The sequence below is a fragment of the Aquarana catesbeiana genome, linkage group LG08, assembly GCF_042186555.1.
Source record: "Aquarana catesbeiana isolate 2022-GZ linkage group LG08, ASM4218655v1, whole genome shotgun sequence".
Lineage (NCBI taxonomy): Eukaryota > Metazoa > Chordata > Amphibia > Anura > Ranidae > Aquarana > Aquarana catesbeiana.
Genome location: NC_133331.1, coordinates 22,339,012 through 22,411,100, shown reverse-complemented (window position 1 = coordinate 22,411,100; position 72,089 = coordinate 22,339,012). Strand labels below are relative to the sequence as shown.

The 72,089-nt window shown below is 41.3% G+C and overlaps 3 protein-coding genes across 3 annotated transcripts; all 3 read right to left on the bottom strand.

Annotated features, from left to right (window-relative positions):
* Positions 1 to 14,201: 14,201 nt before the first annotated feature.
* Positions 14,202 to 15,146, bottom strand: LOC141105233 (olfactory receptor 1E16-like). The gene has a single exon (XM_073595122.1). The coding sequence runs from the start codon at positions 15,144 to 15,146 to the stop codon at positions 14,202 to 14,204; it is 945 nt and encodes a 314-aa protein (XP_073451223.1).
* Positions 15,147 to 37,649: 22,503 nt separating this feature from the next.
* LOC141105232 (olfactory receptor 1E16-like) lies at positions 37,650 to 38,594 on the bottom strand. Its single transcript, XM_073595121.1, has one exon. The coding sequence runs from the start codon at positions 38,592 to 38,594 to the stop codon at positions 37,650 to 37,652; it is 945 nt and encodes a 314-aa protein (XP_073451222.1).
* A 28,441-nt stretch (positions 38,595 to 67,035) lies between these two features.
* On the bottom strand, positions 67,036 to 67,984 carry LOC141105231 (olfactory receptor 1J21-like). The gene has a single exon (XM_073595119.1). The coding sequence runs from the start codon at positions 67,982 to 67,984 to the stop codon at positions 67,040 to 67,042; it is 945 nt and encodes a 314-aa protein (XP_073451220.1). The 3' UTR covers positions 67,036 to 67,039.
* Between the last annotated feature and the right edge of the window lie 4,105 nt (positions 67,985 to 72,089).

The following is a 72,089-nucleotide window of genomic DNA, read 5'->3' as shown; positions in this document are numbered from 1 at the left end:
AACAACCAATGTGGCATTATTTTTTCCCACTGAGGTCAGGACCTTTTCTACTCTGAATGGCCACAGTCTGGCCCACCTAAAGTCTGAAGGACAGTAAACTGGCCCTTTGTTTAGAAAGTTTGGTGACCCCTGGTGTAGAATTTTATTAAAAGCATCAATCTTGCGTTACAGAAAGTAAAAAGGCATATAGATACCATGTATAGCTTTGAAATTAAAAAAAATTCTGTATCCAGCAACATAGCAGTAAAAATAATAGGAATGAAAACCATAGGAGTACCCTCACTAAGGTGACCGCTGGTCCAGGAAACTGAAGCATCAGCAAGATGCCAGCACATAGTTCTGCCCCCAACGTGTTTTGTGCTATAGCACGTCTTCAGGGGACTCAACCCCTGAAGTGTTCCCTGAAGACATGCTATTGCACAAAACACGTTGGAGAAGAGCTACGTCCTGATATCTTGCTGTGATGATTTTAGCTGCTGTCATTGCTCTTACAAAGTTTTGGGTTTGATAACACTTTAGTGAAATACATTTGAATAACTTCTGTACAATCTTTGCCAAACTATCATTTTGTTGTTTGCATTCCATCCAATTAAATATGACTGTACAGTCCAATAGAAATCAGAGTTTGACCATAATGCCCACCGTTTAATGCAGCAAAACTGTTTAGACACACCCCCTTTCAGGTCAGACACGCCCCCTCTGGTCAGACACCCCATCTCTACCTGCATACTACAAGTTTGTGTGTGCTGAGGGTTGCGGCCAAAACGTATCCCTTAAAATATAAATCCCTGGGGTGAAATGGCGGGAAGGGCATTTCCAATAAGAGAAAACATTTTTTAAGTGAAAATCGATTATAAATCATAACATACAGCAGTACAGAATTATAAATAGCCAAAACAATTGTGATACTTCAATTGAGGTTTCAATTGTTATTTATTGAAATATACAAATTAAATAGGTAGATTGAACAATGAATCTTATCATACTACCCCCAAAAAACAGCAAAACTAAAATTATATTATTATTATTATTATTATTATTATTATTATTACTAATAATAACACTATTAATAATATATTTGTATAACATATTCATTCAAACACCACCAATTAGAATATATTCACATATAATTATGACTGTTTTTAGAAGTCATTTATAATCCATATGTAAAGTGCATAGTGGTGTAAAGCAATATTCAAAAGCTAAGTTCACCTTTCTGAACATGTTACATGTTACACCTATATTTAGGAGCATGCACCACTTCTCCCCCCACCCTGTGACAGCAGGCAAGAGATCCTCTCCATCCACAGGGCTGCATCATTTATTTACAGTTTTCTGTGAATGAACAGACTACCCTCAGCCATTGTGGCTGATGACTTGTAGTCTATTCACTCACAGAAAACTGAGGTATGGGCAGACAGCTACAGTAGGTTTCAGCTACCAGAGATATCCCACTCATCAGCTCTATTAGAGGCGCTCCTTCTGTATAAAGCTCCTGCTCCACCTGTTATATGCCTCGTATGTCGTCCAGATCCATATAAGTCGTGTCACTGCAGATTCTCTCACATATTGAGGGCAATAGAAGGAAGAGGCTTCATGGTGCAGTATGTTAAAACAACATTTATTTAAAAAAAAATTGCTGCACTTACATGTAGGAAAACGATATGAAGCAATATTAGCAAATATTCCACACAGCCTCAGACCTCGCCTGCAGGCTGGTGCACAGTGACGTCACAAAAATCGGCTCCCCTCGATGCGTTTCCCCATAAGAGCCATTGACTGGGAACGAAGACCTGTTACGTTGATGCCTCTTACGGGGAAACGCATTGGGTGGAGCTGATTTGTGTGACGTCACTACGCATCAGCCTGCAGGTGAGGTCTGCGGCTGTGTGGAATACTTGCTAGTATTGTTTCTTATTGTTTTTTATACATGTAAGTGCAGCATTTTTTTAAATAATTGTTGTTTTAATGTACTGCACCATGAAGCCTCTTCCTTATATTGCCCTCAATATGTGAGAGAATCTGCAGTGACATGGTTATATGGATCTGGCAGACAGACGAGACATACAACAGGTGGAGCAGGAAGGAGCTTTAGACAGAAGGAGCACCTCTAATAGAGCTGACAAGTGGGATATCTCTGGTGGCTGAAACCTATGACTGCAAGTTTGAGCTCTATAGCTTGGGATCCAAGGCGTGTGTTTATGTGGGGCAGGCACTTTGCTGAAGCACTCTTTATTTATACAAACCCCCTGTGACAAAGTCGGAAGTGACGAAGCGCATTGGTGCATGGCTACACTGCGCCTTTATGCTGAGGCTGGGGTGGTGATCTGACGTTTAGTGAAACAAGCAGTGGTGAGATCGCAACACAGAGCCGCCTGGCATGTCTTGTACCATGTTACAAAAAGGCTGTTTTTAACTATAATTTATGTATGTGCAGTATATATTTTAAACATATCAATATCTCAAAAGATTTTACACTATCAGAGGCTCTGTTTCTCCCTCTATTCTCTACATGTCGAGTCAAACCCAGGAATGTGAACGGAGTGTGGTGTTTTACAGCTGCTGTTCAATCTAATCCTCATTTTCAGCATCCAGCATTTTTGCCAAACACGAGAGTGAATGTCAATATCATCTGGTGAGCTTGTTTCTTAACAGGAGTTGATCTCCCATTTATCACTGTGGTGGAGGAATCGGTGTCATCATATATACACATATATATATTTTTTGCACTCTTCAAAAGGACTGTTTTTTTTGTGTGTGGAATTACAAGATTTTTTTCACCATTTATTTGAAGCAGCACTATTATCTGATATTTTGCATCATAAGCGCAGTGCACTTGTATTTAACTCTTTATTGTGAATCACTTTTCAATGATTGAGCACTGATTATTGGACTACTTTTTGAATATATATTTTTTTCACTGTGAAATGGATATATTTTGGTTGATCTTTTGCTTTTTCACTGGTATTGTTTGATACTTAATGTAATTTGTGAATATATGATTATAAGGTTGCGCACTTATATTTTACATATATGAATTAGTCGTGTATTCAAGGCTTACATAAATAGAAGCACCGTTTCCATTTTTCAATCACTTAATTTTTTCATGGATTTTGGGTGAGCACAAAAAATATATAATTTTTCTATTATTAATAATATGTCTTGTAAGTTCTTGTTAGACATTTTTAATCACAGGTGATAAACATTTATTTAGAAACAGCTATTCACCATTTTCCATTCTTGGTCCCCCAAGCCTTGTAAACATTACGCCTATCCTCTTTCCCTGCTGTCCTGAAGTCCACATACACAAAAGTTGTGGTTTATCGTGAAATGTAGGTGATCAGATGGTGTATGTATAAAGCAGAATGCAGAAATGCGCTACAGAAAAGTAAAATATACCATGGCTTGATTTTTTTTTTTATACTATCTTGTCACTTACCATTTTTCAAAGAAGGTAAAAATAGAAAATGGAATGCCAAACATCTATTAGAAAGGAATGTTTAAGAAGAAATTTGGAAAATTCATAATCTAAGAATATTCATTTTATGCTCCATTAATTAAGCCTATTGGCAGCAAGCATCCTGCATGTCCACATTTTGCACATCCCCCTCCCCAAAATCATGATCATGTTACTCAACCCCATGACAAGTGACTATAGGATAAAATGACTGCTGAGGTTCTGCTATTTTAGGTAGGCGATACATGGGTCGAATTTCAAAGGAATTTTCTTTTAAAAATCTTATCTAAGAATTTTCGCTCGTATTTCGCACCATTACAGGGCTGCAGCAACAGCCGATTTTCATGCGGCAATCAAATTTATAATCAATGTTGGGAGAATCGTGCGAGAAATGTAATCGAAAAAGAAATGCGCATGTGGAAGAAAAGAAAATTCCTGGATAGAAAAGAAGATTCCCAGCCACAAAAATTATTTTCTGTAGCAACATGAGGTGTAATTGAAGGCTTGGTTGGCCGAATTTCAAAATCAATGGGGGTATCATCGGATCACAAAACAAATTTTCTGATTTTCAAAAGAAAATTCTTTCGAAATTCGACCATGTATGGCCAGCCTTAATCATCTCCCCCTCCACTAGACTGTTGATTGGATACTGATAAGGACATCCCTCTGCTTTCCGCTCCTGGGAGCAAGATCCAAGCTCCAGACTGACAATATTGTACGATGCAACACCATAGTGATGGCCTTTCTATCTCAGTTTTAGTTCATGTATGCAGGAAATTAAACAAAAATGATTTCATATACCTACACTAGAAATATATAAAAATACACCTTTCAATTATCAAACAGAAGAAATAATTTGGGTTTTTATAAGCAGATCTGTTTCCACCCACTTTATTTAAGTACATTCATGAACCATTAAAGGTTCATAGTTAAACCTATATCTCAATCACATTTTTAAGTATGTCTAAATAAACAAAACAATAATGCTGTGCACATAAGGGTTATAGCTAGAAAGCTTTCCTGCAAACCTTTTATTTTGTTATGGACAGAAAATGTTACCTGACAGCATGACACACACGTAGAGGATCACAAATGTCTGCTTATGTGGTGATGATATATATAAAAAGCATCTGAGGCCTAAGGGAGGACATAGATGGCACCTCAGTGGGATTAAGATACAAAATAAAAATGATTGGAAATAATGATGCTCTTGTGAATTAAATGATAAAGTGAAAGAAAAAAAAAAATATTCCAATTTAGAAGCAAATCTAATCCAGTCTGACTTTAGCTACATTTAGGGTAAGATGACGGATTTGGATCAGATTTGCAGATTCTGTGGGTGATGATAGTGCATTGTCTTTCATGATGTCAACAGATGCTTTGGTGGCAGAGTAAGTCAGATCCGTAGATACAGAATTGTATTCTACCTTGTGGCCAGCACAATGTATTATGGGATGCCATGATGGGTCTTATGTCCCTTCTGGCTTGCAAAGTATGTTTCAATATGGTCACCATAATGCATTGTAGCCAATATAGCCATGATAGGCCATACATGACCTGAGGAATATGATGGTACAGTATGAAAGGGATTAGTAAACATTTTTTTTCATTTCTTCCCTCTTTTCATTCATATAACTAAGATGACACAATACCTGTTCATGTACAGGTGTTATCCATTATTGATTGTAATAGTTGATCACATTCAGCTAGACTTGTTTTGTAATGTTGAAGACATTTGGCTACTTTTCCAAGCAGCGTCTTTGGTTCTAATGGGTGCCCCCATCATACCCCAGAATTTATACCACACGGGTACCCTATTCACCATAATTTGCTAAACCCCCATGGAATGTGTCAAGTAAGATGTTGATTGCCCAAAACGAGGGATGTGATTCAAGTTTGGGTCAAGGTAGAATTAAACCTTTTGCATGTCCTGTGTTCAGGAGAACAGCAAACTATTTAGTTCATTTGCTTGCGCACCCAACCCTAATTACTGTAATGTGCTTCATAAACTGTGAACTGTGGTCAGGTGGCCTTTTATGGCCAATAATGGGGATTTGTAAATGTACCAGCCCCCTTCCTATAAAAGTCAACTTTCCCACCAACCTTCGAGAAATCAGTTTGTGTTGGAGTTGGATTCACTTATTGTAGTCACAGTAAATTCCAGGCTATATCTAACTAATCTTAAAAATGCTCCATCCCCCTCCTAACACCTATGCTGACTAATCTGTGTAAGAAAGATCTGTATACTTCCAATTTTTCCAGCCAATGCAGGCACATGATCTGGCTCCCCTATGCCAGCCAGTGATGGCTGCAAGGGAGAGAAGAGAGCATGGACAACAAATGGGCCATAGGAGCCTATAGGTGATGTTATCACTCCCAGTCATTGCCACCTATTGTCAAGCTTTGAAGGAGGTTTTAAGGACTTCAGCCCCAGAAGGTCCCCCCCTTCATGACCAGGACATTTTTTGCAATACGGCACTACGTTATTTTAACTGACAATTGTGTGGTCGTGCGACTCTGTCCCCAAATAAAATGTGTCCTTTACACATCCAATAAAAAAATCTAATTTCTTAATAAGTTTAGGCCAATATGTATTCTGCTACATATTTGTGGTAAAAAAAATCCCAATAAGTGTATATTGATTGGTTTGCACAAAAGTTATACCGTCTACAAACTAGGGAATATTTTTATAGATTTTTTTGATTTTTTTTTTCATTTTTTTACTAGTAAAAACAGTCATTTTTAGCAGGACTGCGACATTACTGGCGGACAAATCAGATACCTAACTAACACTTTTGACACTTTTTGGGATCCAGTGACACTAATATAGTGATCAGTGTTAAATAACATGCACTGTCACTGTACTAATGACACTGGCAGGGAAGGGGTTAACATCAGGGATGATGAAAGTGTTAAATGTGATCCTCTATTTTTGGGGGGAATGTTGTGACTGGAGGAAAACAGAGATCCATGTTTCTGCTTAGCAGAAACACAAGATCTCCATCTTACAGAACAGTGGTCTGCCTTGTTTACATAGGTAGACCGCCGTTCTGCCTCTCCTGTGAATGATCAGCAGGTCCCAGCAGCCATGGTGGCTGCTGGATGCACTGATTGCCTCCCGTTGTGTCCAATCACAGCGGGAGGGAGTCACCGGTGGCGCACGTGGGCGCCCTAGACTCACTGCATGAAATCACGTACCTGTATGTGATTTTGTGCAGGAGGGCCGCCCTGCCGCAGTATATCTGTGTGGGGCGGTCCTTAAGTGGTTAATATCACTTTAAATGCATTTCCCAAGTCTGTAATTGGAGGAATTGGTGTTTTTATCAAGTCCCAAAAAATGGAAGGACCTCTTCCTGCTACACAGTATTTTTCCACATTTTTTTTTAATGCGTTCGTACAAGTCTCCCATGGCGGTGCCAAGTTCTTCATGGCCTTTACTTGACAATCCCGTGCCTATTGGCCTTGAAAATGTTCAGAATTGATTTCCAAGATTTATCCCCCATTTGCTCTGCATATGCGAATGGTCAATGCACATAATTTATAAAGTTATTTTAAATGCTTCCTGTCTGGCCATTGTATATAAACGGCTGGACGGGAGCTTCCGTTTTGCGGGTGACATACCTGTACATCCTCCTGCTTCCACCGCTTGTGCATGCCCAATGATCAATCTGTCTTTTGGACACAGCAAATCACAGTGCAGCCAGTCACAGTATCCCCAATCACCACCACACCCTTCACCACTAGACCAGTGCAGCCAACTACCTGGAATAATTGGTTGGATTCTCAACCTAGAGAAATCTTCCTTAAAACCACTAAAAAGGCTGGAGTACTTAGGTCTGATCATAGGCACAGCCCAGAGAAGGGTGTTTTTGCCTCAGGCAAAAATCAGCACTATAAAGGAGCTGGTCCTAGGGGTCAGGACAAAGAAAAATCCCTCCATTCGCCTTTGCATGAGGTTTTTACGAAAGATGGTGGCTTCATTCAAAGCCTTTTCCTATGCCCAGTTTCATTCGAGACTTTTGCAGAACAGTATCCTATCAGTTTGGAACAAAAGGATTTAAGATCTAGATTTCCCAATGCGTCTGACCCCAAAGGTGTGTCAGAGCCTCAGTTGGTGGTGGATAACCAAAAATCTGCAGAAGGGAAAATCTATCTTACCAGTTACCTGGAAGGTGGTAACAACAGATGCCAGCATTTTGGATTGGGGAGCAGTCTTGGAGAAAGCGACTGTCCAAGGGAAATGGTCCAGAACCGAAAAGGCCTTGCCCATCAACGTCCTAGAGATTCGGGCAGCACGCTTGGCTCTGAGGGCCTGGACATTCAGGTTATAAGATTGTCCTGTCAGGATCCAATCCGACAATGCCACAGCAGTGGCTTCTATCAATCACTAGGGATGAGCCGCACACCCCCTGGTTCAGTTCGCAGCAGAACATACGAACAGGCAAAAAATTTGTTCGCAACATACAGGGATATATAATGTAATACTGACACATAATCACACACATAGGTTGGACTTGATGGACTTGTGTCTTTTTTTCAACCTCACCTACTATGTAACTATGTAACACGCGAACACCGTTAAAGTCTATGGGACACGAACATGAATAATCAAAGGTGCTCATTTTAAAGGCTTATATGCAAGCTATTGTCATAAAAAGTGTTTGGGGACCTGGGTCCTGCCCCAGGGGACATGTATTAATGCAAAAAAAGTTTTAAAAACTGCCTTTTTTGGGAGCAGTGATTTTAATAATGCTTAAAGTGAAACAATAAAAGTGAAATATTCCTTTAAATTTTGTACCTGGGGGGTGTCTATAGTATGCCTGTAAAGTGCCGCATGTTTCCCATGTTTACAGTCCCTGCACAAAATGACATTTCTAAAGGAAAAAAAGTAATTTAAAAGTATTCGCGGCCATAATGAATTGTCGGTCCTGGCAATAAACATAAAAGTCATTGAAAAAAACGGCATGGGATTCCCCCACAGTCCATTACCAGGCCCTTTGGGTCTGGCATGAATATTAAGGGGAACCCCAAACCAAAATAAAAAAAAAAAAAATTGCGTGGGGGTGTCCTCAAATTCCATACTAGGCCCTTCAGGTCTGGTATGGATATTAAGGGGAACCCTGTGTTAAAATTAAAAAAAATGGTGTGGGGTTCCCCTTTAAAATCCAGACGAAGAGTCTGGTGTGGATTTTAAGGGGAACCCCGCGCTGAGATTAAAAATAAAATATCAGGACAATCTTGTAACCTGAATGTCCAGGCCCTCAGAGCCAAGCGTGCTGCCCAAATCTCTAGGATGTTGATGGGCAAGGCCTTTTCAGTTCTGGACTATTTCCCTTGGACAGTCGCTTTGTTTTTTAAACTTTTTATGCATTGATACATGTCCCCTGGGGCAGGACCCAGATCCCCAAACACTTTTTATGACAATACCATGCATATAAGCCTTTAAAATTATCACTTTTGATTTCTCCCATAGACTTTTAAAGGGTGTTCGGTGGCTTTCGAATTTGTCGCGAACACTCCAAATTGTTCGCTATTCGGCACAGGCGAACTCCTTACGTTCGACTCGAACATCGGGCTCATCCCTATCAATCACCAAGGGGGCACCATTAGTCACACAGCCCAGAGGGAGGTGAACCATATCCTAGCTTGGGCAGAGAAGCATGTACCTTGCCTATCGGCAGTCTTCATTCCAGGAATAGAGAATTTGCAGGCTGACTTCTTGAGTCACCAGCAGTTATTCCCGAGGGAATGGTCTCTTCATTCTGACATCTTCCTGGCTATTTGCCAAAGATGGGGGACCCCAGACATAGATCTATTGACGCCCAGGTTCAACAAGAAACTGGACAACTTTGTGTCAAGGACAAGGGATCCACTCGCATACGGGATAGATGCTTTGGTGACCTCATGGGATCAGTTTTCACTGATTTATGCATTCAACCTATTCAACTGCTACCACGGCTTCTTCACAGAATCAAGCAGGAAGGAAGCCAGTGGTTCTTGTAGCCCCGGCATGGTCCAGAAGATCTTGGTATGCAGAGATTGTAAAAAATGGCGGTATGGCACCCATGGACCGTTCCACTACGTCCAGACCTGCTCTCGCAGGGACCAGTATTCCATCCTACCATACAAACTCTAAATTTAACGGTTTGGCTATTGAAACCCACAGTCTAAAGAATCGTGGGCTTTCTGGGTCAGTGGTATCTACCGAGGAAACCGGCTTCCAGAATCATATATTATAGAGTCTGGAGGGCATATGTTTCCTGGTGTGAATCCAGAGGTTTGCATCCTTGGAAGTATGTCATAGGAAGAATTCTTGTCTTTCTGCAATTAGGGGTAGAAATGAAGCTGGCCTTATCGGTATTGTTTCAAAGACCACTTGCTTCGCATTCTTTGGTCCGTGTTTTTATGCAAGGGGTAACACAGCTTAATCCTCCAGTTAGGTCACCTTTGAACCCTTGGGACTTGAATTTAGTCTTGTCAGTGTTAAAAAAACAGCCTTTTGAGCCTATACGGCATATTCCCTTGATCCTTTTGACAAGGAATTTTACTGGTTGCTATATTCTCTGCAAGAAAGGTATCAGAGTTGGCCACTCTTTCTTGTAAAGAGCCATATTTAGTTGTTCACAAGGACAAGGTGGTGTGGCGTCCTCATCCAAGTTTTCTGCCTAAAGTGGTGTCAGGTTTTCATCTGAACCAAGATATTGTTCTACCTTTGTTTTTTCCAGAACTCTGTTCTATGGAAGAGAAGTCACTACATTGCCTTAATGTAGTGAGAGCAGTCAAGGTCTATTTAAAGTGACTGCTCAGTTTCGGAAAACTGATGTTCTATTTTTATTGCCAGAAGGTCCTAGGAAAGGACAGGCAGTGGCGAAATCGACTAATTCTAGATGGATTCGGCAAGTTATTATTCAGGCTTATGGTTTAAAGGGGAGAATTCTACCTTTTCAAATCAAAGTGCACTCTACCAGGGCAGTTAGTGCTTCGTGGGCACTGCATCACCATGGTTCCATGGCTCAAATCTGCAAGGCCGCAACTTGGTCTTCAGTCCATACATTCACTAGATTCTATCAGGTGGATGTAAAAAGGCATGAGGATATCGCCTTTGGGCGCAGTGTGCTGCAGGCGGCAGTATAGGTCCTCAAGTCTGATAGTATTGCTTTGGGACATCCCACATACTAATTACTGTGGTGCTCTGTGTCCCGTGATGTACGATAAAGAAAATAGGATTTTTATAACAGCTTACCTGTAAAATCCTTTTCTTAGAGTACATCACGGGACATAGAGGTCCCTCCACTTTTTTGGGATATATGTATATTGCTTTGCTACAAAAACTGAGGTACTCCCAGTATGCGAGGGGTTATATAGGGAGTGAACTTCCTGTATTGGGTGTGCCAGTGTCCATCACCTGAAGGTGGCCTATAACCCACATAGTAATTACTATGATGCTCTGTGTCCTGTGATGTACTCCAAGAAAAGGATTTTACAGGTACTGTAAGCTGTTATGAAAATCCCATTTTTTTCTTCCTAGGGAAAATTCCTTAGTTAAAATACTCCTATCTTTCATTAGTAAATAAACATGTTTTTGTTTTTTTTGTTCTCTAAGGCTGCATGAAAAAAGTAATTATCAAATAAGGCTTCGTAGAAGTTTAATAAAATTATGCCTATGCAGTGTGTACCATATTCCTTATATTTTAATTTAAAAAATGTAAACTTTACACGGTGATGTGGTTTAGTCAATGATGTCTGCATGAAGTTGTAGAACTACTCAGTGTGTATAATATTGTCTTGTCTTCAGCAAACTGTTTGCGGTCTTTCTTGTGCATCATCTTTAGAAGAGGCTTCCTTCTGGGATGACAGCCATGCAGACCAATTTGATGCAGCATGCGGTGTATGGTCTGAGCACTGACAGGTTGGCCCCCCTCACCTTCAACCTCTGCAGCAATGCTGACAGCACTCATATGTCTATTTCCCAAAGACAACCTCTGGATATGCACTCAACTTCTTTGGTTGATCATTGCGAGGCCTGTTCTGAGTGGAAGAAGAAGAAGAAGAAACAAAAAGGTGCTGCGCTAATAGTGAATGAAATAAGCAAATAAATGTGATCTAGTGAGCAAGTAAATCTATTGGTTTAGTTGAAAAATGAAAACCCTGCAATGTTAAATTAATAAAGGGTAATCAAGAATACAGATGCAGTTAAATGCAATAAAGAAGTGAATCCTGTAAAGTGACAAAAAAAGAAGGGAATAACCTGTTGAGTGAAACATTTCAGGGTTTTAATTTTTCAACTAAACAAGGTTTACTTGCTCACTAGATCACATTTATTTCATTCACTATTAGCACAGCTTCTTTTTGCTTCTTGTTTGTTTGGTGTGTATTTCACTTTTGAGTTGCAGCTTTCTTAGCTGTCTTACTAGCGCAGTTTTTTCTTTAACATACTGTTCTGAGTGGAACCTGTCCTGTTCCAAACTGCTGTATGGTCTTGGCCACCATACTGCAGCTCAGTTTCAGGGTCTTGGCAATCTTCTTATAGCCTAGGCCATCTTTATGTAGAGCAACAATTCTTTTTATCAGATCCTCAGAGAGTTCTTTGCCATGAGGTGCCATGTTGAACTTCCAGTGACCAGTATGAGAGAGTGAGAGCGATAACACCAAATTTAACACACCTGCTCTCCATTCACATCTGAGACCTTGTAACACTAACGAGTCACATGACACCGGGGAGGGAAAATGGTTAATTGGGCCCAATTTGGACATTTTCACGTAGGGGTGTACTCACTTTTGTTGCCAGCGGTTTAGACATTAATGGCTGTGTGTTGAGTTATTTTGACGGGACAGCAAATTTTTTACTGTTATACAAGCTGTACACTCACTACTTTAAATTGTAGCAAAGTGTCACTTCTTCAGTGTTGTCACATGAAAATATAGAATAAAATATTTACAAAAATGTGAGGGGTGTACTCACTTTTGTGAGATACTTTATATACTATTTTGTCAAAAGTATTGGGACACCTGACTTTACACGCACATAGACTTTAATGGCATCCCAGTCTTAGTCCATAGGGTACAATATTGAGTTGGTCCACTCTTTGCAGCTATAACAGCTTCAACTCTTCTAGGAAGGATGTCAACAAGGTTTAGGAGTGTGTTCATGGGAATGTTTGACCATTGTTCCAGAAGTGCATTTTTGAGGTCAGGCACTGATTTCGGACGAGAAGGCCTGGCTTGCAGTCTCCGCTCTAATTCATCCCAAAGGTTTTCTATCGATCGAGGTCAGTGCAGGCCAATCAAGTTCCTTCACCCCAAACTCACTCATCCATGTCTTTATGGACCTTGCTTTGTGCACAGAGTCTCTCTGGTGGTCATTCACATCGCCTTGTGAATTCTTTAAAAGACAGAGAGCAATCTGCCCAACTGGAGGTGTAAGTAGCATTCTAACACAAGTACAGATGTTACACAATAGGACTTCCAATTACAAAATACATTATACATCCAACATATCTGCTTAATCAAAACTAAATGTTTGAGTAATAAAATGGCTGTTCCACTTTCCCCCACATGTGTAAACGAAGCAACTTTGACTGTGTAGTTCTTGTTGGTGCCAGATGTGTTGTTTGCTGCCTACAAAAAAATGCATATTTCCTTGATTTATACAAACTACAATGTCCACACATGAAAATTTAAAAGATCAGGCTATAGCAGCATGAGGGTACACCACGTTCCACCTGTGATGGCCAAGAACAAGAAATTAAAGCCATAAGAGTCAGGGACTATGAACAACCAGAAAAATATTACCTGGTTTGTTCAATTTCAGTACTGCATACTTAAAGAGGCACTGGGAAAAACAAACTCATTAGCTTTGGTGAGGTGGGCTCCACCCAGCAAGGTTGCCATTCCTGGGCACCCAACATTACCAGAGGTGCCAGACCAAAGTCAGATAAAGAGTCCAAGATAAATGCTTTTGATTAAATTGTTGATAAAAAAAACATAAAAAAAAAAACAGCCAACATGTTACAGGGGGCAACAAGACTTCCCCTTCATCAGGACTCAACACAGGACAAGACTTGAATGGACACAGAGAAGCAAGTTACTTCACAGATCTATATCAAAACCAGTACCAGTACCTGATAGCAGATGCTGAGCAGCAAAGGAGGCCTCCATTGCTGCTCAGCAACTGCTGTCAATTTCTTCCTCCATGAGGAGGCAGGTTGAATACCGGTTCTAATTTAGATCTTTGAAGTCACTGTTTTCTCTGAGCCCATCCAAGTCTTATCTTGTGTTGAGCCCTGATAAAGGAGAAGTGGTGTGGTCCCCCCAAAATGCATTGGATGTTTTTTTATATTACTTTTTTTATCAACAATTAAAACTATCTTGCACTCTTTTATCAAATTCAAGTTACATAGTAGGTGAGGTTGAAAAAAGACACAAGTCCATCAAGTCCAACCTATGTGTGTGATTATATGTCAGTATCAAGTCTGGCATTCCTTTCTGTATTTCTATGTTTAATTTCAGTTTCTGCTCTCAAATACAAATGGCTGTGTCAGATTCTGAATCTTTTGGGCTAAAGTGGATTAAGTGGTCGATGGGCAAAACATATGGCCGACAGAGCTGCTGATACACACGGGGAAATTATGGAACAAAATCCCTAAAGAGCTTCATACATCGTGCTAAATCCATATTTAAATATTCTGGCCCTTTGTGCACATGGTTCTCATACAATAAATTTGTTACAGGATCTGGCAAATATTTATTTAATGTAAATCATGTTCCATTTGCTTTTTATATTTTTGATAGCATTAAAAATATCTTTGTTTCTCAAAGAGTAGACAAATGGGTTGAGCATTGGAACCACAGCTGTATAAAGCAAGGTCAGCAGCTTGTCCAGTTCCTTAGAACCTTCAGAATCTGGTTTGCCATACAATATAATGATTGGAGCATAGAATAATATTACTGTGGTGAGGTGGGAGGTGCAACTGGAATAAGCTTTCAGTCGTCCCTCTGAGGAACGGATTTTTAGTACGGTGGAGATGATGAATACATAGGAGGTCATAATAAGCAAAAAAGGGACAGATACCAACAGTGCATCCTGACATAACATAAGTATATATCTGCTTCTAGCATCACTAGAGGTTATTGCATATAGTTCTTTCTGATCACAAAAGAAATGGTCAACATTTTGTGGGAGACAGAAGGACAACAGAGATGTGGCTAACACAATGACTGTTGCATTAGTTATTGATATGAGCCAAGGGGACAAAGCCAATGAAAGGCATACATCTTTACTCATAAGTAAGGAATATTGCAATGGCTTACAGATTGCCATATATCGGTCATAGGACATGGAGGTCAGTAGAAATACATCACAACCAGCTGACAATGAGAAGAAGTACACCTGAGTCATACAAGCGGAGAAAGACATCCAATGGTCAAGTGTTAGGAGTATGGAGAGAAGTTGTGGAAGAGTAGCTGAAACATATATAACATCACTAATAGCAAGATTACTCAAGAAGAAATACATTGGAGTATGGAGCTGGGGAACCAGACACACCAATACAGCAATGGTCATGTTTCCAAGAATAGTCATCAGATACATCATTAGAACTGCAGTGAAAAAGAGACATTGTCCAGTTTGAGTGAAGGAAAATGCTGAAATGTAGAACATATTTTCTGTACTGTTATGGCATTCCTCCATCTTCCTTCAATGGAAAAAAACATATAGTTGTGACATTTAAAATGTAACTAATATGAAAAAGATTCTTGCCATAAAATATGCTTTCCATTTACATACTAACCATTAAAATAGAAGTATGGCCAAAGCTTTTTTGTAAACCAGTTCAAAGAAGATGAAAGGCAAGACTCTCAAGCAGCAGCAGATAAAGTAAGTGCTGATTTTATAATTTTACTGTATAGGGTGCAGTGCCAAAATATAATGTAAAATTAATCAACAAGTGAAAAGAAAATAGAAATCACAAAAAAAGTAATTCACCATGAAATACAAGTGAATATGTAAGAAAATGCCCCGTTAAGAGCAAATATCATATATTGTAATATAATAAAGTCCACTAACTAAATCCACATGTCTGTATTTCTTCCACCAAATAAAGGATAATGACACTACCGTGTTATCCAGCCACCATCAATACACACTCACCGACTTCCAAGCTGCATGTATGCAAGCAGCAAACAACGCATGTTAAGCTTAAAGCCAACAAGCTCTGTAGGACTTCCCCAGTAATAGGAGCTGAGTGAACCTCCTCTTCAGAAAGCCATCCACACTTAACCATTTATAGACCGGAAGATTTTCCCCCTTAATTACAAGGGCATTTTTTGCGTCACTTTAACTGACAGTTGCGCAGTCGTGCAACGCTGTACCCAAACAAAATTTGTGTCCTTTTTTCCAAAAAATAGAGCTTTCTCTTGGTGGTATTTGATCACCTCTGCGGTTTTTATTTTTTGCGCTATAAACAAAAAAAGAGCGACAATTTTGAAAAAAAGAAACTTTTTGCTATAATAAAAAAAACTTGTTGCTATAATAAACTTCCCCCAAAAAATATAAAAAAACACATTTCTTCATCAGTTTAGGCCAATATGTAATCTTCTACATATTTTTGGTAAAAAATTCGCAATAAGCGTATATTGATTGGTTTGCACAAAAGTTTTAGCGTCTACAAAATAGGGGATAGATTTAGGGAATTTTTATTATTAATTTTTTTACTAGTAATGGCAGTGATCTGTGATTTTTAGCGGGACTGCGACATTGCGGCGGACAGATCAAACACTTTTGACACTTTTTTGAGACCAGTGACAGTTAAAGAGTGATCAGACCTAAAAACAGCAACTGATTACTGTATAAATGTCACTGGCAGGGGAGGGGTTAACACTAGGGGGCGATCAAGGGGTTAAGTGTGTTTCCTGGGAGTGTTTCTAATTGTATAGGGGCTGGGCTGACTGGAGGAGGAGAGAGATCACTGTTCCTAATTACTAGGAACAGCAGATCTCTCTCTAACTCCCCTGTCAGAACAGGGATCTGTCTGTTTACATGGACAGATCCCCATTCTGGCTCTTGTTCCTGCGATCCCAGGTGGCCGGAGGATATTGAGGTTGCTGGCCACACTCATCGGATCCCCCACCTTACAGAGGGTGCACCCGCGCCTGCTATGGCTCCTTAAAGGAGCCGACATACACCTACAGTGATTTGTGGGAACATGCCATTCTGCCGCCGTATAATGACGGCGGTTGGTCGGCAAGTGGTTAGACAGAGCTGGGTGGAAAAAAAGGGAAACAAGTGCATCAAGGCTCATTGTACAAACTGTATCATTTTCATGTTTTTTATCCTTTTTGAACACTGTGTTTATATGATGAATTTTTTCAATAAATATTATGAATATTATTTTTCCTACTTCTCCATTGTTCCTATGCCTTTAAAGTCCGACTTTTGGTTACCTAATCAGTACCCTCTCTTGTTTCCCTTAATTTATGGATGTGGCATTATGAGTGCTTCTCTTTCTCATTCTGGGTGGAAAAAAAGCTCATAAAGCGGAGCCACATAAGGACTATATCGTGTAGAACAGTGGTCTCCAAACTGCGGCCCTTTGCTTGCTTTTATCTGGCCCTTGGGGCACCATTTCATCCACTGGTACCAACAATAGGGCATAATTCCCCCCACTGACACCAATGAAGGGGGCACATTTCCTCCCAATGACACCAACAATGGGGCAAAATTCCTCCCAATGACACCAACAATGGGGCAAAATTCCTCCCAATGACACTAACAATGGGGCAAAATTCCTCCCAATGACACAGACAATGCAGCTCAATGATATCAATGATGGGGCACAATTCCTCTTAATGACACCAACAATGGGACCCAATGACATTAATTATGGGGCACAATTCCTCCCACTTACACCAATAATGTGGCACAATTTCTCTCACTGAAACAACCAATGTGGCATTATTTTTTCCCACTGAGGTCAGGACCTTTTCTACTTCGAATAGCCACAGTCTGGCCCTCCTAAAGTCTGAAGGACAGTAAACTGGCCCTTTGTTTAGAAAGTTTGGTGACCCATGGTGTAGAATTTTATTAAAAGCATCAATCTTGCGTTACAGAAATTAAAAAGGCATATAGATACCATGTATAGCTTTGGAATTAAAAAAATTCTGTATCCAGCAAAATAGCAGTAAAAATAATAGGAATGAAAACCATAGGAGTACCCTCACTAAGGTGACCGCTGGTCCAGGAAACTGAAGCATCAGCAAGACGCCAGCACATAGTTCTGCCCCCAACGTGTTTTGTGCTATAGCACGTCTTCAGGGGACTCAACCCCTGAAGTGTTCCCTGAAGACATGCTATTGCACAAAACACGTTGGAGAAGAGCTACGTCCTGACGTCTTGCTGTGCTGATTTTAGCTGCTGTCATTTCTCTTACAAAGTTTTGGGTTTGATAACACTTTAGTGAAATACATTTGAATAACTTCTGTACAATCTTTGCCAAACTATCATTTTGTTGTTTGCATTCGATCCAATTAAATATGACTGTACAGTCCAATAGAAATCAGAGTTTGACCATAATGCCCACTGTTTAATGCAGCAGAACTGTTTAGACACACCCCCTTTCAGGTCAGACACGCCCCCTCTGGTCAGACACCCCATCTCTACCTGCCCACTACAAGTTTGTGTGTGCTGAGGGTTGCGGCCAAAACGTATCCCTTAAAATATAAATCCCTGGGGTGAAATGGCGGGAAGGGCATTTGCAATAAGAGAAAACATTTTTTAAGTTAAAATTGATTATAAATCATAACATGCAGCAGTACAGAATTATAAATAGCCAAAATAATTGTGAGACTTCAATTGAGGTTCCAATTGTTATTTCATGAAATATACAAATTAAATAGGTAGTTTGAACAATGAATCTTATCATACTAACCCCAAAAAACAGCAAAACTAAAATGATATTATTAGTATTATTTTTATTACTAATAATAACACTATTAATAATATATTTGTATAACATATTCATTCAAACACCACCAATTAGAATATATTCACATATAATTATGACTGTTTTTAGAAGTCATTTATAATCCATATGTAAAGTGCATAGTGGTGTAAAGCAATATTAAAAAGCTAAGTTCACCTTTCTGAACATGTTACATGTTACACCTATATTTAAGAGCATGCACCACTTCTCCCCCCACCCTGTGACAGCAGGCACGAGATCCTCTCTATCCACAGGATTGCATCATTTATTTACAGTTTTCTGTGAATGAATAGACTACAAGTACCCTCAGCCATTGTGGCTGACGACTTGTAGTCTATTCACTCACAGAAAACTGAGGTATGGGCAGACAGCTACAGTAGGTTTCAGCTACCAGAAATATCCCACTCATCAGCTCTATTAGAGGCGCTCCTTCTGTATAAAGCTCCTGCTCCACCTGTTATATGCCTCGTATGTTGGCTAGATCCATATAAGTCGTGTCACTGCAGATTCTCTCACATATTGAGGGCAATAGAAAGAAGAGGCTTTATGGTGCAGTATGTTAAAACAACATTTATTTTTAAAAAAATTGCTGCACTTACATGTAGGAAAACGATATGAAGCAATATTAGCAAATATTCCACACAGAATCAGACCTTGCCTGCAGGCTGGTGCACAGTGACGTCACACAAATCAGCTCCACCTGATGCGTTTCCCCGTAAGAGCCATTGACTGGGAACGAAGACCTGTTACGTTGATGCCTCTTACGGGGAAACACATTGGGTGGAGCTGATTTGTGTGACGTCACTACGCATCAGCCTGCAGGCGAGGTCTGCGGCTGTGTGGAATACTTGCTAGTATTGTTTCTTATTGTTTTTTATACATGTAAGTGCAGCATTTTTTTAAATAATTGTTGTTTTAATGTACTGCACCATGAAGCCTCTTCCTTCTATTGCCCTCAATATGTGAGAGGCTCTGTTTCTCCCTCTATTCTCTACATGTCGAGTCAAACCCAGGAATGTGAACGGAGTGTGGTGTTTTACAGCAGCTGTTCAATCTAATCCTCATTTTCAGCATCCAGCATTTTTGCCAAACACGAGAGTGAATGTCAATATCATCTGGTGAGCTTGTTTCTTAACAGGAGTTGATCTCCCATTTATCACTGTGGTGGAGGAATCGGTGTCATCATATATACACATATATATATTTTTTGCACTCTTCAAAAGGACTGTTTTTTTTGTGTGTGGAATTACAAGATTTTTTTCACCATTTATTTGAAGCAGCACTATTATCTGATATTTTGCATCATAAGCGCAGTGCACTTGTATTTAACTCTTTATTGTGAATCACTTTTCAATGATTGAGCACTGATTATTGGACTACTTTTTGAATATATATTTTTTTCACTGTGAAATGGATATATTTTGGTTGATCTTTTGCTTTTTCACTGGTATTGTTTGATACTTAATGTAATTTGTGAATATATGATTATAAGGTTGCGCACTTATATTTTACATATATGAATTAGTCGTGTATTCAAGGCTTACATAAATAGAAGCACCGTTTCCATTTTTCAATCACTTAATTTTTTCATGGATTTTGGGTGAGCACAAAAATATATAATTTTTCTATTATTAATAATATGTCTTGTAAGTTCTTGTTAGACATTTTTAATCACAGGTGATAAACATTTATTTAGAAACAGCTATTCACCATTTTCCATTCTTGGTCCCCCAAGCCTTGTAAACATTACGCCTATCCTCTTTCCCTGCTGTCCTGAAGTCCACATACACAAAAGTTGTGGTTTATCGTGAAATGTAGGTGATCAGATGGTGTATGTATAAAGCAGAATGCAGAAATGCGCTACAGAAAAGTAAAATATACCATGGCTTGATTTTTTTTTTTATATACTATCTTGTCACTTACCATTTTTCAAAGAAGGTAAAAATAGAAAATGGAATGCCAAACATCTATTAGAAAGGAATGTTTAAGAAGAAATTTGGAAAATTCATAATCTAAGAATATTAATTTTATGCTCCATTAATTAAGCCTATTGGCAGCAAGCATCCTGCATGTCCACATTTTGCACATCCCCCTCCCCAAAACCATGATCATGTTACTCAACCCCATGACAAGTGACTATAGGATAAAATGACTGCTGAGGATCTGCTATTTTAGGTAGGCGATACATGGGTCGAATTTCAAAGGAATTTTCTTTTAAAAATCTTATCTAAGAATTTTCGCTCGTATTTCGCACCATTACAGGGCTGCAGCAACAGCCGATTTTCATGCGGCAATCAAATTTATAATCAATGTTGGGAGAATCGTGCGAGAAATGTAATCGAAAAAGAAATGCGCATGTGGAAGAAAAGAAAATTCCTGGATAGAAAAGAAGATTCCCAGCCACAAAAATTATTTTCTGTAGCAACATGAGGTGTAATTGAAGGCTTGGTTGGCCGAATTTCAAAATCAATGGGGGTATCATCGGATCACAAAACAAATTTTCTGATTTTCAAAAGAAAATTCTTTCGAAATTCGACCATGTATGGCCAGCCTTAATCATCTCCCCCTCCACTAGACTGTTGATTGGATACTGATAAGGACATCACTCTGCTTTCTGCTCCTGGAAGCAAGATCCAAGCTCCAGACTGACAATATTGTACAATCCAACACCATAGTGATGGCCTTTCTATCTCACTTTTAGTTCATGTATGCAGGAAATTAAACAAAAATGATTTCATATACCTACACTAGAAATATATAAAAATACACCTTTCAATTATCAAACACAAGAAATAATTTGGGTTTTTATAAGCAGATCTGTTTCCACCCACTTTATTTAAGTACATTCATGAACCATTAAAGGTTCATAGTTAAACCTATATCTCAATCACATTTTTAAGTATGTCTAAATAAACAAAACAATAATGCTGTGCACATAAGGGTTATAGCTAGAAAGCTTTCCTGCAAACCTTTTATTTTGTTATGGACAGAAAATGTTACCTGACAGCATGACACACACGTAGAGGATCACAAATGTCTGCTTATGTGGTGATGATATATATAAAAAGCATCTGAGGCCTAAGGGAGGACATAGATGGCACCTCAGTGGGATTAAGATACAAAATAAAAATGATTGGAAATAATGATGCACTTGTGAATTAAATGATAAAGTGAAAGAAAAAAAAAATATTCCAATTTAGAAGCACATCTAATCCAGTCTGACTTTAGCTACATTTAGGGTAAGATGACGGATTTGGATCAGATTTGCAGATTCTGTGGGTGATGATAGTACATTGTCTTTCATGATGTCAACAGATGCTTTGGTGGCAGATTAAGTCAGATCCGTAGATACAGAATTGTATTCTACCTTGTGGCCAGCACAATGTATTATGGGATGCCATGATGGGTCTTATGTCCCTTCTGGCTTGCAAAGTATGTTTCAATATGGTCACCATAATGCATTGTAGCCAATATAGCCATAATAGGCCATACATGACCTGAGGAATATGATGGTACAGTATGAAAGGGATTAGTAAACATTTTTTTTCATTTCTTCCCTCTTTTCATTCATATAACTAAGATGACACAATACCTGTTCATGTACAGGTGTTATCCATTATTGATTGTAATAGTTGATCACATTCAGCTAGACTTGTTTTGTAATGCTGAAGACATTTGGCTACTTTTCTAAGCAGCGTCTTTGGTTCTAATGGGTGCCCCCATCATACCCCAGAATTTATACCACACGGGTACCCTATTCACCATAATTTGCTAAACCCCCATGGAATGTGTCAAGTAAGATGTTGATTGCCCGGAGGGGGGCGTGACCGGATGCCGGAGTGAGAGGCGGTGTTAGCGGCCTCCCTCTGGCCTGAAGCCTCCGTGACTATCCGCACCAGCCCTATGGCTCAAGCCCAGCCAGAAGCTCTCTCGCCGGCTGCAAAGATTGTTTAGCTGCCTGGCTCCCCTCATCCCAGCTCAGGCTGTATATGCCACCGGAGCCCATAAGATAAGTGCCGCCAGCGATCCCCCAGTGACCCCCCTCCCTGGAGCGGTGAGGAGAGTGTGTAACGCCGGCCGTGATCGGAGGGTTGCCGGGGCGACGGATCCGACCCTAGTGGCTCTGACGGCGCTTGCTAAACAGCGGCGGGAGTAATCAGTGGGGAACGTCCCTGCACTGCCCAGACAGCCTGGCAGTATTAAGGTACCGAGTGCTTTGATTATAAAGGAGACAGACTGTTTCTTTTTTTTTTTTTTTTTTTTTTGGGTCTTTTTCTCTCCCTTTTCTTGAATAGCCGCTTGAAGCAGAGGGGTTCTATCTGGTGATGAAAAAGCGGCTTGTCCCTGTGGGGGAGGGGGGTGCTGGCTGGAGTTGGGAAGTATAAATATAGCAAACGTCTATCTATGACAGAGAAAATAAAGGTCCGATAATACTGAATCACCCGTCAACCGCTGTACTAGGCGTTGTGCTAGGCTAGGTGCTAGCCCTGCTTGCAACTGAGTACTTGAAAGATACAACTGGGACTGTATTAATATCTTTGACCTGGGAAAGGGAAGGGGAAGGTTAATCTGATAAGCCGCTAAAACCCCACAATCATCCCCCTTTGGATTATACATTAAGCCATGACTAGAAAAAAGGGAGAGGAGCCGCAGCAACAGGAGAACAATAGCTCTCAAATTACCCGTGCATCAAAAGAAAAGGGAAATCAGGCAGCAGCAGCAGCAGCGGCCAAGCTGGAAAAATTTGCGTACCCCTCTGCCTCATCACCATCCAAAAGCACCCTCCAACAGCAGGAGAAATCCTACGCGGGGGGCCCTGGGGACAGGAAGAGTTTAGGAAAAGGGTCGTCGGTATCACACACGATAAAATCCGCGAGTAGTAAAGGCTTAGCGGGTGAACCCTCAGGAATGGCTACTAGCAATGCCGCCGAGCTAAATATACTCTTAACAGCGGAGCCGACATTGAAAGATGTTTTATGTGCTGTTAATTCCTGTAAAGCCTCCCTAAGTGAATTATGTGATAAGTTGAGGGGGTTAAAGGAAGAGTTAAGTACAGTAAGCCAAGAATTACAAAGGACTGCTGCTAGAACAACCACACTAGAGGAGAGGATGAGCCAGGCTGAGGACGATCTGTTCCCATTGAAGCAAGAGCTTAAGGCAATGAAAACGCAGATCGACCTACATAAAGCTAAGATGGAGGAAATGGAAAATAGGTCTCGCAGGGGCAATGTGCTAGTGGTGGGCCTGCCGGAGAGGTGCGAGGGTCCCCACCCCGAAGAGTTTATAGAGAAGTGGCTCAGGGGAATTTTTGGTACCGAAACCTTTTCTCACCTTTTCTCTATCGAAAGAGCCCACAGAGTGCCAACTAGGCCCCCGCCATCAGGAGGATATCCCAGACCAATAATCATGAAATTTCTGAACTACAGAGACAAGGTTACATTGATGCGCAGGGCTAGAGAGAAAGGGGATATTCTATACAACGGGGCGAAAATCCTATTCTTCCCCGATTACTCCCCAGACCTGCAGAAACGTAGGGCCGAATTTAGGGACATTAAGCACAAATTACGGGACTATAAAATTGAATATGCCCTGTTATATCCGGCACGCCTGCGCATCACTGCCCTAGGGGCTACTCATTTCTTTGACACAACAACAGGGGCAACAAAATGGCTTGAAGATAACAAAATGACCCTGCAGAGCTAGGGGTCACATAGGACTGGCTGAACTATTATGTTTTATTTTATTTACTTTTTTTCCTTTTTTTTTTTTTTTTTTTTTTTTTCTTTTTCTTTTTTCATTTTTTTTGGGCTTTGTTTGCATCATATAGCGGATGGCACGGGGGGGGGGAGGGCAAGAGGGGGGCGTGTTGGATGGAAGCACGGATGAAGGATGTGATCTCACTAGGTTTATATTTTTTGAGTAGTGTTTTGGTGTTTTGGAATTGGGTGGGGGGAGGGGGAGAGGGGGGGGGAGTTTGGAAGTGTGTTACGAAGCACTTGGTCAGTACGTGAGTGAAGAGGTTCTTTTTTTTGAATGGTTGGAAGGGAGTAAAAAGGTCACACGTATAGCCCCTAGGACTAGCCTAGTTAGGCAGGAGGGGGGAACACGAAGGGGGGTGGGGGAATGGGGGTTGGGCCAGGCAAAAGTTGGGGGGGGGAGGGGGGCAGGTTAAATAGAGGGAGGGGAGGGGGGTTCACAATAAATAATGGGGTCAGATATTGTGGTGAACGAAAGGCACACGCACTTAAGAGGAAAGAGTCTGCAAAAATTAAGCACATTTGCACAGGTTGGCCATGCTTGCAATTAAATAACATGGGAGGAGGGGATGGAGCGGTCCCTGGACGCGGGGGCCCTTACCCCCTCACCCTATATTTCTTTCTTATTTTTAACACAACCACAGATATCATGGCAAGTCTGGTAGACACAAACGCACAAATGAATTGTTTTTATTCTCTGGGGGGTCAGCCACTCCCCCTTTTTTCTTTTTCTTTTTTTTTCTTCTTATTTATTTGTTTCTTTTTTCGCAGATGCCCTTTAAAACTTTAAAAATAGGCTCATGGAACATTAGGGGTATGAGCGATCCTGTTAAGAGAGCAGCTGTCTTTTCGATGATGGAAAACTATGGTGTTGGACTGGCTTGCCTGCAGGAAACTCACCTCACTAATGAGACTAAAGTACATGTTCGGAGTAAGAAATTCCAAGAACAGTATCACTCGGTCCATACCTCCTACTCAAGAGGGGTGAGCATTTTGGTGAGGAGAGGTATCTCATTTTCCTGCAGGAAAGCTAGGATAGACCCGTTGGGAAGGTATGTTTTTCTGAGCTGTGTGGTAGAAAATAAACCTTTGGTGATAGCAAATATTTATATCCCTCCCCTGTTTAAAACAGAGAGTATGCTGGAATTGTTGGAGTTTGTGGATGGCATGGAGGACATTCCTATAATAGCGGTGGGTGATTTTAATGCAGTTTTAGATAGTAGCATGGACCGATTCCCGCCCGTGACCCGCGTGGAAAGAGTACCAGAGGGGCGATTGGCCCAACTGCTCGCAGAGATCGGATGGTGCGATTTCTGGAGATCTCATAATCCAAATACTCGGCAGTACTCCTGCCACTCAGGGTCACATTCCACTCTCTCGCGTATAGACATGGCAGTGGGTAACAGTGAAGCTATGCGAATAATAGGAAACATAGAGTATAGACCGAGGGGAATATCGGACCACTCTCCCCTGACTTTGACTCTAAATTTAAGCACTAGAACTAGTCAGAAGAGGTGGATAATAAACCCACTATGGCTGGACCTGATTAGTAGTCCAACAGAAATCTCTTCTAAGTTAAAAGAGTTTATAACATTCAATTCAGGTACAGCATCAGTAGGGGTGGTGTGGGATACCCTAAAAGCATATCTTAGGGGACTGCTACACCAGCAGGTCGCCATGGTAAAAAAAAACATCAAGGGACCGGGAGGTAAGGGCTAGCAGGGAAGTCATGGAAGCAGAAGCACAATATGTGGCAGACCCAACCCGAGCAAAACAGGAGATTTGGCTCAATAAACAACAAGTGTATAAAGAGGTAATTAATAGAAGAGTAGAGAACAAGAGACTTTTCCAGAAACAAAATTATTTTGGGGAGGGAGAGAAAGTAGGCCGGATGCTTGCCCTCCTAACCAGGTCTAATTTATTCTCACCGGCCATCTCTTCAATTAAAACGTCAGCTGGAAATATTACGTCTGATCCGGCCGAGGTCTTAGAAACCTTCTCCACATTCTATAGAGACCTGTATAGGTCCCGCCAGGGCTTGAACCAGCGTGAGATGGACAGGTTCTTGGAGGGAGTAGACCTGCCCACACTCTCGGAGATTGATAGAAGCGAGGTAGATTCCCCTTTGACCCTGGAGGAGCTACAAAAGGCAGTCGCAGAGATGTCAGGGCAGAAATCTCCGGGCCCGGATGGGCTACCATTGGAGATCTATAGGAAATATGGGGAGACTCTGCTCCCGGAACTTCTAAAAGTGCTAGAGCAGGTGACCAGGGATGGTAGGCTGCCCCTATCAATGTCAGAGGCCGATATAGTAGTAATCCCAAAGGAGGGGAAAGATCAATCGGAAGTTGCCTCATACAGACCGATATCACTGCTGTGCACAGATGCCAAGATTATTGCAAGGGTGCTCGCATCTAGGCTAAATAAATGTATCGACAAACTGGTGCATCCGGACCAATCGGGGTTTATCCCCGGTCGGTCCACTAGTATAAACATTAGAAGAGCTTACCTGAATCTACAGGTACCAACAGAGAACGCGGAATCCAGAGCCATACTGTCTTTGGACGCTGCCAAGGCCTTTGACAGCCTGGAGTGGGAATACCTTTGGAGGGTGCTAGAGAAGTTTGGATTCGGCCCCGTATTTATCAGCTGGCTAAAAACTTTATATAACCATCCAAGGGCAAGACTCAAGATAAACGGCGAATATTCGGAATGCTTTTCCCTCGAAAGAGGGACAAGGCAGGGATGCCCCCTGTCTCCTTTGCTGTTTGTTCTGGCCATGGAGCCATTGGCGGGAGCAGTGAGAACATCCACGGAAATACAGGGATTTCAAAGAAAAGGGAGAGAAGAGAGAATAGCGCTTTTTGCAGACGATGTTATATTTTTCCTGGGGGACACGACCTCTTCGTTGGAGAAAGTGATGCACTTAGTAGAAGACTTTGGAAAGTTTTCAGGACTAGTTATCAACTGGGAGAAGTCATCGCTTCTACCGGTAGACCCATTGGCCAACTCCATCCCGATGTGTTTGCCCCACTTGAAGATCACAGAGAAAATGAAATACTGGGTGTTGTGCTGTCCAAGGACCCCGGTATGTTTATCAAGGACAATTTGATCCCCCTCTTATCAAAATTCAAGAGGAAATGCGATATTTGGAGTAGACTCCCTTTGTCGGTGGCAGGCCGAGCCAATTTGATAAAAATGGTTTGGATGCCCCAGCTGTTATACTTACTTCACAACTCCCCAACTTGGATTGGAGAGAAGTGGTTTCAAAAAATCCAATCCCTTTTTAGGGAATTAATATGGAAAAAAGGGCAGGCTAGGATTGGCCTACAAAAACTGCAGCGCTCCGATACGGAGGGGGGACTGGGGGTCCCTCAACCATTTATCTACTTCCTGGCTGCCCAGCTACAACAATTGGGCGGTTGTGCTACCGAGAGTGGGGGAAACAGCAATATTAAAATCATTCTGCAGGGGAATCCACACACCTCATTAGTGGGAGCACTGGAGGCAGACTCGCTACAAGGAGAAATCCCAACATTTAAAATGATCACCAAGGTCTGGCAGGCAGCTAAAAAAATAATGGGGTACAAAGGAATATCAGAATACGCGCCATTATGGAACAATAAGCGACTGCATGAACTATCAACAGTAGAAAGGAACAGACTGTGGGAAAACTGTGGGGTAAGCCGGCTGATACAACTATATGAAGGGGACATTCTGAAATCCTTTGAGGACCTAAGACGTGAGTACGGGATGTCAAGCCAGGCATTCTACAGCTACCTGCAGATCAGGCATGCTTTGAGCAAGCAGTTTAGTAGACAACCCCCAACATGGTGCAGGATCCCACTACTACAGACAATAATCAAATCAGAGACCACCAAGGGCTTAATAACAGAGGCATACACCCAATTAACAAAGAGAGGGAATACGAAGGCAGGTCTATCAGGGGGAAGGGGCAGATGGGCGGTAGATGTGGGGGTGATAACAGACGAGCAATGGGAGAGGATTCTTGAGCTTGGATCAGAGGTGTCAGTTTCTCCTTCACAAAAAGCCTCCCACTTGATGTTGTTACACAGATCCTACTACACACCAAAAAAGCTGTTTATGTTTGGCCGCAGAACCAACGACGAATGCCCTAGATGTAGAGGAACAGGTGACCTAATTCACATGGTTTGGAGGTGCCCAAAATTAGTTAGGTATTGGACCGAGATTATAAAGAAAATAAATGCTACGTTCAGAGTGGATTTAGAACCTGATCCCAAAATCTGTGTGTTGGGTTATGTCAGTAGTGAACTGAGGGATAGGAGCACAGCCATAGCGATAGTAAGATGCCTGTTTCAAGCCAGAAAATTAATTGCTCAAGCATGGCAGTCAAGCACACCTCCAACCCCGGAAGCCTGGGCTGGAACGGTCAACTCCACAATATGGAGCGAAAGGACTTTCTACACCAGGTTAGGCAATTACAACTTGTTCATGAAACTATGGAACCCATGGGTCCAAGCATTGCCACACTCTCTACTAACACTACCTCAGCGCTGAGCGCAATAGCCTCTTTACCAGGGCAGAGATGCTGTTCCATAGCCTAGAGAAACGAAGTCAAGAGAGAATGTGAGAGGAGGAAGAGAGAGGAAAGGAGGGAAAATATAGATATTAGCTTAAAATAAGGTGTGCACTGGAACAATTGGGGTGGGACATTGGGGGGAGGGGGTGGGGGGGGATCACTAGTTCTAAAAGCAATAAATATAGCCATGCATGCAAACAGTAAGAGTTTGTGTGGCCGAGACGTATAGAGTGGGTGTTTTTTCTTTTTTTTTTTTTTTTTTCTTTTTCTTTTCTGTTACACTTTTGTATAACTGTAACCTTATATATTGAACGCACAAATTAAACCAAGAGAAAAGCTTTAACGGCCACAATGATGTGACTCGGCAAGAGACAACCATGACTATCAATCTGAAAGATGTCTCTGATTAAGGTAAATGAAGTGGCAAAAAAAAGAAAAAAAGAAAAAAAAAAAAAAAAAAGATGTTGATTGCCCAAAACGAGGGATGTGATTCAAGTTTGGGTCGAGGTAGAGTTAAACCTTTTGCATGTCCTGTGTTCAGGAGAACAGCAAACTATTTAGTTCATTTTCTTGCGCACCCAACCCTAATTACTGTAATGTGCTTCATAAACTGTGAACTGTGGTCAGGTGGCCTTTTATGGCCAATAATGTGGATTTGTAAATGTACCAGCCCCCTTCCTATAAAAGTCAACTTTCCCACCAACCTTCTAGAAATCAGTTTGTGTTGGAGTTGGATTCACTTATTGTAGTCACAGTAAATTCCAGGCTATATCTAACTAATCTTAAAAATGCTCCATCCCCCTCCTAACACTTATGCTGACTAATCTGTGTAAGAAAGATCTGTATACTTCCAATTTTTCCGGCCAATGCGGGCACATGATCTGGCTCCCCTATGCCAGCCAGTGATGGCTGCAAGGGAGAGGAAAGAGCATGGACAACAAATGGGCCATAGGAGCCTATAGGTGATGTTATCGCTCCCAGTCATTGCCAGCTATTGTCAAGCTTTGAAGGAGGTTTTAACGACATCAGCCCCAGAAGGTTTACCCCCCCCTTCATGACCAGGAGATTTTTTGCAATACGGCACTACGTTACAATTGTGTGGTCGTGCGACTCTGTCCCCAAATAAAATGTATGTCCTTTACACATCCAATAAAAAATCTAATTTCTTAATAAGTTTAGGCCAATATGTATTCTGCTACATATTTGTGTTAAAAAAAATCCCAATAAGTGTATATTGATTGGTTTGCACAAAAGTTATAGTGTCTACAAACTAGGGAATATTTTTATAGATTTTTCCATTTTTTTTTTCATTTTTTTACTAGTAAAAACAGTCATTTTTAGTGGGACTGCGACATTACTGGCCGACAAATCAGATACCTAACTAACACTTTTGACACTTTTTGGGGTCCAGTGAAACTAATATAGTGATCAGTGCTAAATAACATGCACTGTCACTGTACTAATGACACTGGCAGGGAAGGGGTTAACATCAGGGATGATGAAAGTATTAAATGTGATCCTCTATTTGTGGGGGGAATGTTGCGACTGGAGGAAAACAGAGATCCATGTTTCTGCTTAGCAGAAACACAAGATCTCCATCTTACAGAACAGTGGTCTGCCTTGTTTACATAGGTAAACTGCCGTTCTGCCTCTCCTGTGAATGATCAGCAGGTCCCAGCAGCCATGGTGGCTGCTGGATGCGCTGATTGGCTCCCGTTGTGTCCAATCACAGCGCGAGGGAGTCACCGGCGGCGCACGTGGGCACCCTAGACTCACTGCATGAAATCACGTACCTGTATGTGATTTTGTGCAGGAGGGCCGCCCTAGCGCAGTATATCTGTGTGGGGCGGTCCTTAAGTGGTTAATATCACTTTAAATGCATTTCCCAAGTCTGTAATTGGAGGAATTGGTGTTTTTATCAAGTCCCAAAAAATGGAAGGCCCTCTTCCTGCTACACAGTATTTCTCCACATTTTTTTTCTGCATTCGTACAAGTCTCCCATGGCGGTGCCAAGTTCTTCATGGACTTTACTTGACAATCCCGTGCCTATTGGCCTTGAAAATGTTCAGAATTGATTTCCAAGATTTATCCCCCATTTGCTCTTCATATGCGAATGGTCAATGCACATAATTTGTAAAGTTATTTTAAATGCTTCCTGTCTGGTCATTGTATATAAACGGCCGGACAGGAGCTTCCTGTATGCTGGTGACATACCTGTACATCCTTCTGCTTCTACCGCTTGTGCATGCCCAATGATCAATCTGTCTTTTGGACACAGCAAATCACAGTGCAGCCAGTCACAGTATCCCCAATCACCACCACACCCTTCACCACTAGACCAGTGCAGCCAACTACCTGAAATAATTGGTTGGATTCTCAACCTAGAGAAATCTTCCTTAAAACCACTAAAAAGGCTGGAGTACTTAGGTCTGATCATAGGCACAGCCCAGAGAAGGGTGTTTTTGCCTCAGGCAAAAATCAGCGCTATAAAGGAGCTGGTCCTAGGGGTCAGGACAAAGAAAAATCCCTCCATTCGCCTTTGCATGAGGTTGTTACGAAAGATGGTGGCTTCATTCAAAGTTGTTTCCTATGCCCAGTTTCATTCGAGACTTTTGCAGAACAGTATCCTATCTGCTTGGAACAAAAGGATCTAAGATCTAGATTTCCCAATGCGTCTCACCCCAAAGGTGTGTCAGAGCCTCAGTTGGTGGTGGATAACCAAAAATCTGCAGAAGGGAAAATCTATCTTACCAGTTACCTGGAAGGTGGTAACAACAGATGCCAGCATTTTGGGTTGGGGAGCAGTCCTGGAGAAAGCGACTGTCCAAGGGAAATGGTCCAGAACCGAAAAGGCCTTGCCCATCAACATCCTAGAGATTCGGGCAGCACGCTTGGCTCTGAGGGCCTGGACATTCAGGTTACAAGATTGTCCTGTCAGGATCCAATCCGACAATGCCACAGCAGTGGATTTTATCAATCACTAGGGATGAGTCGAACACCCCCTGGTTCGGTTCACAGCAGAACATACGAACAGGCAAAAAATTTGTTCGAACACACGAGCACCGTTAAAGTCTATGGGACACGAACATGAATAATCAAAGCTGCTAATTTTAAAGGCTTATATGCAAGCTATTGTCATAAAAAGTGTTTGGGGACCTGGGTCCTGCCCCAGGGGACATGTATCAATGCAAAAAAAGTTTTAAAAACTAACGTTTTTTTGGGAGCAGTGATTTTAATAATGCTTAAAGTGAAACAATAAAAGTGAAATATTCCTTTAAATTTTGTACCTGGAGGGTGTCTATAGTATGCCTGTAAAGTGGCGCATGTTTCCCGTGTTTACAACAGTCCCTGCACAAAATGACATTTCTAAAGGAAAAAAAGTAATTTAAAAGTATTCGCGGCCATAATGAATTGTCGGTCCTGGCAATACACATAAAAGTCATTGAAAAAAACGGCATGGGATTCCCTCACAGTCCATTACCAGGCCCTTTGGGTTCTTTTCGGTTCTGGACTATTTCCCTTGGACAGTCGCTTTCTCCAGGACTGTTTTTTAAACTTTTTTTGCATTGATACATGTTCCCTGGGGCAGGACCCAGGTCCCCAAACACTTTTTGTGACAATACCATGCATATAAGCCTTTAAAATGATCACTTTTGATTTCTCCCATAGACTTTTAAAGGGTGTTCCGTGGCTTTCGAATTTGCTGCGAACACCCCAAGTTCGCTATTCGGCACAGACGAACACCTTACGTTTGACTCGAACATCGGGCTCATCCCTATCAATCACCAAGGGGGCACCATTAGTCACACAGCCCAGAGGGAGGTGAACCATATCCTAGCTTGGGCAGAGAAGCATGTACCTTGCCTATTGGCAGTCTTCATTCCAGGAATAGATAATTTGCAGGCTGACTTGAGTCACCAGCAGTTATTCCCGAGGGAATGGTCTCTTCATTCTGACATCTTCCTGGCTATTTGCCAAAGATGGGGGACCCCAGACATAGATCTATTGGTGCCCAGGTTCAACAAGAAACTGGACAACTTTGTGTCAAGGACAAGGGATCCATTCGCATACGGGACAGATGCTTTGGTGACCTCGTGGGATCAGTTTTCACTGATTTGTGCATTCCCCCTATTCAGCTGCTACCACGGCTTCTTCACAGAATCAAGCAGGAAGGAAGCCAGTGGTTCTCGTAGCCCCGGTGTGGCCCAGAAGATCTTGGTATGCAGAGATTGTAAAAAATGGCGGTATGGCACCCATGGACCCTTCCAACGCGTCCAGACCTGCTCTCGCAGGGACCAGTATTCCATCCTACCTTACAAACTCTAAATTTAACGGTTTGGCTATTGAAACCCACAGTCTAAAGAATTGTGGGCTTTCTGAGTCAGTGGTATCTACCGAGGAAACCGGCTTCCAGAATCATATATTATAGAGTCTGGAGGGCATATGTTTCCTGGTGTGAATCCAGAGGTTTGCATCCTTGGAAGTATGTCATAGGAAGAATTCTTGTCTTTCTGAAATTAGGGGTAGAAATGAAGCTGGCCTTATCTATATTTTTTCAAAGACCACTTGCTTCGCATTCTTTGGTCCGTGTTTTTATGCAAGGGGTAACACAGCTTAATCCTCCAGTTAGGTCACCTTTGAACCCTTGGGACTTGAATTTAGTCTTGTCAGTGTTAAAAAAACAGCCTTTTGAGCCTATACGGCATATTCCCTTGATCCTTTTGACAAGGAATTTTACTGGTTGCTATATTCTCTGCAAGAAAGGTATCAGAGTTGGCCACTCTTTCTTGTAAAGAGCCATATTTAGTTGTTCACAAGGACAAGGTGGTGTGGCGTCCTCATCCAAGTTTTCTGCCTAAAGTGGTGTCAGGTTTTCATCTGAACCAAGATATTGTTCTACCTTCGTTTTTTCCAGAACTCTGTTCTATGAAAGAGAAGTCACTACATTGCCTTGATGTAGTGAGAGCAGTCAAGGTCTATTTAAAGCGACTGCTCAGTTTCGGAAAACTGATGTTCTATTTTTATTGCCAGAAGGTCCTAGGAAAGGACAGGCAGTGGCGAAATCGATTAATTCTAGATGGATTTGGCAAGTTATTATTCAGGCTTATGGTTTAAAGGGGAGAATTCTACCTTTTCAAATCAAAGTGCACTCTACCAGGGCAGTTAGTGCTTCGTGGGCACTGCATCGCCATGTCTCCATGGCTCAAATCTGCAAGGCCGCAACTTGGTCTTCAGTCCATACATTCACTAGATTCTATCAGGTGGATGTAAAAAGGCATGAGGATATCGCCTTTGGGTGCAGTGTGCTGCAGGCGGCAGTATAGGTCCTCAAGTCTGATAGTATTGCTTTGGGACATCCCACATACTAATTACTGTGGTGCTCTGTGTCCCGTGATGTACGATAAAGAAAATAGGATTTTTATAACAGCTTACCTGTAAAATCCTTTTCTTAGAGTACATCAGGGGACACAGAGGTCCCTCCACTTTTTTGGGATATATGTATATTGCTTTGCTACAAAAACTGAGGTACTCCCAGTATGCGAGGGGTTATATAGGGAGTGAACTTCCTGTATTGGGTGTGCCAGTGTCCATCACCTGAAGGTGGCCTATAACCCACATAGTAATTACTATGATGCTCTATGTCCTGTGATGTACTCCAAGAAAAGGATTTTACAGGTACTGTAAGCTGTTATGAAAATCCTATTTTTTCTTCCTAGGGAAAATTCCTTAGTTAAAATACTCCTATCTTTCATTAGTAAATAAACATGTTTTTGTGTTTTTTGTTCTCTAAGGCTGCATGAAAAAAGTAATTATCAAATAAGGCTTCGTAGAAGTTTAATAAAATTATGCCTATGCAGTGTGTACCATATTCCTTATATTTTAATTTAAAAAATATAAACTTTACACGGTGATGTGGTTTAGCCAATGATGTCTGCATGAATTTGTAGAACTACTCAGTGTGTATAATATTGTCTTGTCTTCAGCAAACTGTTTGCGGGCTTTCTTGTGCATCATCTTTAGAAGAGGCTTCCTTCTGGGATGACAGCCATGCAGACCAATTTGATGCAGCGTGCGGTGTATGGTCTGAGCACTGACAGGTTGGCCCCCCTCACCTTCAACCTCTGCAGCAATGCTGACAGCACTCATATGTCTATTTCCCAAAGACAACTTCTGGATATGCACTCAACTTCTTTGGTTGATCATTGCGAGGCCTGTTCTGAGTGGAAGAAGAAGAAGAAGAAACAAAAAGGTGCTGCGCTAATAGTGAATGAAAAAAGCAAATAAATGTGATCTAGTGAGCAAGTAAATCTATTGGTTTAGTTGAAAAATGAAAACCCTGCAATGTTAAATTAATAAAGGGTAATCAAGAATACAGATGCAGTTAAATGCAATAAAGAAGTGAATCCTGTAAAGTGACAAAAAAAGAAGGGAATAACCTGTTGAGTGAAACATTGCAGGGTTTTCATTTTTCAACTAAACAAGGTTTACTTGCTCACTAGATCACATTTATTTGCTTATTTCATTCACTATTAGCACAGCTTCTTTTTGCTTCTTATTTGTTTGGTGTGTATTTCACTTTTGAGTTGCAGCTTTCTTAGCTGTCTTACTAGCGCAGTTTTTTTCTTTAACATACTGTTCTGAGTGGAACCTGTCCTGTTGTTAAACCGCTGTATGGTCTTGGCCACCGTACTGCAGCTCAGTTTCAGGGTCTTGGCAATCTTCTTATAGCCTGAGCCATCTTTATGTAGAGCAACAATTCTTTTTATCAGATCCTCAGAGAGTTCTTTGCCATGAGGTGCCATGTTGAACTTCCAGTGACCAGTATGAGAGAGTGAGAGCGATAACACCAAATTTAACACACCTGCTCTCCATTCACATCTGAGACCTTGTAACACTAACGAGTCACATGACACCGGGGAGGGAAAATGGCTAATTGGGCCCAATTTGGACATTTTCACGTAGAGGTGTACTCACTTTTGTTGCCAGCGGTTTAGACATTAATGGCTGTGTGTTGAGTTATTTTGAGGGGACAGCACATTTTTTACTGTTATTCAAGCTGTACACTCACTTCTTTAAATTGTAGCAAAGTGTCATTTCTTCAGTGTTGTCACATGAAAATATAGAATAAAATATTTACAAAAATGTGAGGGGTGTACTCACTTTTGTGAGATACTTTATATACTATTTTGTCAAAAGTATTGGGACACCTGACTTTACACGCACATAGACTTTAATGGCACCCCAGTCTTAGTCCATAGGGTACAATATTGAGTTGGTCCACTCTTTGCAGCTATAACAGCTTCAACTCTTCTGGGAAGGATATCAACAAGGTTTAGGAGTGTGTCCATGGGAATGTTTGACCATTGTTCCAGAAGTGCATTTGTGAGGTCAGGCACTGATTTTGGACGAGAAGGCCTGGCTTGCAGTCTCCGCTCTAATTCATCCCAAAGGTGTTCTATCGGTCGAGGTCAGTGCAGGCCATTCAAGTTCCTCCACCCCAAACTCGCTCATCTATGTCTTTATGGACCTTGCTTTGTGCACAGAGTCTCTCTGGTGGTCATTCACATCGCCTTGTGAATTCTTTAAAAGACAGAGAGCAATCTGCCCAGCTGGAGGTGTAAGCAGCATTCTAACACAAGAAGTACAGACACAATAGGACTTCCAATTACAAAATACAGTATACATCCAACATATCTGCTTAATCAAAACGAAATGTTTGAGAAATAAAATGGCTGTTCCACTTTCCTCCACATGTGTGAACGAAGCAACTTTGACTGTGTAGTTCTTGTTGGTGCCAGATGTGTTGTTTGTTGCCTACAAAAAAATGCATATTTCCTTGGTTTATACACACTACATTGTCCACAACACATGAAAAGTGAAAAGATCAGGCTATAGCAGCATAAGGGCACATCACGTTCCACCTTTGATGGCCAAGAACAGGAGATTGAAGCCATAAGATTCAGGGACTATGGACAACCAGAAAAATATTACCTGGTTTGTTCAATTTCAGTACTACATACTTAAAGAGGCACTGGGAACTTTTTGACTTGCAAGTGTAGTCAGATGAAGGAAAAAAAAATCTCATTAGCTTTGCTGAGGTGGGCTCCACAAAGCAAGGTTTCCATTCATGGGCACCCAACATTACCAGAGGTGACAGACAAAAGTCAGATAAAGAGTCCAAGATAAATGCTTTTGATTAAATTGTTGATAAAAAAACATAAAAAAAAACAGCCAACATGTTACAGGGGGTAACATCACTCCCTCTTCATCAGGACTCAACACAGGACAAGACTTGGATGGACACAGAGAAGCAAGTTACTTCACAGATCTATATCAGAACCAGTACCAGTACCTGATAGCAGATGCTGAGCAGCAAAGGAGGCCTCCATTGCTGCTCAGCAACTGCTGTCAATTTCTTCCTCCATGAGGAGACCGGTCCAATACCGGTTCTAATTTAGATCTTTGAAGTCACTGGTTTCTCTGAGTCCATCCAAGTCTTAACTTGTATTGAGCCCTGATATAGGGGAAGTGGTGTTGCCCCCCCATAATGCACTGAATTTTTTTATGTGACATTTTTATCAACAATTAAAATTGTCTTTCACTCTTTTAACCAATATAATTCTGGCACTCCTTTCTGTATTTCTATGTTTAATTTCAGTTTCTGCTCTCAAATACAGATGGCTGTGTCAGATTCTGAATCTTTTGGGCTAAAGATGATTAAGTGGTCAATGGGCAAAACGTATGGCAGACAGAGCTGCTGATCCACACGGGGGAAATTATGGAACAAAAACCCTAAAGAGGGCTTCATACATTGTGCTAAATCCATATTTAAATATTCTGGCCCTTTGTGCACATGGCTCTCATACAATAAATTAGTTACAGGATCTGGCAAATATTTATTTCATGTAAATCATGTTCCATTTCTTTTTTATATTTTTGATAGCATTAAAAATATCTTTGTTCCTCAAAGAGTAGACAAATGGGTTGAGCATTGGAACCACAGCTGTATAAAGCAAGGTCAGCAACTTGTCCAGTTCCTTAGAACCTTCAGATTCTGGTTTGCCATACAATATAATGATTGGAGCATAGAATAATATTACTGTGGTGAGGTGGGAGGTGCAACTGGAATAAGCTTTCAGTCGTCCCTCCGAGGATTGAATTTTTAGTATGGTGGAGATGATGAATACATAGGAGGTCATAATAAGCAAAAAAGGGACAGATACCAACAGTGCATCCTGACATAACATAAGTATGTATCTGCTTTTAGCATCACTAGAGGTTATTGCATATAGTTCTTTCTGATCACAAAATAAATGATCAACATTTTGTGGGAGACAGAAGGACAACAGAGATGTGGCTAACACATTGACTGTTGCATTAGTTATTGATATGAGCCAAGGGGTTAGAGCCAATGAAAGGCATACATCTTTAGTCATAAGCAAGGAATATTGTAACGGCTTACAGATTGCCATATATCGGTCATAGGACATGGAGGTCAGTAGGAATACATCAGAACCAGCTGACAATGAGAAGAAGTACACCTGAGTCATACAGGCAGAGAAAGACATCCGGTGGTCAAGTCTTATGAGTATGGCGAGAAGTTTTGGAAGAGTAGCTGAAACATATATAACATCACTAATAGCAAGATTACTCAAGAAGAAATACATTGGAGTATGGAGCTGAGGAACCAGACACACCAATACAGCAATGGTCATGTTTCCAAGAATAGTCATCAGATACATCAATAGAACTGCAGTGAAAAAGAGACATTGTCCAGTTTGAGTGAAGGAAAATGCTGAAATGTAGAACATATTTTCTGTACTGTTATGGCATTCCTCCATCTTCCTTCAATGGAAAAAACATATAGTTGTGACATTTAAAATGTAACTAATATGAAAAAGATTCTTGCCATAAAATATGCTTTCCATTTACATACTAACCATTAAAAGAGAAGTATGGCCAAAGTTTTTTTGTGAAACGGTTCAAAGAAGATGAAAGGCAATACTCTAAAGCAGCAGCAGATAAAGTAAGTGCTGATTTTATACTTTTACTGTATAGGGTGCAGTGCCAAAATATAATGTAAAATTAATCAACAAGTGAAAAGAAAATAGAAATAACAAAAAAAGTAATTCACCATGAAACTCAAGTGAATATGTAAGAAAATGCCCCGTTAAGAGCAAATATCATATATTGTAATATAATAAAGTCCACTAATTAAATCCACATGTCTGTATTTCTTACACCAAATAAAGCATAATGACACTACCGTGTTATCCAGCCACCATCAATACACACTCACCGACTTCCGAGCTGCATGTATGTAAGCAGCAAACAACGCATGTAAAGCTTAAAGCCAACAAGCTCTGTAGGACTTCCCCAGTAGTAGGAGCTGAGTGAACCTCCTCTTCAGAAAGCCATCCACACTTAACCACTTAGACCAGAAGATTTCCCCCCTTAATTACAAGGACATTTTTTGCGTCGCTTTAACTGACAATTGTGCGGTCGTACAATGCTGTAACCAAACAAAATTTGTGTCCTATTTTCCAAGAAATAGAGCTTTCTCTTGGTGGTATTTGATCACCTCTGCGGTTTTTATTTTTTGCGCAATAAACAAAAAAAGAACAACAATTTTGAAAAAAAGAAACTTTTTGCTATAATAAAAAAAACATGTTACTATAATAAAAATCCCCCTAAAAATATAAAAAAACACATTTCTTCATCAGTTTATGCCAATATGTATTCTTCTACATATTTTTGGTAAAAAAATCGCAATAAGTGTATATTGATTGGTTTGCACAAAAGTTTTAGTGTCTACAAAATAGGGGATAGATTTAGGGAATTTTTATTATTTATTTTTTTACTAGTAATGGCAGTGATCTGCGATTTTTAGCGGGACTGCGACATTGCGGCGGACAGATCGAACACTTTTGACACTTTTTTGATACCATTGACAGTTAAAGAGTGATTAGACCTAAAAATAGCAACTGATTACTGAATAAATGTCACTGGCAGGGGAGGGGTTAACACTAATGGGGGATCAAGGGGTTAAGTGTGTTCCCTGGGAGTGAGGCTGGTCTGACTGGAGGAGGAGAGAGATCGCTGTTCCTAATTACTAGGAACAGCAGATCTCTCTCGAACTCCTCTGTCAGAACAGGGATCTGTCTGTTTATATGGACAGATCCCCATTCTGGCTCTTGTTCCCGCGATCCCAGGTGGCAAGAGGATATTGTGGCTGCTGGCCACACTCATCGGATCCCCCACCTTACAGAGGGTGCACCTGCTATGGCTCCTTAAAGGAGCCGACATACACCTACAGTGATTTGCGGGAACATGCCATTCTGCCACGGCAGAAGTGGTTAGACAGAGCTGGGTTTAAAAAAAGGGAAACAAGTGCGTCAAGGCTCATTGTACAAACTGTATCATTTTCATGTTTTTTATCCTTTTTGAACACTATTATTTTTCCTACTTCTCCATTGTTTCTATTACTTTTAAAGTCCGACATTTGGCTACCTAATCAGTACCCTTAATTTACGGATGTGGCATTATGAGTGCTTCCCTTTCTCATTCTGGGTGGAAAAAAAGCTCATAAAGCGGAGCCACATAAGGACTATATAGTGTAGAACAGTGGTCTCCAAACTGCGGCCCTTTGTTTGCTTTTATCTGGCCCTTGGAGCAACATTTCATCCACTGGTACCAACAATAGGGCATAATTCCCCCCACTGACACCAATGAAGGGGGCACATTTCCTCCCAATGACACCAACAATGGGGCAAAATTCCTCCCAATGACACAAACAATGCAGCTCAATGATATCAATGATGGGGCACAATTCCTCTTAATGACGCTGTGACAGACCTAGCCGGGAGAGAGACTTTTGGAGGGGACTGTATGCTAGCCTCTTGCCGATCGATCGGGGGCCCTTGCATTTGGGGCAACGGTGCTCTTTGTGAGCTGTATGCCTGGGGACCCTTGAGGTGGTATTACTGTGGATTCGGATCCTGGTCCCCCAGGACACACAGACTCTGGGGACACTGGATTTGCCATATTGGAATAGTGGCTGATTCATAATGCTGGGACATTAGGAGATGCTGATGTAAATTCCAGCACCTGTCTGTCTGTTGTCTGCTAAAATGTGTATTGTAAATAAGTCTATAGTATGGGATCTAAGAGTCATTAGATCCCCATTGTTGTTTGTGTTAATTAACTTTGCTATTGTGTGAAGAAGAGTCTATGTTGATTGTGATAATGTTGATTGAAATTTTCTGAACTACAAGACGGCCAGTCTGGCCTAAAAGTGTCTGAGTCATCTAGGCTGTCTAAAGGGATTAGTTAATTAGCTCATGTTAATTAGGTTAATTAGGTTACAGCTGTATTGTTAGAGTAATATGAGCAGGAGGTCTGCACCTCCACTTTTAGTGTATAAAAGCCTGTGTTTTGCAATAAAGTGAGTTTTCCTGGTTGAACTTACATACAGCCTTCCTGGTGTTTGTTCTGAGCTATCTCAACTGGGTTAGAACGGCACAGAGCTGTAGTTCTAGTCCCGGAGCATTGGATGACCGAACCATCAGACATTGCAATCTGATTCTATAGCAGCAGAGGAGTGTCGGGAGAGTGGAACTGAGCGAGCAAGGGGCTCGTTACAGACGCCAACAATGGGACCCAATGACATTAATTATGGGGCACAATTCCTCCCACTTACACCAATAATGTGGCACAATTTCTCTCACTGAAACAACCAATGTGACATTATTTTTTCCCACTGAGGTCAGGGCCTTTTCTACTCCGAATAGCCACAGTCTGGCCCTCCTAAAGTCTGAAGGACAGTAAACTGGCCCTTCGTTTAGAAAGTTTGGTGACCCCTGGTGTAGAATTTTATTAAAAGCATCAATCTTGCATTACAGAAAGTAAAAAGGCATATAGATACCATATATAGCTTTGAAATTAAAAAAATTCTGTATCCAGCAACATAGCAGTAAAAATAATAGGAGTGAAAACCATAGGAGTACTCTCACTAAGGTGACCGCTGGTCCAGGAAACTGAAACATCAGCAAGACGCCAGCACATAGTTCTGCCCCCAACGTGTTTTGTGCTATAGCACGTCTTCAGGGGACTCAACCCCTGAAGTGTTCCCTAAAGACATGCTATTGCACAAAACACGTTGGAGAAGAGCTACGTCCCGACGTCTTGCTGTGCTGATTTTAGCTGCTGTCATTTCTCTTACAAAGTTTTGGGTTTGATAACACTTTAGTGAAATACATTTGAATAACTTCTGTACAATCTTTGCCAAACTATCATTTTATTGTTTGTATTCCATCCAATTAAATATGACTGTACAGTCCAATAGAAGTCAGAGTTTGACCATAATGCCCACTGTTTAATGCAGCAGAACTGTTTAGACACACCCCCTTTCAGGTCAGACATGCCCCCTCTGGTCAGACAACCCATCTCTACCTGCATACTACAAGTTTGTGTGTGCTGAGGGTTGCGGCCAAAACGTATCCCTTAAAATATAAATCCCTGGCGTGAAATGGTGGGAAGGGCATTTCCAATAAGAGAAAACATTTTTTAAGTGAAAATCGATTATAAATCATAACATACAGCAGTACAGAATTATAAATAGCCAAAACAATTGTGAGACTTCAATTGAGGTTTCAATTGTTATTTAATGAAATATACAAATTAAATAGGTCGATTGAACAATGAATCTTATCATACTACCCCCAAAAAACAGCAAAACTAAAATAATATTATTAGTATTATTATTATTACTAATACTAACACTATTAATAATATATTTGTATAACATATTCATTCAAACACCACCAATTAGAATATATTCACATATAATTATGACTGTTTTTAGAAGTCATTTATAATCCATATGTAAAGTGCATAGTGGTGTAAAGCAATATTAAAAAGCTAAGTTCACCTTTCTGATCATGTTACATGTTACACCTATATTTAGGAGCATGCACCACTTCTCCCCCCACCCTGTGACAGCAGGCACGAGATCCTCTCTATCCACAGGATTGCATCATTTATTTACAGTTTTCTGTGAATGAATAGACTACAAGTACCCTCAGCCATTGTGGCTGACGACTTGTAGTCTATTCACTCACAGAAAACTGAGGTATGGGCAGACAGCTACAGTAGGTTTCAGCTACCAGAGATATCCCACTCATCAGCTCTATTAGAGGCGCTCCTTCTGTATAAAGCTCCTGCTCCACCTGTTATATGCCTCGTATGTCGGCCAGATCCATATAAGTCGTGTCACTGCAGATTCTCTCACATATTGAGGGCAATAGAAGGAAGAGGCTTCATGGTGCAGTATGTTAAAACAACATTTATTTAAAAAAAAATTGCTGCACTTACATGTAGGAAAACGATATGATGCAATATTAGCAAATATTCCACACAGCCTCAGACCTCGCCTGCAGGCTGGTGCACAGTGAAGTCACACAAATCGGCTCCACCTGATGCGTTTCCCCGTAAGAGCCATTGACTGGGAACGAAGACCTGTTACGTTGATGCCTCTTACGGGGAAACACATTGGGTGGAGCTGATTTGTGTGACGTCACTACGCATCAGCCTGCAGGCGAGGTCTGCGGCTGTGTGGAATACTTGCTAGTATTGTTTCTTATTGTTTTTTATACATGTAAGTGCAGCATTTTTTAAAATAATTGTTGTTTTAATGTACTGCACCATGAAGCCTCTTCCTTCTATTGCCCTCAATATGTGAGAGAATCTGCAGTGACATGGTTATATGGATCTGGCAGACAGACGAGACATACAACAGGTGGAGCAGGAAGGAGCTTTAGACAGAAGGAGCGCCTCTAATAGAGCTGACAAGTGGGATATCTCTGGTGGCTGAAACCTATGACTGCAAGTTTGAGCTCTATAGCTTGAGATCCAAGGCGTGTGTTTATGTGGGGCAGGCACTTTGCTGAAGCACTCTTTATTTATACAAACCCCCTGTGACAAAGTCAGAAGTGACGAAGCGCGTTGGTGCATGGCTGCACTGCGCCTTTATGCTGAGGCTGGGGTGGTGATCTGACGTTTAATGAAACAAGCAGTGGTGAGATCGCAACACAGAGCCGCCTGGCATGTCTTGTACCATGTTACAAAAAGGCTGTTTTTAACTATAATTTATGTATGTGCAGTATATATTTTAAACATATCAATATCTCAAAAGATTTTACACTATCGGAGGCTCTGTTTCTCCCTCTATTCTCTACATGTCGAGTCAAACCCAGGAATGTGAACGGAGTGTGGTGTTTTACAGCAGCTGTTCAATCTAATCCTCATTTTCAGCATCCAGCATTTTTGCCAAACACGAGAGTGAATGGCAATATCATCTGGTGAGCTTGTTTCTTAACAGAAGTTGATCTCCCATTTATCACTGTGGTGGAGGAATTGGTGTCATCATATATACACATATATATATTTTTTGCACTTATCAAAAGGACTGTTTTTTTGTGTGTGGAATTACAAGATTTTTTTCACTGTTTATTTGAAGCAGCACTATTATCTGATATTTTGCATCATAAGCGCAGTGCACTTGTATTTAACTCTTTATTGTGAATCACTTTTTAATGATTGAGCACTGATTATTGTACTACTTTTTGAATATATATTTTTTTCACTGTGAAATGGATATATTTTGATTGATCTTTTGCTTTTTCACTGGTATTGTTTGATACTTAATGTAATCTGTGAATATATGATTATAAGGTTGCGCACTTATATTTTACATATATGAATTAGTCGTGTATTCAAGGCTTACATAAGTAGAAGCACCGTTTCCATTTTTCAATCACTTAATTTTTCACGGATTTTGGGTGAGCACAAAAAATATGTAATTTTTATATTATTAATAATATGTCTTGTAAGTTCTTGTTAGACATTTTTAATCACAGGTGATAAACATTTATTTGGAAACAGCTATTCACCATTTTCCATTCTTGGTCCCCCAAGCCTTGTAAACATTACGCCTATCCTCTTTCCCTGCTGTCTTGAAGTCCACATACACAAAAGTTGTGGTTTATCGTGAAATGTAGGTGATCAGATGGTGTATGTATAAAGCAGAATGCAGAAATGCGCTACAGAAAAGCAAAATATACAATGGCTTGATTTTTTTTTATACTATCTTGTCACTTACCATTTTTTGGAATGCCAAACATCTGTTAGAAAGGAATGTTTAAGAAGAAATTTGGAAAATTCATAATCTAAGAATATTCATTTTATGCTCCATTAATTAAGCCTATTGGCAGCAAGCATCCTGCATGTCCACATTTTGCATATCCCCTTCCCCAAAATCATGATCATGTTACTCAACCCCATGACAAGTGACTATAGGATAAAATGACTGCTGAGGTTCTGCTATTTTAGGTAGGCGATACATGGGTCGAATTTCAAAGGAATTTTCTTTTAAAAATCTTATCTAAGAATTTTCGCTCGTATTTCGCACCATTAGTGGGCTGCAGCAACAGCCGATTTTCATGCAGCAATCAAATTTGAGTAATCGGACATGTTGGAAATTTTTGGAAAAACAAACGAATTTCTAGTCAATGTTGGGAGAATAGTGCGAGAAATGTAATCGAAAAAGAAATGCGCATGTGCAGGAAAAGAAAATTCCCGGATATAAAAGAAGATTCCCAGCCACGAAAATTATTTTCTGTAGCAACATGAGGTGTAATTGAAGGATTGGTTGGCTAAATTTCAAAATCAATTGGGGTATCATCGGTTTACAAAACGCACAAATTTTCTGATTTTCAAAAGAAAATTCTTTTGAAATTCGACCATGTATGGCCAGCCTTAATCATCTCCCCCTCCACTAGACTGTTGATTGGATACTGATAAGGACATCCCTCTGCTTTCCGCTCCTGGAAGTAAGCTCCAAGCTCCAGACTGACAATATTGTACAATCCAACACCATAGTGATGGCCTTTCTATCTCAGTTTTAGTTCATGTATGCAGGAAATTAAACAAAAATGATTTCATATACCTACACTAGAAATATATAAAAATACACCTTTCAATTATCAAACAGAAGAAATAATTTGGGTTTTTATAAGCAGATCTGTTTCCACCCACTTTATTTAAGTACATTCATGAACCATTAAAGGTTCATAGTTAAACCTATATCTCAATCACACTTTTAAGTATGTCTAAATAAACAAAACAATAATGCTGTGCACATACGGGTTATAGCTAGAAAACTTTCCTGCAAACCTTTTATTTTGTTATGGACAGAAAATGTTACCTGACAGCATGACACACACGTAGAGGATCACAAATGTCTGCTTATGTGGTGATGATATATATAAAAAGCATCTGAGGCCTAAGGGAGGACATAGATGGCACCTCAGTGGGATTAAGATACAAAATAAAAATGATTGGAAATAATGATGCACTTGTGAATTAAATGATAAAGTGAAAGAAAAAAAAATATTCCAATTTAGAAGCAAATCTAATCCAGTCTGACTTTAGCTACATTTAGGGTAAGATGACGGATTTGGATCAGATTTGCAGATTCTGTGGGTGATGATAGTGCATTGTCTTTCATGATGTCAACAGATGCTTTGGTGGCAGAGTAAGTCAGATCCGTAGATACAGAATTGTATTCTACCTTGTGGCCAGCACAATGTATTATGGGATGCCATGATGGGTCTTATGTCCCTTCTGGCTTGCAAAGTATGTTTCAATATGGTCACCATAATGCATTGTAGCCAATATAGCCATGATAGGCCGAACATGACCTGAGGAATATGATGGTACAGTAGGAAAGGGATTAGTGAGCATTTTTTTTCATTTCTTCCCTCTTTTCATTCATATAACTAAGATGACACAATACCTGTTCATGTACAGGTGTTATCCATTATTGATTGTAATAGTTGATCACATTCAGCTAGACTTGTTTTGTAATGCTGAAGACATTTGGCTACTTTTCTAAGCAGCATCTTTGGTTCTAATGGGTGCCCCCATCATACCCCAGAATTTATACCACACGGGTACCCTATTCACCATAATTTGCTAAACCCCCATGGAATGTGTCAAGTAAGATGTTGATTGTCCAAAACGAGGGATGTGATTCAAGTTTGGGTCAAGGTAGAGTTAAACCTTTTGCATGTCCTGTGTTCAGGAGAACAGCAAACTATTTAGTTCATTTGCTTGCGCACCCAACCCTAATTACTGTAATGTGCTTCATAAACTGTGAACTGTGGTCAGGTGGCCTTTTATGGCCAATAATGTGGATTTGTAAATGTACCAGCCCCCTTCCTATAAAAGTCAACTTTCCCACCAACCTTCTAGAAATCAGTTTGTGTTGGAGTTGGATTCACTTATTGTATTCACAGTAAATTCCAGGCTATATCTAACTAATCTTAAAAATGCTCCATCCCCCTCCTAACACCTATGCTGACTAATCTGTGTAAGAAAGATCTGTATACTTCCAATTTTTCCGGCCAATGCGGGCACATGATCTGGCTCCCCTATGCCAGCCAGTGGTGGCTGCAAGGGAGAGAAGAGAGCATGGACAACAAATGGGCCATAGGAGCCTATAGGTGATGTTATCACTCCCAGTCATTGCCAGCTATTGTCAAGCTTTGAAGGAGGTTTTAACGACTTCAGCCCCAGAAGGTTTACCCCCCCCCCCCTTCATGACCAGGACATTTTTTGCAATACGGCACTACGTTATTTTAACTGACAATTGTGTGGTCGTGCGACTCTGTCCCCAAATAAAATGTATGTCCTTTACACATCCAATAAAAAATCTAATTTCTTAATAAGTTTAGGCCAATATGTATTCTGCTACATATTTGTGGTAAAAAAAATCCCAATAAGTGTATATTGATTGGTTTGCACAAAAGTTATAGTGTCTACAAACTAGGGAATATTTTTATAGATTTTTTCATTTTTTTTTCTTTTTTTACTAGTAAAAACAGTCATTTTTAGCGGGACTGCGACATTACTGGCGGACAAATCAGATACCTAACTAACACTTTTGACACTTTTTGGGGTCCAGTGACACTAATATAGTGATCAGTGCTAAATAACATGCACTGTCACTGTACTAATGACACTGGCAGGGAAGGGGTTAACATCAGGGATGATGAAAGTGTTAAATGTGATCCTCTATTTGTGGGGGGAATGTTGTGACTGGAGAAAAACAGAAATACATGTTTCTGCTTAGCAGAAACACAAGATCTCCATATTACAGAACAGTGGTCTGCCTTGTTTACATAGGTAGACCGCCGTTCTGCCTCTCCTGTGAATGATCAGCAGGTCCCAGCAGCCACGGTGGCTGCTGGATGCGCTGATTGCCTCCCGTTGTGTCCAATCACAGCGGGAGGGAGTCACCGGCAGCGCACGTGGGCGCCCTAGACTCACTGCATGAAATCACGTACCTGTACGTGATTTTGTGCAGGAGGGCCACCCTAGCGCAGTATATCTGTGTGGGGCGGTCCTTAAGTGGTTAATATCACTTTAAATGCATTTCCCAAGTCTGTAATTGGAGGAATTGGTGTTTTTATCAAGTCCCAAAAAATGGAAGGCCCTCTTCCTGCTACACAGTATTTCTCCACATTTTTTTTCTGCATTCGTACAAGTCTCCCATGGCGGTGCCAAGTTCTTCATGGCCTTTACTTGACAATCCCGTGCCTATTGGCCTTGAAAATGTTCAGAATTGATTTCCAAGATTTATCCCCATTTGCTCTGCATATGCGAATGGTCAATGCACATAATTTATAAAGTTATTTTAAATGCTTCCTGTCTGGTCATTGTATATAAACGGCTGGACGGGAGCTTCCTGTATGCGGGTGACATACCTGTACATCCTCCTGCTTCCACCGCTTGTGCATGCCCAATGATCAATCTGTCTTTTGGACACAGCAAATCACAGTGCAGCCAGTCACAGTATCCCCAATCACCACCACACCCTTCATCACTAGACCAGTGCAGCCAACTACCTGGAATAATTGGTTGGATTCTCAACCTAGAGAAATCTTCTTTAAAACCACTAAAAAGGCTGGAGTACTTAGGTCTGATCATAGGCACAGCCCAGAGAAGGGTGTTTTTGCCTCAGGCAAAAATCAGCGCTATAAAGGAGCTGGTCCTAGGGGTCAGGACGAAGAAAAATCCCTCCATTCGCCTTTGCATGAGGTTGTTACGAAAGATGGTGGCTTCATTCAAAGTTGTTTCCTATGCCCAGTTTCATTCGAGACTTTTGCAGAACAGTATCCTATCTGCTTGGAACAAAAGGATCTAAGATCTAGATTTCCCAATGCGTCTGACCCCAAAGGTGTGTCAGAGCCTCAGTTGGTGGTGGATAACCAAAAATCTGCAGAAGGGAAAATCTATCTTACCAGTTACCTGGAAGGTGGTAACAACAGATGCCAGCATTTTGGATTGGGGAGCAGTCCTGGAGAAAGCGACTGTCCAAGGGAAATGGTCCAGAACCGAAAAGGCCTTGCCCATCAACATCCTAGAGATTCGGGCAGCACGTTTAGCTCTGAGGGCCTGGACATTCAGGTTACAAGATTGTCCTGTCAGGATCCAATCCGACAATGCCACAGCAGTGGCTTCTATCAATCACTAGGGATGAGCCGAACACCCCCTTGTTCGGTTCGCAGCAGAACATACGAACAGGCAAAAAATTTGTTCGAACACATGAACACCATTAAAGTCTATGGGACACGAACATGAATAATCAAAGGTGCTAATTTTAAAGGCTTATATGCAAGCTATTGTCATAAAAAGTGTTTGGGGACCTGGGTCCTGCCCCAGGGGACATGTATCAATGCAAAAAAAGTTTTAAAAACTGCCTTTTTTTGGGAGCAGTGATTTTAATAATGCTTAAAGTAAAACAATAAAAGTGAAATTACATGTATAGTTACATAGTAGGTGAGGTTGAAAAAAGACACACGTCCATCAAGTCCAACCTATGTGTGTGATTATGTGTCAGTATTACCTTACATATCCCTGTATGTTGCGGTCATTCAGGTGATTATCTAATAGTTTCTTGAAGCTATCAATGCTCCCCGCTGAGACCACCGCCTGTGGAAGGGAATTCCACATCCTTACCGCTCTTACAGTAAAGAACCCTCTACGTAGTTTAAGGTTAAACCTCTTTTCTTCTAATTGTAATGAGTGGCCCCGAGTCTTATTAAACTCTCTTCTGCGAAAAAGTTTTATCCCTATTGTGGGGTCACCAGTAGGGATGAGCTTCGAGTTCGAGTCGAACTCATGTTCGACTCGAACATTGGTTGTTCGCAAGTTCGCCGAACAGCGAACAATTTGGGGTGTTCGCGGCAAATTTGAATGCAGCGGAACACCCTTTAAAAGTCTATGGGAGAAATCAAAAGTGCTCATTTTAAAGGCTAATATGCAAGTTATTGTCATAAAAAGTGTTTGGGGACCCAGGTCCTGCCCCAGGGGACATGGATCAATGCAAAAAAAAGTTTTAAAAACGGCCGTTTTTTCAGGAGCAGTGATTTTAATAATGCTTAAAGTCAAACAATAAAAGTGTAATATCCCTTTAAATTTCGTACCTGGGGGGTGTCTATAGTATGCCTGTAAAGGGGCGCATGTTTCCTGTGTTTAGAACAGTCTGACAGCAAAATTACATTTTGAAGGAAAAAACTCATTTAAAACTACCCGCGGCTATTGCATTGCCGACAATACACATAGAAGTTCATTGATAAAAACGGCATGGGAATTCCCCAAAGGGGAACCCCGAACCAAAATTAAAAAAAAAAAATGACGTGGGAGTCCCCCTAAATTCCTTACCAGGCCCTTCAGGTCTGGTATGGATATTAAGGGGAACCCCGGCCAAAATCTAAAAAAAAAAAAATGACGTGGGGTTCCCCCTAAATTCCATACCAGACCCTTCAGGTCTGGTATGGATTTTAAGGGGAACCCCGTGCCAAAAAAAAAAAAAAAAAAACGGCGTGGGGTCCCCCCAAAAATCCATACCAGACCCTTATCCGAGCACGCAACCTGGCAGGCCGCAGGAAAAGAGGGGGGGACGAGAGTGCGGCCCCCCCCTCCTGAACCGTACCAGGCCACATGCCCTCAACATTGGGAGGGTGCTTTGGGGTAGCCCCCCAAAACACCTTGTCCCCATGTTGATGAGGACAAGGGCCTCATCCCTACAACCCTGGCCGGTGGTTGTGGGGGTCTGCGGGTGGGGGGCTTATCGGAATCTGGAAGCCCCCTTTAACAAGGGGACCCCCAGATCCCGGCCCCCCCCTGTGTGAAATGGTAAGGGGGTACAAAAGTACCCCTACCATTTCACTAAAAAACTGTCAAAAATGTTAAAAATGACAAGAGACAGTTTTTGACAATTCCTTTATTTAAATACTTCTTCTTTCTTCTATCTTCCTTCATCTTCTGGTTCTTCTGGTTCTTCTGGCTCTTCTGGTTCTTCCTCCGGCGTTCTCGTCCAGCATCTCCTCCGCGGCGTCTTCTATCTTCTTCTCCTCGGGCCGCTCCGCACCCATGGCATGGGGGGAGGCTCCCGCTCTTCTCTTCTTCTTCATCTTCTTCTCTTCTTCTTTTCTTCTCTTCTTCATTTTCTTCTCCGGGCCGCTCCTCACACATGCTAGCATGGTGGGAGGCTCCCGCTGTGTGAGGGCGCTCCTCGTCTGACAGTTCTTAAATAACAGGGGGCGGGGCCACCCGGTGACCCCGCCCCCCTCTGACGCACGGTGACTTGACGGGACTTCCCTGTGACATCACGGGGAATGCCACAGGGAAGTCCTGTCATGTCCCGTGCGTCAGAGGGGGGCGGGGTCACCGGGTGTCCCCGCCCCCCGTTATTTAAGAACTGTCAGACGAGGAGCGCCGTCACACCGCGGGAGCCTCCCTTCATGCCAGCATGGATGCGGAGCGGCCCGGAGAAGAAAATGAAGAAGAGAAGAAGAGAAGAAGAGAAGAAGATGAAGAAGAAGAGAAGAGCGGGAGCCTCCCCCCCATGCCATGGGTGCGGAGCGGCCCGAGGAGAAGAAGATAGAAGATGCCGCGGAGGAGATGCTGGACGAGAACGCCGGAGGAAGAACCAGAAGAGCCAGAAGAACCAGAAGAACCAGAAGATGAAGGAAGATAGAAGAAAGAAGAAGTATTTAAATAAAGGAATTGTCAAAAACTGTCTCTTGTCATTTTTAACATTTTTGACAGTTTTTTAGTGAAATGGTAGGGGTACTTTTGTACCCCCTTACCATTTCACACAGGGGGGGGCCGGGATCTGGGGGTCCCCTTGTTAAAGGGGGCTTCCAGATTCCGATAAGCCCCCCGCCCGTAGACCCCCACAGCCACCGGCCAGGGTTGTGGGGATGAGGCCCTTGTCCTCATCAACATGGGGACAAGGTGTTTTGGGGGGCTACCCCAAAGCACCCTCCCAATGTTGAGGGCATGTGGCCTGGTACGGTTCAGGAGGGGGGGGGGCCGCACTCTCGTCCCCCCCTCTTTTCCTGCGGCCTGCCAGGTTGCGTGCTCGGATAAGGGTCTGGTAACGCCGTTTTTTTTTTTTTTTTTTTGGCGCGGGGTTCCCCTTAAAATCCATACCAGACCTGAAGGGTCTGGTATGGAATTTAGGGGGAACCCCACGTAATTTTTTTTTAAATTTTGGCCGGGGTTCCCCTTAATATCCATACCAGACCTGAAGGGCCTGGTATGGAATTTAGGGGGACTCCCACGTCATTTTTTTTTTTTAATTTTGGTTCGGGGTTCCCCTTTGGGGAATTCCCATGCCGTTTTTATCAATGAACTTCTATGTGTATTGTCGGCAATGCAATAGCCGCGGGTAGTTTTAAATGAGTTTTTTCCTTCAAAATGTCATTTTGCTGTCAGACTGTTCTAAACACAGGAAACATGCGCCCCTTTACAGGCATACTATAGACACCCCCCAGGTACGAAATTTAAAGGGATATTACACTTTTATTGTTTGACTTTAAGCATTATTAAAATCACTGCTCCTGAAAAAACAGCCGTTTTTAAAACTTTTTTTTGCATTGATCCATGTCCCCTGGGGCAGGACCCAGGTCCCCAAACACTTTTTATGACAATAACTTGCATATAAGCCTTTAAAATTAGCACTTTTGATTATTCATGTTCGTGTCCCATAGACTTTAACGGTGTTCGCGTGTTCGAACGAACTTTTTTCCTGTTCGCATGTTCTGGTGCGAACCGAACAGGGGGGTGTTCGGCTCATCCCTAGTCACCAGTACAGTATTTGTAAATTGAAATCATATCCCCTCTCAAGCGTCTCTTCTCCAGAGAGAATAAGTTCAACGCTCGCAACCTTTCCTCATAACTAAGATCCTCCAGACCCTTTATTAGCTTTGTTGCCCTTCTTTGTACTCGCTCCATTTCCAGTACATCCTTCCTGAGGACTGGTGCCCAGAACTGGACAGCATACTCCAGGTGCGGCCGGACCAGAGTCTTGTAGAGCGGGAGAATTATCGTTTTATCTCTGGAGTTGATCCCCCTTTTAATACATGCCAATATTCTGTTTGCCTTATTAGCAGCAGCTTGGCATTGCATGCCATTGCTGAGCCTATCATCTACTAGGACCCCCAGGTCCTTTTCCATTCTAGATTCCCCCAGAGGTTCTCCCCCCAGTGTATAGATTGCATTCATATTTTTGCCACCCAAATGCATTATTTTACATTTTTCTACATTGAACCTCATTTGCCATGTAGTCGCCCACCCCATTAATTTGTTCAGGTCTTTTTGCAAGGTTTCCACATCCTGCGGAGAAGTTATTGCCCTGCTTAGCTTAGTATCGTCTGCAAATACAGAGATTGAACTGTTTATCCCATCCTCCAGATCGTTTATAAACAAATTAAATAGGATTGGTCCCAGCACAGAACCCTGGGGAACCCCACTACCCACCCCTGACCATTCTGAGTACTCCCCATTTATCACCACCCTCTGAACACGCCCTTGTAGCCAGTTTTCAATCCAGGTACTCACCCTATGGTCCATGCCAACGGACCCTATTTTGTACAGTAAACGTTTATGGGGAACTGTGTCAAATGCTTTTGCAAAATCCAGATACACCACGTCTACGGGCCTTCCTTTATCTAGATGGCAACTCACCTCCTCATAGAAGGTTAATAGATTGGTTTGGCAAGAACGATTCTTCATGAATCCATGCTTATTACTGCTAATGATATCGTTCTTATTACTAAAATCTTGTATATAGTCCCTTATCATCCCCTCCAAGATTTTACATACTATTGATGTTAGGCTAACTGGTCTGTAATTCCCAGGCATGTTTTTTGGGCCCTTTTTAAATATTGGTGCTACATTGGCTTTTCTCCAATCAGCTGGTACCATTCCAGTCAATAGACTGTCTGTAAAAATTAGGAACAACGGTCTGGCAATCACCTGACTGAGTTCCCTAAGTACCCTCGGATGCAAGCCATCTGGTCCCGGTGATTTATTAATGTTAAGTTTCTCAAGTCTAATTTTAATTCCGTCCTCTGTTAACCATGGAGGTGCTTCCTGTGTTGTGTCATGAGGATAAACACTGCAGTTTTGGTTACTGAAGCCCCCCGATTCACTCGTGAAGACTGAGGAGAAGAATAAATTCAATACCTTTGCCATCTCCCCATCCTTTGTAACCAGATGTCCTTCTTCATTCTTTATGGGGCCAATATGGTCTGTCCTCCCTTTTTTACTGTTTACATACTTAAAGAATTTCTTGGGATTTTTTTTGCTCTCCTCCGCTATGTGTCTTTCATGTTCTATCTTAGCTGTCCTAATTGCACCCTTACATTTCTTATTGCATTCTTTATAAAGTCTGAATGCTGAGGATGATCCCTCAACCTTGTATTTTTTGAAGGCCTTCTCCTTTGCTTTTATATGCATTTTTATATTGGAGTTAAGCCATCCAGGATTTTTGTACGCTCTTTTAAATTTATTACCCAATGGGATACATTGGCTAATGCCCTTATTTAATATGCTCTTAAAGCAAACCCATCTCTCCTCCGTATTCTTTGTTCCTAATATTTTATCCCAATTTATGCCTTTTAGCAAGGTTTGTAGTTTAGGGAAGTTGGCTCTTTTGAAATTCAGAGTCTTTGTATTCCCTTTATGTTTCCTATTTGTGTGATTTATACTGAAACTAATTGACCTGTGATCGCTGTTACCTAAATTGCCCCGTATTTTCACATCTGTGATCAGGTCTGTATTGTTGGTAATCAGTAGATCCAGTAATGTTTTATTTCTAGTTGGTGCGTCTACCATCTGACCCATAAAATTGTCCTGCAAGACATTAAGGAACTGGCGAGCCTTAAATGAATGCGCGGTTCCCTCCGCCCAGTCTATGTCTGGATAATTAAAATCCCCCATTATGATAACACTTCCCATCCTTGCTGCTAATCCAATTTGTGATAGGAGATCCGTCTCCACTTCCTCCTTCAGGATAGGGGGCCTATAGCATACTCCCAGTATTATTTTCCCCTTAGCTTCATCCCTTTGGAGCTCTACCCATAAGGATTCCACCTCCTCTCTAGCTCCCTCAGTGATGTCATCTCTCACATTCGCTTGTACATTATTCTTGATATATAGGCATACCCCTCCCCCTTTTTTACCCTCTCTATCCTTGCGGTATAGGGTATACCCTTGAATGTTTGCCAGCCAATCATGAGAGCTGTTGAACCAGGTCTCTGAAATTCCCACAAAATCCAAATCCTCCTTGTACAACAGTATCTCTAGTTCACCCATCTTGTCTGCCATGCTCCTGGCATTGGTGAACATGCCACATAGTTTAGACCGGTCGCATATTGTCCTCGTATTGGGTGTTTCAAAATTGCAACTAGGACTTGCTACTATACTCACCTTGTGTTTTTGTGCTTTGGTTAACCTACCACTAATGCCCCCAACACTACCCTCTGGAATATCATCCGCGCTGGCTATCACTGTCTCTGGACCCTCCCCCCCATCGCCTAGTTTAAAAACCCCTCTAACTTTTTGGCCATCTTGATTCCCAGCAGATCTGCACCCTCCTCATTTAGGTGCAGTCCGTCCCTTCTATAGTACCGGTTACCGACTGAGAAGTCGGCCCAGTCCTCCAGGACCCCAAACCCCTCCTTACTACACCAGCTCTTCAGCCACTTGTTTACTTCCCTAATCTCCCTCTGCCTTTCTGGTGTGGCTCGATGTACCGGTAGTATTCCTGAGAATACTACCTTGGAGGTCCTTTTCCTCAATTTAGCACCTAAGTCCCTAAAATCGTTCTTTAGGACACTCCATCTGCCTCTGACTTTGTCATTGGTGCCAACGTGCAACATGACAGCCGGGTCTTCCCCAGCCCCTCCCAGTAATCTGTCCACAAGATCCGTGATGTGCCGAACCCGAGCGCCCGGTAGACAACATACTGTTCGGCGCTTCAGGTCTTGGTTACAGATTGCCCTCTCTGTCCTTCTAAGAATTGAGTCCCCTACCACCAGAATCTGCCTTCCCTTTCCCTTTGCTGCCCCCCCACTCTCACTGGAGGAGTTCTTCCCCCGGCAGCTAGGAGAGTCCCTCATCTCCAGCAGTGCTGGTCCCTGACTGGTTTCACCAATGACACTCAATGGAGCGTACTTATTGGGATGCTCCAGTCCTGGAGCGGCCTCTCTGGCACTTCCCCCTCTACCCCTCCTGACTGTCACCCATCTACTCTTTGCTAGTGCCTGCGCCTCTTTGTCTCCACCCGCCTCTGTGCTGGCCCCTGTCGGCACCTGCCGTGTACATTCCTGGCTCACCTTTAGTATGGAGGGACTTCTCAGTGCTGACAGTTGCTTCCCTAGATTCAGAACCTGGGCTTCCAGGGAAACAATGTGCTTACATTTTGCACAGCAGTATTCGCCCTCGATCGGATGATCAAGGAATGCATACATGCGGCAAGATGTACAAAGAGTCGCCTCTCCACACCCGCTGGGCATCGTACCTATTAAATTTAGTGAGGATTTGGGGATTTTACCCTGTCCAAATTACCTAACAGCTAGCTTCCTGGCACTAATACTCAAGACAATACACAGGTACACAACAAGACAATACACAGGTACTCACAGACCTACGTGCAATCGCAGAACAGTCGCAGACCTACGTGCACTCGCAATACTCAAGTATACAGTACACAATACACAAGTACTAACGATCCACACACACTACTCAGACAACACTCAGATACTCACACTACACAGGTACTATGACCCCTGTTATAACCTCCTGTTTTAAACTCTAGTTTTTAACTCCCACTTACACAAAGTTCCACAGCCAAAGACTGAGCACGCTCAGACTGAGTTCTACACCCAGTTAAATAGGCACCTGTGAGCAATTAACCACCCCCCTTAATTGATAGGCTGAAGGAACCAGAGGAAAAAAAAAAAAAAAAAGGCTATTTAAAAAGTGACAGAAAAAGGCAAATGAAAAACTAAAAGGAAAAGCCCCAAAAATGCACCCCAGCAAACCCAGCAATCAACAAGCAAGACTTATTCACTCTATAACTCTAGTTTTTAACTCCCACTTATACCAAGTTCCACTTACACAAAGTTCCACAGCCAAAGACTGAGCACGCTCAGACTGAGTTCTACACCCAGTTAAATAGGCACCTGTGAGCAATTAACCACCCCCCTAATTGATAGGCTGAAGGAACCAGAGGAAAAAAAAAAAAAAAAAAAAAAAGCTATTTAAAAAGTGACAGAAAAAGGAAAATGAAAAACTAAAAGGAAAAGCCCCAAAAATGCACCCCAGCAAACCCAGCAATCAACAAGCAAGACTTATTCACTCTATAACTCTAGTTTTTAACTCCCACTTATACCAAGTTCCACTTACACAAAGTTCCACAGCCAAAGACTGAGCACGCTCAGATTGAGTTCTACACCCAGTTAAATAGGCACCTGTGAGCAATTAACCACCCCCCTTAAGTGATAGGCTGAAGGAACCAGAGGAAAAAAAAAAAAAAAAAGGCTATTTAAAAAGTGACAGAAAAAGGCAAATGAAAAACTAAAAGGAAAAGCCCCAAAAATGCACCCCAGTAAACCCAGCAATCAACAAGCAAGACTTATTCACTCTATAACTCTAGTTTTTAACTCCCACTTATACCAAGTTCCACTTACACAAAGTTCCACAGCCAAAGACTGAGCACGCTCAGACTGAGTTCTACACCCAGTTAAATAGGCACCTGTGAGCAATTAACCACCCCCCTTAATTGATAGGCTGAAGGAACCAGAGGAAAAAAAAAAAAGCTATTTAAAAAGTGACAGAAAAAGGCAAATGAAAAACTAAAAGGAAAAGCCCCAAAAATGCACCCCAGTAAACCCAGCAATCAACAAGCAAGACTTATTCACTCTATAACTCTAGTTTTTAACTCCCACTTATACCAAGTTCCACTTACACAAAGTTCCACAGCCAAAGACTGAGCACGCTCAGACTGAGTTCTACACCCAGTTAAATAGGCACCTGTGAGCAATTAACCACCCCCCTTAATTGATAGGCTGAAGGAACCAGAGGAAAAAAAAAAAAGGCTATTTAAAAAGTGACAGAAAAAGGCAAATGAAAAACTAAAAGGAAAAGCCCCAAAAATGCACCCCAGTAAACCCAGCAATCAACAAGCAAGACTTATTCACTCTATAACTCTAGTTTTTAACTCCCACTTATACCAAGTTCCACTTACACAAAGTTCCACAGCCAAAGACTGAGCACGCTCAGACTGAGTTCCACACCCAGTTAAATAGGCACCTGTGAGCAATTAACCACCCCCCTTAATTGATAGGCTGAAGGAACCAGAGGAAAAAAAAAAAAAAAAAAGCTATTTAAAAAGTGACAGAAAAAGGCAAATGAAAAACTAAAAGGAAAAGCCCCAAAAATGCACCCCAGTAAACCCAGCAATCAACAAGCAAGACTTATTCACTCTATAACTCTAGTTTTTAACTCCCACTTATACCAAGTTCCACTTACACAAAGTTCCACAGCCAAAGACTGAGCACGCTCAGATTGAGTTCTACACCCAGTTAAATAGGCACCTGTGAGCAATTAACCACCCCCCTTAATTGATAGGCTGAAGGAACCAGAGGAAAAAAAAAAAAAAAAAAGCTATTTAAAAAGTGACAGAAAAAGGCAAATGAAAAACTAAAAGGAAAAGCCCCAAAAATGCACCCCAGCAAACCCAGCAATCAACAAGCAAGCCTTATTCACTCTATAACTCTAGTTTTTAACTCCCACTTATACCAAGTTCCACTTACACAAAGTTCCACAGCCAAAGACTGAGCACGCTCAGACTGAGTTCTACACCCAGTTAAATAGGCACCTGTGAGCAATTAACCACCCCCCTTAATTGATAGGCTGAAGGAACCAGAGGAAAAAAAAAAAAAAAAGCTATTTAAAAAGTGACAGAAAAAGGCAAATGAAAAACTAAAAGGAAAAGCCCCAAAAATGCACCCCAGCAAACCCAGCAATCAACAAGCAAGACTTATTCACTCTATAACTCTAGTTTTTAACTCCCACTTATACCAAGTTCCACTTACACAAAGTTCCACAGCCAAAGACTGAGCACGCTCAGATTGAGTTCTACACCCAGTTAAATAGGCACCTGTGAGCAATTAACCACCCCCCTTAATTGATAGGCTGAAGGAACCAGAGGAAAAAAAAAAAAAAAAAAGCTATTTAAAAAGTGACAGAAAAAGGCAAATGAAAAACTAAAAGGAAAAGCCCCAAAAATGCACCCCAGCAAACCCAGCAATCAACAAGCAAGCCTTATTCACTCTATAACTCTAGTTTTTAACTCCCACTTATACCAAGTTCCACTTACACAAAGTTCCACAGCCAAAGACTGAGCACGCTCAGACTGAGTTCTACACCCAGTTAAATAGGCACCTGTGAGCAATTAACCACCCCCCTTAATTGATAGGCTGAAGGAACCAGAGGAAAAAAAAAAAAAAAAGCTATTTAAAAAGTGACAGAAAAAGGCAAATGAAAAACTAAAAGGAAAAGCCCCAAAAATGCACCCCAGCAAACCCAGCAATCAACAAGCAAGACTTATTCACTCTATAACTCTAGTTTTTAACTCCCACTTATACCAAGTTCCACTTACACAAAGTTCCACAGCCAAAGACTGAGCACGCTCAGACTGAGTTCTACACCCAGTTAAATAGGCACCTGTGAGCAATTAACCACCCCCCTTAATTGATAGGCTGAAGGAACCAGAGGAAAAAAAAAAAAAAAAAAAAAAGCTATTTAAAAAGTGACAGAAAAAGGAAAATGAAAAACTAAAAGGAAAAGCCCCAAAAATGCACCCCAGCAAACCCAGCAATCAACAAGCAAGACTTATTCACTCTATAACTCTAGTTTTTAACTCCCACTTATACCAAGTTCCACTTACACAAAGTTCCACAGCCAAAGACTGAGCAGGCTCAGACTGAGTTCTACACCCAGTTAAATAGGCACCTGTGAGCAATTAACCACCCCCCCTTAATTGATAGGCTGAAGGAACCAGATATATTCCTTTAAATTTTGTACCTGGGGGGTGTCTATAGTATACCTGTAAAGTGGCGCATGTTTCCCGTGTTTACAACAGTCCCTGCACAAAATGACATTTCTAAAGGAAAAAAAGTAATTTAAAAGTATTCGCGGCCATAATGAATTGTCGGTCCTGGTAATACACATAAAAGTCATTGAAAAAAATGGCATGGAATTCCCCCACAGTTCATTACCAGGCCCTTTGGGTCTGGCATGAATATTAAGGGGAACCCCAAACCAAAATGTAAAAAAAAAATTGCGTGGGGGTGTCCTCAAATTCCATACTAGGCCCTTCAGATCTGGTATGGATATTAAGGGGAACCCTGTGCCAAAATTTAAAAAAAAATGGTGTGGGGGCCCCCCTAAAAATCCATACCAGACTCTTCAGGTCTGGTATGAATTTTAGGGGAACCCCGCGCTGAGATTAAAAATAAAATAGCGTGGGGGTCCCCCCAAAAATCAATACCAAACCCTTATCTGAGCACGCAACCTGGCAGGCCACAGGAAAAGAGGGGGGATAAGAGAGTGCCCCCCCTCCTGAAGCATACCAGGCCACATGCCCTCAACATGGGGAGGGTGCTTTGGGGTAGCCCCCCAAAGCACCGTGTCCCCATGTTGATGGGGACAAGGGCCTCATCCCCACAACCCTTGCCCGGTGGTTGTGGGAGTCTGCGGGTGGGTGGCTTATTGGAATCTGGAAGCCCCCTTTAACAAGGGGACCCCCAGATCCCAGCCTCCCCCATGTGTTAAATGGTAACGGGGTACAAATGTACCCCTACCATTTCACAAAAAAAGTGTGAAAATGGTAAAAATGACATGACACGGCTTGGGGATAAGTCCTTTATTTAAAAAAAAATAAAACTGTCTCACAAAGTCTTCTTCTTCTTCTCTTGCTCTGCTGATGGACCCGAAAAGAAAAAAAAAACCTGCACGCCACCAGCGATCCGCCTTAATGATCGTCCTCTCAGGTGACAGTTCTTGTATAACTGAGAACGGGGCCACACAGTGACATCACCGGGTGTCCCCGCCCCCTCTGACACACGGGGACATCTCCATGGCTTCCCTATAGCGTCAGATGGGGCGGGGCCACCCGGCTACCCCAAAGCACCCTCCCCATGTTGAGGGCATGTGGCCTGGTACGGTTCGGGGGGGGGGGTCTCTCGCCCCCCTCTTTTCCTGCAGCCTGCCAGGTTGCGTGCTCGGATAAGGGTCTGGTATGGATTTTTGGGGGGACCCCCACGCAATTTTATTTTTAATCTCAGCGCGGGGTTCCCCTTAAAATCCATGCCAGACCCTTCGTCTGGTATGGATTTTGAGGGGGAACCCCACACCATTTTTTTTTAAATTTTGGCGCGAGGTTCCCCTTAATATCCACACCAGACCTGAAGGGCCTGGTATGAAATTTGGGGGGACCCCCACGCTATTTTTTTTTTTAATTTTGGTTCGGGGTTTCCCTTAATATTCATACCAGACCCAAAGGGCCTGGTAATGGACTGCGGGGGAATCCCATGCCGTTTTTTTTTCAATTACTTTTATGTGTATTGCCAGGACCGACAATTCATTATAGCTGTGAGTACTTTTAAATGACTTTTTTTCCTTTAGAAATGTCATTTTGTGCAGGGACTGTTGTAAACACGGGAAACATGCGCCATTTTACAGGCATACTATAGACACCCCCAGGTATAAAATTTAAAGGAATATTTCACTTTTATTGTTTCACTTTAAGCATTATTAAAATCACTGCTCCCAAAAAAACAGCAATTTTTTGTCCCCTGGGGCAGTACCCAGGTCCCCAAACACTTTTTATGACAATAGCTTGCATATAAGCCTTTAAAATTAGCACCTTTGATTATTCATGGTGTTCGCGTGTTCAAACAAATTTTTTGCCTGTTCGTATGTTCTGCTGCGAACGGAACCAGGGGGTGTTCGGCTCATCCCTAGTGATTGATAGAAGCCACTGCTGTGGCATTGTTGGATTGGATCCTGACAGGACAATCTTGTAACCTGAATGTCCAGGCCCTCAGAGCCAAGCGTGCTGCCCAAATCTATAGGATGTTGATGGGCAAGGCCTTTTCGGTTCTGGACTATTTCCCTTGGACAGTCGCTTTCTCAAGGACTGTTTTTTAAACTTTTTTTGCATTGATACACGTCCCCTGGGGCAGGACCCAGGTCCCCAAACACTTTTTGTGACAATACCATGCATATAAGCCTTTAAAATGATCACTTTTGATTTCTCCCATAGGCTTTTAAAGGGTGTTCCGTGGCTTTCGAATTTGCCGCGAACACTCCAAATTGTTTGCTATTCCGCAAAGGCGAACACCTTACGTTCGACTCAAACATCGGGCTCATCCCTATCAATCACCAAGGGGGCACCATTAGTCACACAGCCCAGAGGGAGGTGAACCATATCCTAGCTTGGGCAGAGAAGCATGTACCTTGCCTATCGGCAGTCTTCATTCCAGGAATAGAGAATTTGCAGGCTGACTTCTTGAGTCACCAGCAGTTATTCCCGAGGGAATGGTCTCTTCATTCTGACATCTTCCTGGCTATTTGCCAAAGATGGGGGACCCCAGACATAGATCTATTGGCGCCCAGGTTCAACAAGAAACTGGACAACTTTGTGTCAAGGACAAGGAATCCATTCGCATACGGGACAGATGCTTTGGTGACCTCGTGGGATCAGTTTTCACTGATTTATGCATTCCCCCTATTCAGCTGCTACCACGGCTTCTTCACAGAATCAAGCAGGAAGGAAGCCAGTGGTTCTTGTAGCCCCAGTGTGGCCCAGAAGATCTTGGTATGCAGAGATTGTAAAAAATGGAGGTATGGCACCCATGGACCCTTCCAACGCATCCAGACCTGCTCTCGCAGGGACCAGTATTCCATTCTACCTTACAAACTCTAAATTTAATGGTTTGGCTATTGAAACCCACAGTCTAAAGAATTGTGGGCTTTCTGGGTCAGTGGTATCTACCGAGGAAACCGGCTTCCAGAATCATATATTATAGAGTCTGGAGGGCATATGTTTCCTGGTGTGAATCCAGAGGTTTGCATCCTTGGAAGTATGTCATAAGAAGAATTCTTGTCTTTCTGCAATTAGGGGTAGAAATGAAGCTGGCCTTATCGGTATTGTTTCAAAGACCACTTGCTTTGCATTCTTTGGTCCGTGTTTTTATGCAAGGGGTAACACAGCTTAATCATCCAGTTAGGTCACCTTTAAACCCTTGGGACTTGAATTTAGTCTACAAAAACAGCCTTTTGAGCCTATACGGCATATTCCCTTGATCCTTTTGACAAGGAATTTTACTGGTTGCTATATTCTCTGCAAGAAAGGTATCAGAGTTGGCCACTCTTTCTTGTAAAGAGCCATATTTAATTGTTCACAAGGACAAGGTGGTGTGGCGTCCTCATCCAAGTTTTCTGCCTAAAGTGGTGTCAGGTTTTCATCTGAACCAAGATATTGTTCTACCTTCGTTTTTTCCAGAACTCTGTTCTATGGAAGAGAAGTCACTACATTGCCTTAATGTAGTGAGAGCAGTCAAGGTCTATTTAAAGTGACTGCTCAGTTTCGGAAAACTGATGTTCTATTTTTATTGCCAGAAGGTCCTAGGAAAGGACAGGCAGTGGCGAAATCGACTAATTCTAGATGGATTCGGCAAGTTATTATTCAGGCTTATGGTTTAAAGGGGAGAATTCTACCTTTTCAAATCAAAGTGCACTCTACCAGGGCAGTTAGTGCTTCGTGGGCACTGCATCGCCATGGTTCCATGGCTCAAATCTGCAAGGCCGCAACTTGGTCTTCAGTCCATACATTCACTAGATTCTATCAGGTGGGTGTAAAAAGGCATGAGGATATCGCCTTTGGGCGCAGTGTGCTGCAGGCGACAGTATAGGTCCTCAAGTCTGATAGTATTGCTTTGGGACATCCCACATACTAATTACTGTGGTGCTCTGTGTCCCGTGATGTACGATAAAGAAAATAGGATTTTTATAACAGCTTACCTGTAAAATCCTTTTCTTAGAGTACATCAGGGGACACAGAGGTCCCTCCACTTTTTTGGAATATATGTATATTGCTTTGCTACAAAAACTGGGGTACTCCCAGTATGCGAGGGGTTGTATAGGGAGTGAACTTCCTGTCTTGTGTGTGCCAGTGTCCATCACCTGAAGGTGGCCTATAACCCACATAGTAATTACTATGATGCTCTGTGTCCTGTGATGTACTCCAAGAAAAGGATTTTACAGGTACTGTAAGCTGTTATGAAAATCCTATTTTTTCTTCCTAGGGAAAATTCCTTAGTTAAAATACTCCTATCTTTCATTAGTAAATAAACATGTTTTTGTTTTTTTTGTTCTCTAAGGCTGCATGAAAAAAGTAATTATCAAATAAGGCTTCGTAGAAGTTTAACATTGCAGGGTTTTCATTTTTCAACTAAACAAGGTTTACTTGCTCACTAGATCACATTTATTTGCTTATTTCATTCACTATTAGCACAGCTTCTTTTTGCTTCTTGTTTGTTTGGTGTGTATTTCACTTTTGAGTTGCAGCTTTCTTAGCTGTCTTACTAGTGCAGTTTTTTTCTTTAACATACTGTTCTGAGTGGAACCTGTTCTGTTGTTAAACCGCTGTATGGTCTTGGCCACCGTACTGCAGCTCAGTTTCAGGGTCTTGGCAATCTTCTTATAGCCTAGGCCATCTTTATGTAGAGCAACAATTCTTTTTATCAGATCCTCAGAGAGTTCTTTGCCATTAGGTGCCATGTTGAACTTCCAGTGACCAGTATGAGAGAGTGAGAGCGATAACACCAAATTTAACACACCTGCTCTCCATTCACATCTGAGACCTTGTAACTCTAACGAGTCACATGACACTGGGGAGGGAAAATGGCTAATTGGGCGCAATTTGGACATTTTCACGTAGGGGTGTACTCACTTTTGTTGCCAGCGGTTTAGACATTAATGGCTGTGTGTTGAGTTATTTTGAGGGGACAGCAATTTTTTTACTGTTATTCAAGCTGTACACTCACTACTTTAAATTGTAGCAAAGTGTCATTTCTTCAGTGTTGTCACATGAAAATATAGAATAAAATATTTACAAAAATGTGAGGGGTGTACTCACTTTTGTGAGATACTTTATATACTATTTTGTCAAAAGTATTGGGACACCTGACTTTACATGCACATAGACTTTAATGGCATCCCAGTCTTAGTCCATAGGGTACAATATTGAGTTGGTCCACTCTTTGCAGCTATAACAGCTTCAACTCTTCTGGGAAGGATATCAACAAGGTTTAGGAGTGTGTCCATGGGAATGTTTGACCATTGTTCCAGAAGTGCATTTGTGAGGTCAGGCACTGATGTTGGACGAGAAGGCCTAGCTTGCAGTCTACGCTCTAATTCATCCCAAAGGTGTTCTATCGGTCGAGGTCAGTGCAGGCCATTCAAGTTCCTCCACCCCAAACTCGCTCATCCATGTCTTTATGGACCTTGCTTTGTGCACAAAGTCTCTCTGGTGGTCATTCACATCGCCTTGTGAATTCTTTAAAAGACAGAGAGCAATCTGCCCAGCTGGAGGTGTAAGTAGCATTCTAACACAAGTAAAGATGTTACACAATAGGACTTCCAATTACAAAATACATTATACATCCAACATATCTGCTTAATCAAAACTAAATGTTTGAGAAATAAAATGGCTGTTCCACTTTCCCCCACATGTGTAAACGAAGCAACTTTGACTGTGTAGTTCTTTTTGGTGCCAGATGTGTTGTTTGCTGCCTACAAAAAAATGCATATTTCCTTGGTTTATACAAATTACAATGTCCACAACACATGAAAAGTGAAAAGATCAGGCTATAGCAGCATAAGGGTACACCACGTTCCACCTGTGATGGCCAAGAACAGGAAATTAAAGTCATAAGAGTCAGGGACTATGGACAACCAGAAAAATATTACCTGGTTTGTTTAATTTCAGTACTGCATACTTAAAGAGGCACTGGGAAAAACAAACTCATTAGCTTTGGTGAGGTGGGCTCTACCCAGCAAGGTTTCCATTCCTGGGCACCCAACATTACCAGAGGTGACAGACCACAGTCAGATAAAGAGTCCAAGATAAATGCTTTTGATTAATTTGTTGATAAAAAAATAAATTAAAAAAAAGCCAACATCTTTTAGGGGGCAACACCACTTCCCCTTCATCAGGACTCAACACAGGACAAGACTTGGATGGACACAGAGAAGCTAGTTACTTCACAGATCTATATCAGAACCAATACCAGTACCTGACAGCAGATGCTGAACAGCAACTGCTGTCAATTTCTCCCTCCATGAGGAGAGTTCAATACCGGTTCTAATTTAGATCTTTGAAGTCACTGGTTTCTCTGAGTCCATCCAAGTCTTATCTTGTGTTGAGCCCTTATAAAGGGGAAGTGGTGTTGCCCCCCCAAAATATATGACTTTTTTTATCAACAATTAAAACTATGTTGCACACTTTTAACCAATATAAGTCTGGCACCCCTTTCTGTATTCATATGTTTAATTTCAGTTTCTGCTCTCAAATACAGATGGCTGTGTCAGATTCCGAATCTTTTAGGCTAAAGTGGATTAAGGGGTCGATGGGCAAAACGTATGGCCGACAGAGCTGCTGATCCACACAGGGGGGAAATTATGGAACAAAATCCATAAAGAGGGCTTCATACACCGTGCTAAATCCATATTTAAATATTCTGGCCCTTTGTGCACATGGCTCTCATACAATAAATTAGTTACAGGATCTGGCAAATATTTATTTAATGTAAATCATGTTCCATTTGCTTTTTATATTTTTGATAGCATTAAAAATATCTTTGTTCCTCAAAGAGTAGACAAATGGGTTGAGCATTGGAACCACAGCTGTATATAGCAAGGTCAGCAACTTGTCCAGTTCCTTAGAACCTTCAAAATCTGGTTTACCATATATTATAATGATTGGAGCATAGAATAATATTACTGTGGTAAGGTGGGATGTGCAACTGGAATAAGCTTTCAGTCGGCCCACCGAGGATTGAATTTTTAGTATGGTGGAGATGATGAATACATAGGAGGTCATAATAAGCAAAAAAGGGACAGATACCAACAGTGCATCCTGACATAACATAAGTATGTATCTGCTTGTAGCATCACTAGAGGTTATTGCATACAGTGCTTTCTGATCACAAAAGAAATGGTCAACATTTTGTGGGAGACAGAAGGACAACAGAGATGTGGCTAACACATTGACTTTTGAATTAGTTAATGATATGAGCCAAGGGGATAGAGCCAATGAAAGGCATACATCTTTTCTCATATGTAAGGAATATTGTAACGGCTTACAGATTGCCATATATCGGTCATAGGACATGGAGGTCAGTAGAAACATATCACAACCAGCTGACAATGAGAAGAAGTAAACCTGAGTCATACAGGCAGAGAAAGACATCCGGTGGTCATGTGTTAGGAGTATGGAGAGAAGTTTTGGAAGAGTAACTGAAGCATATATAACATCACTAATAGCAAGATTACTCAAGAAGAAATACATTGGCGTATGGAGCTGGGGAACCAGACACACCAATACAGCAATGGTCATGTTTCCAAGAATAGTCATCAGATACATCAATAGAACTGCAGTGAAAAGGAGACATTGTCCAGTTTGAGTGAAGGAAAATGCTGAAATGTAGAACATATTTTCTGTACTGTTATGGCATTCCTCCATCTTCCTTCAATGGAAAAAAATATATAGTTGTGAAAATATGCTTTCCATTTACATACTAACCATTAAAATAGAAGTATGGCCAAAGCTTTTTTTGTGAACCGATTCAAAGAAGATGAAAGGCAAGACTCTAAAGCAGCAGCAGACAAAGTAAGTGCCGATGTTATACTTTTACTGTATAGGGTGCAGTGCCAAAATGTAATGTAAAATTAATCAACAAGTGAAATGAAAAAAGAAATCACAAAAAAAAATTAATTCACCATGAAACTCAAGTGAATATGTAAGAAACTGCCCCGTTAAGAGCAAATATCATATATTGTAATATAATAAAGTCCACTAATTAAATCCACATGTCTGTATTTCTTCCACCAAATAAAGGATAATGACACTACCGTGTTATCCAGCCACCATCAATGCACACTCACCGACTTCCAAGCTGCATCTATGTAAGCAGCAAACAACGCAATTAAAGCTTAAAGCCAACAAGCTCTGTAGGACTTCCCCAGTAATAGGAGCTGAGTGAACCTCCTCTTCAGAAAGCCATCCACACTTAACCACTTAGACCAGAAGATTTCCCCCTTAATTACAAGGACATTTTTTGCGTCACTTTAACTGACAATTGGGCAGTCGTACAATGCTGTACCCAAACAAAATTTGTGTCCTATTTTCCAAAAAATAGAGCTTTCTCTTGGTGGTATTTGATCACCTCTGCGGTTTTTATTTTTTGCGCTATAAACAAAAAAAGAACGACAATTTTGAAAAAAAGAAACTTTTTGCTATAATAAAAAAAACCTGTTACTATAATAAAAATCCCCCAAAAAATATAAAAAAACACATTTCTTCATCAGTTTATGCCAATATGTATTCTTCTACATATTTTTGGTAAAAAAATCGCAATAAGCGTATATTGATTGGTTTGCACAAAAGTTTTAGCATCTACAAAATAGGGGATAGATTTAGGGAATTTTTATTATTTATTTTTTTACTAGTAATGGCAGTGATCTGCGATTTGTAGCGGGACTGCGACATTGCGGTGGACAGATCGAACACTTTTGACACTTTTTTGATACCATTGACATTTAAAGAGTGATTAGACCTAAAAATAGCAACTGATTACTGAATAAATGTCACTGGCAGGGGAGGGGTTAACACTAGGGGGCGATCAAGGGGTTAAGTGTGTTCCCTGGGAACCACTTAGACCGGAAGATTTTCCCCCTTAATTACCAGGCCATTTTTTGCGATACGGCACTGTGGCGCTTTAACTGACAATTGCGCAGTTGTGCAACACTATACCCAAACAAAACTGACATCCTTTTTTCCAACAAATAGTGCTTTCTCTTGGTGGTATTTGATCACCTCTGTGGTTTTTATTTTTTGCGCTATGAACAAAAAAAGAGCAACAATTTTGAAAAAAAACAAAACTTTTTGCTATAATAAATATCCCAAAAATAAAAAAACAAATGTCTTCATCAGTTTAGGCCAATATGTATTCTTCTACATATTTTTGTTAAAAAAAATAGCAATAAGCGTATATTGATTGGTTTGTACAAAAGTTTTAGCGTCTACAAAATAGGGTATAGATTTAGGGCATTTTTATTGTTTATTTATTTTTTTACTAGTAATGGCAGTGATCTGCAATTTTTAGCGGGAATACAACATTGCGGTGGACAGATTGAACACTTTTGACACTTTTTTGGGATCATTGACAGTTAAAGAGCGATCAGACTTAAAAATAGCAACTGATTACTGTATAAATATCGCTGGCAGGGAAGGGGTTAACACTAGGGGGCGATCAAGGGGTTAAGGGTGTTCCCTGGGAGTGTTTCCAACTGTATGGGGGCTGGGCTGACTGGAGGAGGAGAGAGATCGCTGTTCCTAATTACTAGGAACAGCAGATCTCTCTCTAACTCCCCTGCCAGAATGGGGATCTGTCTGTTTACATGGACAGATTCCCATTCTGGCTCTTGTTCCCGCGACCGCAGGTGGCCAGCGGACATCGCGGGTGACAGCCACACTCAACGGGTCCCCCGCCTTACAGTGGGTTCACCCGCGCCTGCTAAGGTTCCTTAAAGGAGCCAACATACACCTATGGTGATTTGCGGGAACGTGCCGGCCTGCCGCCGTATAATGATGACGGCTGGTTGGCAAGTGATTAGACAAAGCTGGGTGGAAAAAAAGCTCATAAAGCGGAGCCACATAAGGACCATATAGTGTTGAATTCTATTAAAAGGATCTTGCGTTACATAGTAAAAAGGCATATAGATACCATATATAGCTTTGAAATAAAAAAATAAAAAAACGAAAAAAAATTCTATATCCAGCAACATAGCAGTAAAAATAATAGGAGTAAAAACCAATGAAGTACCCTCACTAAGGTGACTGCTGGTCCAGGAAACGGAGGCATTAGCAAGATGCCAGCACATAGCTCTGCCCCCAACGCGTTTTGTGCTATAGCACGTCTTCAGGGGACTCAACCCGTGAAGTGTCCTCTGAAGACAATTCTATTGCACAAAATACATTGGAGAACAGCTACGTCCTGACGTCTTGCTGAGCTGATTTTAGCTGCTGTCATTTCTCTTACAAAGTTTTGGGTTTGTTAACACTTTAGTGAAATACATTTAAATAACTTCTGTACAATTTTTGCCAAACTATCGTTTTGTTGTTTGCCTTTTTTTTGTCAACAAATTGTTTTCCCGCTTTATTCCTATTAAAGCCCAGCTGAAATAAATATTTAAATAGATATTCCGTTACAAAGATATTGCACTGACAACCCCTATAAGGCGGTCTTCCCTCCAATTAAATATGACTGTGCAGTCCAATAGAAATCAGAGTTTGACCATAATGCCCATTGTTTAATGCAGCAGTTCAAACACACCCCCTTTATGGTCAGACACGCACCTCTGGTCAGACACCCCATCTCTACCTGCACACTACAAGTTTTTGTGTGCTGAGGGTTGCGGCCAAAACGTATCCCTTAAAATATAAATCCCTGGGGTGAAATGGCGGGAAGGGCATTTCCAAAAAGAGAAAACAATATTTTTAAGCATTTCCAAGTGAAAATCGATTATAAATCATAACATTCAGCAGTACAGAATTATAAATAGCCAAAACAATTGTGAGACTTCAATTGAGGTTTCAATTGTTATTTAATGAAATATACAAATTAAATAGGTCGATTGAACAATGAATCTTATCATACTAACCCCAAAAAACAGCAAAACTAAACTTATATTATTAGTATTATTATTATTAATAATAACACTATAAATATATATAATATATAAATATATATAATATATTTGTATAACATATTAATTCAAACACCACCAATTAGAATATATTCACATGTAATTATGACTGTTTTTAGAAGTCATTTTTAATCCATATGTAAATTGCCTAGTGGTGTAAAGCAATATTAAAAGGCTAAGTTCACCTTTCTGAACAATGTTACATGTTACACCAAAATAAGGATTACAGTTTTCTGTGAATGAATAAACTACAAGTACCCTCAGCCATTGCGGCTGATGACTTATAGTCTATTCATTCACAGAAAACTGAGATATGGGCAGACAGCTATCCTAAATATCCATTGCACCCAAGACCTGCTGAACGCAGGTGCAATGCTCTGCAGGCTCCTTAGAAAAAATTAATAAATACACTTTTTTTTTAACCTGCAAAAAGCTGAAGTTATCAATTAAAAACAAGTACACCTAAAAACCTAAAAAAAAAAAAATCAAAATGATTACATACATGGAAAGTAGATAAGACAATAGGGATTGTATAATCAAAGTTAGACAAATGTTCAAAAAACAATTAGAAGGCTGCTAAAGATAGACATGTGCACACTGAAATATTTCATTTCGGAATTTCGTTTTAATCCGAAAAATAAATTAATTTAGTTAACCCCCGAAATTCGTTTTTATTAATTTAGTTTTTTCGTTAAAATTGCATTCGTCCGAAAATCCAAATTAATTAAGGTCGAATCTGTCATTGAAGGCTTATGGTGTCTGTCGAATGTTTTGCTGCTTTGTCGAATCTTTGTTGTTCATGTTGAATGTATATAATTCAAACAGAAAATGGACTGGTGATAGTGATCAATGATCAGACA

Coding starts and splice junctions, on each gene's coding strand:
- LOC141105233 (XM_073595122.1), bottom strand. CDS start 15,146: ATGGAGGAATGCCATAACAGTACAGAAAATATGTTCTACATTTCAGCA.
- LOC141105232 (XM_073595121.1), bottom strand. CDS start 38,594: ATGGAGGAATGCCATAACAGTACAGAAAATATGTTCTACATTTCAGCA.
- LOC141105231 (XM_073595119.1), bottom strand. CDS start 67,984: ATGGAGGAATGCCATAACAGTACAGAAAATATGTTCTACATTTCAGCA.